Source organism: Cynocephalus volans, chromosome 7 (assembly GCF_027409185.1).
Source record: "Cynocephalus volans isolate mCynVol1 chromosome 7, mCynVol1.pri, whole genome shotgun sequence".
NCBI classification, from domain to species: domain Eukaryota; kingdom Metazoa; phylum Chordata; class Mammalia; order Dermoptera; family Cynocephalidae; genus Cynocephalus; species Cynocephalus volans.
The window spans coordinates 138,512,275-138,584,363 of record NC_084466.1 but is presented as its reverse complement, the minus strand read 5'-3'; positions in this window follow the sequence as shown (position 1 = coordinate 138,584,363).

Below are 72,089 nucleotides of genomic sequence, written 5' to 3'. Positions count from 1 at the left end.
CTGAGTGTTCAAATGTCTGCCCTAGAAGCTTTTCCTCAACGCAACCTTAGTATGATAACAAAACCTATTCTGCTACTTACATGCATTTTAACCTCTTTGGCCTTCCTCCCAAAAAACTTATCTTTATCTCCCATTTTCCACATTTTAATGTGCTTTTACCCTAATGATGCTTCTGGAATAGTCTTGTTTCTGCACCCAAAACTAGGATTGTTTATTTGTACATGAACCATTGGAATTTCCTTTTCCTTTTCCCTTCACTCATACATTTGAATGAAACAGCTTCAGAATGATACATGATTTTTGCCTATCTATGAAATAGAGAATATCTTCATTCTTGTAATGCACTTGTCAACTTGGATTTAAATATTACAGTTATCTGCCCACTACATAAGATAAAAGCTCTCTGAGAGCCTCTTAAATTTCCCAAGACATATATTGTGGTTTTCATTCCCCAAGACATATGTTGTGGTTTTTATTCTTAAGTAGTATTGTAAGCATTATTTAATAGTGCACTGACTGCTTTAAAAAAAAAAAAGTTAAGGTCCTTTCACAATAGATTTACGACTTAAACTACTATATATATGTATATGTATTATATATTATTTATATATTATAATTATATACCTCAATATATTTCAATATATTGTAATATAAATATTTTGTATATATGTATATATGTGTGTGTGTGTATTTTATATATATATATAAATAGGGAAAGTACAGAGCTTAAATAGAAAGAATGTTGAGGAGAAGTGAAATCGTTATGTAGGGATGTGATGGAGTTTAGATGTGTTGTCCCCTCCAAAACTCATGTGGAAATTTGATCAACAATGTGGCAGTGTTGGAAACTGATTGAGTCATGGGGGTGGATCCCTCATGAATGGATTAATGTTCTCCCTGGGGGGAGGGGGGATTAATGAGTGAGTTCTTGCTCTGTTAGTTCCCATGAGAGCTTGTTGTTTAATAGACCCTGGTATCTCCTCTCTCTCTTGCTTCCTCTCACCATGTGATCTGCTTCTACCCACTGCCAGCTGCTTGCTGCTTCCCGCCATAAGTAGAAGCAGCCTAAGGCCCGTGCCAATGCAGCTCTCCCAGAATCATAAGCCAAATAGACCTTTGTTCTTTACAAATTACCCAGTCTCAGGTATTTCTGTTATATCAACACAAAATGGACTAATACAGGATGTTTTAACTGCATGGAAGGAGGTGTGTGTTTTTGTCCTTTGGAGCAATGCTTTGATGACTTAAACAGGCAGCAAACTAATTTACATTTGACAAAGTCTTTGTTTACTCATTTTAAAACAGGTAGTTGTTAATGGTTCTATTTAGTTTTTCCCAGATGTGTCACACCCTGCTATAAATAGGCATTTATTATTATTATTATTAGCTGTAACAAACACAGTTACAACAGCATTCAAGGTGTTCATAATGCAAGGAGCACTGAAAAGACACTAGGGGGATAATAATGAACAGAAGAGACGAGGTCTCTGTTTTCAATGAGCTTACAGTTAGTGGGGTACATATTAATTTATTTACTAGTGTGAGTTATGTATTTAATTATACGTATTTTAGAGGAAAAGTGATGGGTCATGTAAGAACTTATTAAAATAAATGACCCAGTGAGAGAGTGAAGTGGTCAAGGAAGATTTTCCTGGGAATATGCCAGTTAAGCAATATTCCCAATAGTAATAAAGAAGTAGGGCACAGGAAAAGCCTGTGAAATCCAAGAAAACTGTAGCATTCAGAAGCCACTGAGGCAAGAGGATGCATAGCACATTTCAAGAAGTCCACCCTGGTCAGTGTGTCCACAAAGCAGTAAAGTCTGGCCAGAGATAAGGCTGGAGAGACAAACCAGGGCCAGATCATGCCACGTCCTGTGCTTCATGCTGAAAACTTTGAGTTTTATCCCCAAAGCAATGTGACCCATTGTATTTGAATGTTGGGGGTGGGGGGTCTAGAAACTGCAGCATTATATGTATATAAAATATAGCAAGGATTAATTTTGAATTAGAGCATGCCTAATTTTGGCTGGCATGGATGGAATAACACTGTGAATCTCTCTCCATTTTGGATTGCTTTCCTGAAAGTACCTTAATAATTTTTTCTGACACTTTTATCTTTATAACTTTAATCAGGAAACTGTTCTTGACTACCCCAAAAGGGAATAGAAAAGAAGCTGATTCCATAGAGCTATTTTATTTTCTATATGTCTGCTCTTCTGTCATTATTTTTCAAAATCCACTGTTTTGAGAACACAATATTCAAACAAAATAGTCATGGAGATGTGGACAAGGGAGGTGGGAATGAGTAGGTATTTGTGGGGAAACAATAATTTTATTACTATCTGGGGGAGAGTTAAGTTGTTTTACCTACACCCACCCCAAATGCCCCTACAGCTGATGTTGAACTTGTAATGTGTATTTTTAAATGAATTAAATACTAATTTGAAGTTAACAACCTGAAAATTAAACAAACCCACAGATGTTACTAAAATCAGCATCTTGAGGTTCATTTCAGCTCAGAGTACCAGGATTTAGGGAGAAAGGTTTTCATTAATTCCATCGAGGGTGCTGTCTCTTTGGATTTATTTGGAGGAGATATTTTTCTCTCCTGCTAGTCTTTTCTTCTGGTGTCACCTGGATCTGCCCATCTCCTTTCTTTCCTTGCATGTGCTCTATCAGTATCAGTACTGCTTCTCCACACTCCAGGATCCCTAACCTGTCCACTTGCCTAGTGCTTTCTTTTCTGTTTTTCATTCCTATTGATTTCTTTACGGTGGTGAAATTGTGCAGAGGAAATTTTCTCAAGAATTGAGCCCTGGGATGGTGTATTAAGAGCTTCCTAAAAGTCAGTTATATGACAGAACAAGTTCTCAGGAGCAATAGTAAGAGGCCAATCACCTGAGTTATTTAAAACTCAGTTGAACAAAGTCATGGTGGATGTGCTGGCAGGAATTCCCCTGATTCAGTCATGCAAAAATTAAAAGACACAAAAAGATCATAGAAGGGTTTTTTTTTTCCTTTGGTTCAGTTTTTCTCTAAGCTGGGTTCTGTAATTTCTGCTGAAATCAGCTATTTTAACAACAAGATTCTCTGCCTTTCTGCTGTCATACTGATCAGAACTAGAACAAAAGAAGGGTAGGAATGGCAAGGCAAATCTGTGACTATAAAGAAATATGCTGGTCTCACGAGTAAAAATATGCACTTGGTGTTTAGGGACTTGGGTTCTAATTCTATTTCTTTTTCTGATTCTATGATCAAAGAAAAATTTTATGGGAAAATGTGGTAAGTACTTGTAACATCTTAAGATAGACTTGACTGATTGTATTACTTCATTTCTGTTGCTTCTAACAGAAATACATGAAAATGGGTAAGTGGTAAAGAAACAATATTTACGGCTCACAGTTAAGAGGCTGGGGAGTTTAAACTCCAGAGAAAACATTTAGTGAGAACCTTTTTCTCGGTGGGGACTCTGCCGCAATGCAGGGTGTCACCTGTTGAGAATGGCTTGGTGAGAGAGAGAGCTTCTCGCATGCTCTCCTTCTAAAGCCACCAGAACCATGCCCATGACCACCATTAAACCATCAAGGGACTAATTCATTCACTAGGGCATGGTCCTCACAGTCTAATCTCTTTCATTCTTAAGATCAGGATTTAAAGTTGTTGAGAGTTCCCTGGCATTAACAATGAGTGAGTCCCAGTCAAATGCAAAAGACTTCATGAGGAAGCACATTACCATTCCTACCTGTTGAAACTATACCACATGTTGGTTGTGTCTTCACTCACAGAACGTTTTCTCAATTCAAAGAGAAACATGCTATCATCTCTGGACTTATGAGTGGATGGAACTGGTTAAGAGGAAAGGGGTCAGAGGGTCCTGCAGAGTGAGCAGACAGAATGGATACAGATCTTGGGTGATGAGGTTTATAGTTCAGAGGAATTCACATGGTTCCTTTCCTGTGAATGAAAAATAAAATACTTGTAAGTACATAAGTCTCTCTTTTTTTCTGAGTTACTGATTAAAATACCATATATATTTATGTGTGTGATTTTGAAACTAGAATATGTAGAGGACTGAAGAGGAAGGAAAGGGTAACTAGCTGCCATGAGCCATCCTGCTGTAGGGAATGGCATGGGAGCCTGAGGAGTGATACCCCTTGTTCAGCAGGCTGCAAGAGGGTCTTGTATGTGTGGCAGGGCTCTGTGGAGATTACCTGTGTGTTTCACCTTTGTTTGACAAGGCTTTTCAGAATTAAAGTCCTAACTTTTTGGCTTAGTGTGGCTTTGAGGGATTCCAAGGGCCCCGGAGTTTCTCAAGGGACATGTTAAAAATACACCAAAATTAGTTGGTTTATTTAAAAGGCATTGTCAGTACTAAAGGTGTTTTTGATGCATGTTCTCGGCATGGGTTGGCTCAATTTAATTTTGTTATTAATCTTTCCTGTTAGTGGTGTGTGCATTGATCCATAATTTGAGAATAACTAGTTCTATAGTTGTGATCATACTTTTGTGCATGTGGAATGAAGTTATTATGTTGGATTTCTATCCACATCCCCCAGGGAGATGGTGGGTCCGAGTACAGTGGTGTTTACAACTATTTGATCATAACCAGTTACAGATTTCTTTGTTTTTCCCCATTCCCACAGTTTCACTTGATTTACCAAGAACATGTTGTTTCCCTAGTAATAATAAGAATGATATAGTGTGTTTTTGTTAGTTTGAGTAATATCATTTAACTTTTTACTTTGTCCCCTATATTGTTCTTGGAGCCTATTGGCAGGAAAATAAAAGGTTTCCTTATAAAATAAATAAGTTAAATAGTAGAGAATTACAAACAAATTTTGATATTAATAGATTTTGTTTAAATCAGTTTGTAACACAAAATTTGTAACAATAACATATAAATTTAATAAGATTTATAGTTAAAGTTTTTTATAATATTCATGTTATAAACATTGTAATTTTGATTATAAATTAAAATGATCAATATAGAGTATAAGCAATATTAAATTGTTAACCATAGCTAATCAATGTTATTAAAATTAAGTGTAGTAAGTATAAGTAAGATTAAAAAAGGGTTAAATTGCAAGCTAAGAAGGTTAAGGTTTATGATTCAGACCAAAAGTCTGACGTTTTAAAGCCAAGCATGTTGCTATTGTATAGTTTCCTGGCCACAAGCCGCAGGCTTTGGGGTGAACTATTGATGCACGAGTGGGTGATTTTGTCACAGCATGAGTGCTTTGGAACATTTTGATTTTTCTTTTTCTATAGAGATGAAATAAGAAATGTTTTGATTAAAAGATAAGTCATTATGTAAAAGATTAAGTAAAAAGAAATATAAATAAAACAAGATTCATGTGGTTGTTGTCCACACTTGCAGTAGACATCTGTGGTCCACGTCTTTCTTTTTTCACCGAATCCACACCACGTATTCATGTCCAACGAATCCTGCGGAGCTGGTCTCCGGCAACGAGCATATAAAATTTTTCATCTGAACATTTTTAGAGAATGAGGTCTCAAGAATGCTTGAGAAAGGCAGGTGTGTAGAATGGGAAGAGGACATGCTTGGACTCCTCAGTTGTGTCAATAAATGTACAATCCCTGTGTCAGTCAGAATTCAGTTACTTAGACCCTAGTTGTTTTCTGTGGGCTCCTAAAACTTTGCTCTTCAAGTCATGTAGGCCGTGCATCTAAGTAAAAGCTGAATAATGTCCCAGATGGATGGGAAAAGAAAGTTGTGTAGGAATAAGGAGAAAGATGATTACTAGGCAGACTATATATATATATATATTTCAATATAACCCAGAATCTAACAGAGACAACACTCACTAATTTTTTTTGATTAATAGGATTTATAGCATGTACCATGTAACTAATACCATGATGGATTTGTGGCATTATTTGTAAAATAGTGTTTGTTTTGTATGCATGTCTTTTTTTTTTTAATTGAACCTTGATTATACATATTTGTGGGGTACAGAGTTGACTATCAATACTTGTGTACAATATGCGATTATCAAATCAGGATAATTATCTTATTCATAAATATAATACCTAATCATCTTTTGTGTCCATTAACCAATTTCTCACTAACCCACCTCCTCGCCTTTTCTCACCTCTCGTACCCGCAGTTCTATGCTCTCCTTCTGCTAGTTCAACATATTATTGTAGTTGTCTTCTTTCTTTCTCTTACTTACTTTCTTCCCTTCTTTTTGAGCATAATTAATTATACATATTTGTGGGGTACAAAGTTGACTATCAATAGTTATGTACAATACGTGATAATCAAATCAGGAGAGTTAGCTTATTCATTACAATATGTGATCATTCTTCGTGCCCATTAACTGATTTCTCATTAACCTCCATCCCTCTCCTATTCCCTCTCCCCCTTTCCATTTCTATTAACCACAGTTCTCTTCTCTCCTTCTAAAAGTTCAACATATTATTGTGATTGTTGTTTATTTCTCTCTCTCGCTCTCTCTCTTTATTGTTTTGGTGACACTGCAGTGCTGCTCAGATATGAAGCGTCCTTCTTTGTCTAAGACTGATGCCAAGTCACTTAAGAGACAATTGACCTTGCTCTGCTATGATCCTATGTAGTTAGTTTCAGCCTGATACCATCCTCTGTAGCCATGTAAAAAGGGCTTTTCTCTCAGGACGCATTGGGACTTTAGCCTGTGGGCATGACATGTACCTGAGGCTTCATGGACACCTCCAGAGTCTCAACATAAATCCCCACATCTGCTCATCAGGGGTAGTATCACCCACTCCTTTCCTTTTCCAGACAGAAGATAACAGAGTTTCTCATTTCTTTCACCTGACTATTAATATTAGAAATTACTGTAGGAAGGGCAGGTTTTATTTGTTTGTTTGTTTTGTTTTGCAGTACTAGAGGCATACCTGAATATGTTAAAAGTTTTAGGCTAGAAAAGCAGCTCTCTGAATACTGAATGTGAGATGCTTGCCACAACAATAGGCAATCTAGTGTTGTCAGCCCCTAGCCTGGTACTCATGACATATTCCATTATTTACTGATGTGCTTCATGACTAAGTGAAAGGGGAAACCACTAAGTTGCCTATCGCTGTCCAAGGCTACTGATAGTGCCTTCTGCTTCCCCCCACAATCTCCAGACTCCAGGCTCTAGTACCTTGTGGCTGACTCTTATTATATCCCTGATATTCTTTCCCAGAGTAAAGTAGCGGAAGTCAGAAAAAAAGCTACCCAGAGCAGCTTGTCTTCCCTACATGGTCTCTAGATGCTGTAACTGGTGGGTTCATAGAGTAATTACAGTTACAAAGGCAAGGGAACTGGACTGTAACTCAGTCATCTTGAGGTCTAGTCTTCCTCGCTTTATGACTTTGAGCAAAGCACTTCACCTCCATAACATTTGTCTTCTCTTTAAAAGAAAGGGGTTGAATTAAAAGATTTCAAAAGAATTTTTGGGTAAAAAGTATTTGATTATATAATTGCATAGAGATCAATAAACAATTTTTCTCACAGAAGTTTTGCTCAAGGAAGTTTGACACCTTAAATATGCCTGCACCATTTGTAAGGATGTGCTCTTACGATTTTAGTGTCATTACTACTGTGACATGACAGCTACTTAACCTCCCTATTAATGCCTATTAAAGTGTTATTGATTTATTTGTGTGCATAAAGCCAGTAAATCTCAGACACCTGGGGTTAACATAAGAGCATAGCTTTGTGTGTCAGAAAATCAAGGAATCAAGACAAGGTAGTGTCACAAATCAGGTACTTATGTAACTTAACCTCTCTATGCCTCAATTTCCACATCCATGAAATTAGGATAGTTATAACTACTTCCAGAGTTGCTATGAAGATTACATGAAATAATATATGTGAAGAATGGAAAACAGTGCCTGGACTGAGTATCCATGACAGCTGAATTTTCTTTGCTTGCTTTCTTAGTATTAAAGCTGGCCGAGTCTACAAAACTGATAATTATCCAGTTCTTAAATAAAATTCTCATCATCAAAACAGGCTGAATGAATATCTCTTTCTTCTGACTTGTCTGCCTCGGGATTCAGAGATATGAAATCATTTGAAAACACTAATATTTTCCCTGAGCATGCATAGACAGTAAAATAAATGACTTTTAATGTTTGCTATGAAATACTATATAAGAAATTTTCTTTGAGAACTATATGTTTAGGTTGATGGAATCTAGAATTTTTGATGCAATATTATAAATACAATCACTTGACAGTTATTAGTTTGCTGAATTTTAAAATTATATTTATGGCAACGATCTATATTTCTTGCATATTGCCCAGTGATCCTCCATTATATCAGCATTCTAACACATGTTGCATTAGGACACATGTTGATATTGCTGTCTATTTTAATACATATATACATTTACAGAAAACTGAAAGGTATGTGTCAGTGCCTCAACTATTACATTTCACAGTTGTTACATGTAATTTATTCTTTCGAGTGGCAAAACTCTGGCTGTGTGACCACCACTCCTGAGATTATAGCCACCTGGGCCACCTCTAATAGGCCACTTCAACCCTGGTTCATTTCTCATAGGCTTTCCTGTTATACATCCTTATTCTTGAACCTGGTCTTTAACCAATAAACAGCTAGTCACTGACAAGCCAGGAGGTCAAGAGCAGCAAACCATTCTCTCAAGGGTCCTATCATCACTTTCATATTTAACTTAAATATCTTTGTGTCAAATGTTTAACTGCTGTAGACATTCTCTAGAGCTGAGGTTCTCAATCTGTATGATAGGCTGTAGGGAAGGAAAGTCATTTTCTATCTTCATCTCATCAAGTCGATAAAGGTAAACTATTGTTTTTGTAACTATAGGCAAGTATTTTTCTCTCTTTTGATTTCATTTTTCTCATCCATAATATAAAGAAATTGGACTAATGCACCTTTTCTATTGCATCATTCTCTAATATTGTATGACTCAAAGTAACTCTTAGGTACCAGGTTTGTTGAGTTTTTAAGGTAAATGCCTGTGGCTGGAGGTAAGTAAGGAAAATTCTCCTATTTAATAAATATGTAGGGTACTGAGGTGATGGCACAGTCAGCCAGGGGAGAACAGGAAGGTTAGAAGTCATTGTTCTGGCTATATATCTTATTAACAGTTCTTGTCCCGAAAGCAACAGGAGGAAGTACTCAGTTATGTGTGTCCTGCCTGGACAAATAAAAGTACTTCTATTTCCTTGGTAATGATAGATAAAGACAGTGAATAAATTGTGAACTTGAGCATAAACTACAAGGACCTAAGATCTCCTTCCCAAACCAAAATATCTTTGCCAGTCACTTCACATCTCTTTAATCTAACAAACATGTAATGAGCAGCGACTTTGGCCAGACACTGTCCATGGTGCAGGGCACTCCAGAGTGAATGAGACACAATGACGACTTTCCAGAAGTTCAAAATTTAAGGCAATTGGTTTCCAGGGAAAATTAACACATTTAGTTTTGTATATTGAAAAGGCTGGGGTACATACCACAACTTACCATCTTTCCATCTGTAAGACCTGAGAAAAATTACTGAACTCTCTGAGCCTCAGTTTCCTTAACCATACACATGGTTGCTAATAATGCACTTTTTCTTTAGACTTTAGTAGAGAGCAGTAATAAGAGGACAAAGCACTAGAGAATTATAATATGAAAAGAGCATCTAGGAAGCCAAGCACAGGTGTGGTTTAGATGTAAGATATTTGACATTCAAGGCTGAGCAGGGATTTATTTAGCGCATGAAAAAACATGTGAGGTCATCAGCGGTGTGAGTAAAGAGCATGAGGCAATACTATAGAGCTCTTAGTAGGCTTTTTAGAACTGATCTCAACTTCAGAAGTTCTGAGATACCAAGTGGGTTAACCATAGATCTTAAGTACCCAGTCATGTCTTTAAGACAGTATAGTCAGGGTCCTGGGTGTTATTTTAGTCTCAAATTATTTATTTTTGATGTTTCATGCTACTTTGATATGTTTTTCTGCCTGGAAATAAGGCCAAGGCAACAGGCCCGGGGTTAATATCTTCATTTACAATTTTATGAACCATAGGATGTATTTTCCAGGAGGATGGGGTCCAGCTAGAGAAGGGAGCAGGTTCATTGCTTGTACAATCTATTGTATTAAGAGAGAACATGGAACTCTGTGAACTCATTCTCGGGCTGATATTCACAACCTGGGAAATTGAAGGGAAAGGGAAAGAACCTACTTCTCATCTGATGACAAGTCAATATTGTAAAATTATTGAGAGAATATGAGACGTGACTGCCAATTAACCTATGGGTTTGGACTCCCCACCCTCAAGCCAGTTCACTATTGCACCTTCTGGCTTTGAGAGCTTATGCCCACACAGAGGACAAAATGGAGAAATAGGAATGATCAAGGGGTCAAAATGTGTTCCACTTAAAAAAGTAAGTATCTGTTTTTACCATTTTAATCCTTCTTTTAAGGAAGTAGCTAAAATTTCCTTTGGTGGATCACACCTTCTCCAGTTTTAGCTCATATGTTTTAGTTAGAACTGACTTACAGCTGCAAGGATAGGTACTCAAAGTATGAACTGTGAACCATATCATGAGCATTACCTGGCAACGTATTAGAAATGCAGTGTCCTGGGCGCTGCCCAGACCTGAGTTAGAATCACCATTTAGACAGATTCCCGAGGTAAGTTGTACAAACACAAATTGTTATAGCCCAGATCTAAAGCAGTGGTTCTTAATTCTGGATGGACACTGAAATCACCTGGGAGCTTAAATACAACAATGCAGATTCCCATTCCCAGATCTACTAGCTTAATCAGTCTGAAGATGGCCCCAGCATTAGTATTTGTAAAATCTCTACAGGTGATTTTAATGTGCAAACAATGATGTTTAACCACTGGTTAGCCTATATCCACACATAAAGTGATTGCTTCAAGTCTGAGAATTCACTCTAATCCAGCCAATGAGAGGCTGGCCCTAGACATTTGTCTGTTTCTGAGGGAAAGATAAACTCTTTCAAACTGAAGGTGAAGCTAAAGGGTGGAAAGAAGTGAGTCCTGGTGATATTTTCCCAGCCCCACTTAAAGTCATTCCTGAAGCCATTTAAGCTTCACCTTTGTAGTTATGTGAGCTGGTAAATTTTCTACAATCATTTTGTTGGTCTTTCTGTTTCATGCAACAGAAGGTGCTTTATTTGAAAAACAGACCATTGATAAACTCAGACTTCTTGCTAAATTCAATTTCCACAGCCAAATACATCAATCCATATAAAGTTTAAAGGATTTTAAGGTTTGAAAGGAACAAATTGAGTTTTGAGTCTAACACAGTTACTTTACAATTGAGAAGACTGAGGGCTATAATGGATTGTGAGAGTTCATTACAAGTGAGGAACAAGGCTGGTTGGTAGGAACTGGTTGCAGAACAGCACAGGTGGAACCCAATGCCTTTATAGGAAACTTACATTTTTTATTTGCAAGGTCTTCATCTCCTTGCCATTTTCTCTTTCCACTAATTATATGGATCTTCTAAATATTTGAATTTTGAAACTCTTATCTTTTTCTAAATTGTGCTCTAATAATTACCAGGATCCTGATAGATTAATACACAATACAAAAAGTCTTTTGATCAAGTAAACTTGAAAAGCACTTTTTAATAAACTCTGCCCTCTCCGGGATCATCTTGATTCACTTAAGCTTTGGATAAATTCTTCAGTAAAAAATCCTGTTTAAATCCCCTCCTCCACAAATAGACTTATTCACCTAACAGCTCTTTGAATTGGAGTTTTAGAACTCAGTAGCTGTCTACTAACTTGGCTTTAGAAGAGCTTGAATTCATAAAAGAGGAAATGCCTCGGTTGCTTCTCCCAATGCACATCCTGAGAAAAAGATCTGAATAAAACAATTGTTTTGGATGTAATCTTAGGGAGCAGAGCACAAATAAGGAAGTAGATAAAGGAGGAGTGGGAGAAAAAGCCAAGAGAGTATGTGGATTGATGAATGATTTACCACTGTTGTCAATTGATTCCATCCTGCTAGGATGGTTAGGACTGTGATTGAGGGTTGTTCATGAGTATGTTAAATGTCCTCTGATTCTGGTCTGGTCTGAACATTGCTGAGTAGGCTCCCATGTTACTGGACAAAACCCTCAGCCAAAGAAACAGAGAGACACAGAGCTTGGATGCTGTCAGTATTCCAGAAAGTGTACCCTGCTGGTGGTGGAGACCTTACTAGTGAAGGGAAGGGTAAGGGAGCTAAGCATCAACAGTGTATATACTACAGGAAGTGCCATGAGAGATCATGTATGTCTTCATATGTGTTTAATTGTTTAGGTACACTCCCCCAGCTAGGGCCTTAGGTAAACTTAATAAATAATCTGGGGGTGATGAAAAGATGTATAGAAGGTATATATGAAGAAGAATTGGGCTGAGCCCGTGGCGCACTCGGTAGCGTGCTGCGCTAGCAGCGCGGCGACGCTCCCGCCGCCGCGGGTTCGGATCCTATATACGGATGACGGGTGCACTCCCTGGCTGAGCGCCGGTCACGAAAAAAAAAAAAAAAAAAAAAACAGAAATACATTTTGGAATCTCATCATACATGAGGGTTTTGAAAATTAAGTCCAACATATTTTTACAACCCACTTCATGGTTAGGAGCACCAGGAAGCAAATAACCATGCAAATAATTAAACATGCTGTCAGTGAGTGTTTCTTTATTTGCCCTATATGTTACATTGTGAAGACCACCACTGACAAAAATGTGTCAATAAGAGAGCACATGTCTCTCAGCCCTACAAGAGTTTGTGTTTGTAATAAATTCTGCCAGAGGACTTGAGGATTAATGGTCTGCCTATTCTCCCCCAAGGTAAATTCAGAATGATTGGTAACTTTCAGACACATAGGTCAGCAAATAGTCATTACTGTTAACTAACTTCATTTTCTTTTTCCACCTTGGGGAATACCATTCAAAGAAGAATCGTTCTCCTGTATGCTGTAGGCTTGGCTTGGTACATTTTCAAATAATTAGTAGATTCCAATAATTTTGGTGAGACTGATTTGAGAATGTTCTGAATGCTGGCAAATTCTTTTCACGACATGGATTGTCACCTGTAATGGCTAAGAGACATATTCTTGGGAGAGTCCTTCAAAGTTGAGCATATGTACATGATAATAATAAATGTACGGGCAAATTTACCTTGTAAAGTTGACATTCTTGCCTTCCTATCCCAAGGGTTGAAGATAGCATTCTGATTTAAAGACCTTTGTAATCTTTCAGAGACATAACACAAGTGTCTTTCCAAGGGCTGCTAGCAATACAGACTTTCTATTGAACCTCTAGCAGTGAAGCAGTTCTTTTGTAAATTTGGGAGAACATTGTGGGAGAAAAGCTGTAAATTATATACAGGATATTTCGAGACAGAAGATGCTCTTCTTGCAAATAACCTTGGAATTTGTTATTATGTATTAACCCTTAGCTACCCAGGCATTTTTCTTTTTCTTTTCTTTTCTTTTTTTTTCTTTTCAATTTTGTCCTTGGTTTTTGTCCCAAGGATTTTTTTTTTATGTCATTGTTGTTGTTTTATTTTTTAAATTTTATTTTATTTTCTCAATATACAATGTGGTTGATTATTGTATCACATTACAGAGACCTCCCTCCCTCTTCCCTCCCCTTCCCTCCCAACAATCTCCTTTCTGTTTGCTTGTCATATCAACTTCAAGGAATTGTAATTGTTGTGTCTTCTTCCCTCCCTTCTCCCAGGTTGTTTGTGTATTTATTTATTTTTAGCTCCCACCAATAAGTGACAACATGTGATAATTCTCTTTCTGTGCCTGACTCGTTTCACTTAATATAATTCTCTCTAGGTCCATCCATGTTGTTGCAAATGGCAGTATTTCATTTTTTTTATACCAGAGTAGTATTCCATTATGTAGCCATAACACATTTCCCGTATCCACTCATTTGATGATGGACATTTGGGCTGGTTCCAACTCTTGGCTATTGTAAAGAGTGCTGCAATGACCATTGGAGAACAAGTATACCTTCGACTTGATGATTTCCATTCCTCTGGGTATATTCCCAGCAGTGGGATAGCTGGGTCATATGGTAGATCAATCTGCAATTGTTTGAGGAACCTCCATACCATTTTCCATAGAGGCTACACCATTTTGCAGTCCCACCAACAATGTATGAGAGTTCCTTTTTCTCTTCAACCTTGCCAACATTAATCATTCACAGTCTTTTGGATATTAGCCATCCTAACTGGGGTGAGATGGTATCTCAGTGTGGTTTTGATTTGCATTTCCCAGATGCTGAGTGATGTTGAGCATTTTTTCATGTGTCCATTGGCCATTTATATATCTTTCTTTGAGAAATGCCTATTTAGCTCTTTTGCCCATTTTTTAATAGGGTTACTTGTTTTTTTGTTGTAAAGTTGTTTCAGTTCATTGTATATTCTGGATATTAATCCTTTGTCAGATGTATATTTTGCAAATATTTTCTCCACTCTGTTGGTGGTCTCTTAAAACTGTTAATTGTTTCTTTTACTGTGCAGACGCTTTTTAGTTTGATATAATCCCATTGATTTATTTTTCCTTTGGTTGCCCATGGTTTTGGGGTCATATTCATGAAGTCTGTGTCCAGTCCTACGTCCTGAAGTGTTTCTCCTATGTTTTCTTTGAGAAGTTTTATTATGTCAAGGTGTATATTTAATTCTTTAATCCATTTTGAGTGGATTTTAGTACATGGCAAGAGGTATGCATCTAGTTCCGTTCTCCTGCATATTGATATCCAGTTATCCCATCACCATTTGTTGAACAGGCAGTCTTTTCCCCAGTGTATAGGCTTGGTGCCTTTGTCAAAGATCAGATGGCTGTAGGTGTGTGGGCTGATTTCTGGATTCTCTATTCTATTCCATTGATCAGTGTGTCTGTTTTTATGCCAGTACCATGCTGTTTTGGTTATTATAGCTTTGTAGCATAGTTTAAAGTCAGGTAGTGTTATGTCTCCAGCTTTATTCCTTTTGCTCAAAATTGCTTTGGCTATGTGTGGTTGTTTCTTATTCCATAGAAATGTCTAGATAGTTTTTTTCCATTTTTGAGAAAAATGTCATTGGAATTTTGATATCACTTTGGGTATGGACATTTTCACAATGATGATTCTTCCATTCCAAGAGCATGGGATATCCTACCATTTTCTTGTGTCCCCTTTGTCCCCTTTAATTTCTCTCAGCAGTGGTTTGTAGTTCTCATTATAGAGATTTTTCACATCCTTGGTTAACTAAATTCCTAAGTATTTTTTTTTTTTTGGTGGCTATTGTAAATGGGCAGGCTTTCTTGATTTCTCTTTCTGCATGTTCACTATTGGAGAATAGAAACATGTGTTGATTTTGTGTCCTGCTACTTTGCTGAAATCATTTATCAACTCCAATTTTTTTTTGTAGAGGCTTTAGGCTGTTCAATATATAGGATCATGTCATCTGCAAACAGGGACAGTTTGACTTCTTCCTTTCCAATCTGGATGCCCTTTATTTCCTTCTGTTCTCTGATTGCTCTGGCTAGTACTTCCAACACTATGTTTAGTAGGAGTGGTGAGAGTGGGCATCCTTGTCTAGTTCCTGTTCTTAAAGGAAAAGCTTTCAGCTTTTCCCCATTCATGATAATATTGGCAGTGGGTAAATTATATATGGCTTTAATTATGTTGAGATTACTTTCCATCTATGCCTAACTTATCGAGAGTCTTTGTCATGAATGAGTGTTGAATTTTATCAAATGCTTTTTCAGCATCTATAGAGATGATCATATTGTCCTTGTGTTTGATTTTATTCATATGGTGTATCACATTTATTGATTTCTGTATGTTGAACTAACCTTGCATCACTTGGATGAATCCCACTTGATCATGGTGTATAATTTTACACATATGTTGCTGTGTTCTGTTAGCTAGTATTTATGGAGAATTTTTGCATCTATATTCATCAAGGGTATTGGCCTGTAGTTTTCTTCTTTAGTTTTATCTCTACCTGGTTTTGGTGTCAGGGTGATGTTTGCTTCATAGAATGAGTTTGGGAAAATGGGCCCTGTTTCAATCTTTTGGAATAATTTGTAGAGAATTGGTGTCAATTCCTCTTTGAATGTGTGCTAAAATTCTGCTGTGACTCCATCTGGTCCTGGACTTTTGTTTGTTGGGAGCCTTCTGATAACAGCTTCAATCTCTTTTATTGTTATTGGTCTGTTCAGATTTTTTACATCTTCTTGGCTCAGTTTTGGTAGCTTGTGTGTGTCCAGAAATTTATCCATTTCCTCCAGATTTTCAAATTTGTTGGCATATAGTTGTTTATAGTAGTCTTGAGTGATTCCTTGTATTTCAGATGTATCAGTTGTAATATCACCTTTTTCGTTTCTAATTTTTGTTATTTGGATCTTCTCTCTTCTTTTTTTAGTTAGCCATGCTAATGGTTTGTCAATTTTATTTATCTTTTCAAAAAACCAACTTTTCGATTCATTGATCTTTTGTATTGTTTTTGGGGTTTCAATTTCTTTAAGTTCCGCTTTGATCTTAAGGATTTCTTTCTGTCTGCTAACCATTGGTTTGTATTGTTCTTGTTTTTCTAGTTCTTTAAGGTGAAGTGTTAGGTTGTTCACTTGCCATCTTTCCATTCTTCTGAAGAGCATTTAATGTGATAAATTTCCCCTTTAGTACTGCTTTTGCAGTATCCCACAGGTTTTGGTATGATGTATCATTATTTTCATTTGTTTCAGTAAATTTCTTGATTTCCTGTTTGATTTCTTCTTGGACCCATATGTCATTAAGTAGAATGCCGTTTAATTTCCATGTGTTTGTATAGTTTCCAGAATTTTGTTTGTTATTGATTTCTAATTTTAATCCATTGTGTCTGAAAAAGTACGTGGGATATTTCCAATTTTTTTGAATTTGTTGAGACTTGATTTGTGACCTAATGTGTGATCTATCCTGGAGAATGATCCATGTGCTGATGAGAAGAATGAATAATCTGAGGTTGTTGGATGGAATGTTCTATAGATATCTGCCAAGTCCAATTGGTCTACAGTGTTTTTTAGATCTTGTGTTTCTCTGTTGATTCTTTGCCTAGATGATCTTTCCAATACTGTCAGTGGGGTGTTCAGGTCCCCTGTTATTATGATATTAGTGTCTATTTCCCTCTTTAGGTCTAATAGACTTTGCTTTATAAATCTGGCTGCTCTGACATTGCGTGCATATATATTTATGATTGTTATGTCTTCTTGATGGATCAATCCTTTTAGCATTATGTAGTGTCCCTCATTATCTCTTTTTATGGTTTTTAGTTTTTTTTTTTTTTTTTTTTTTTTTTTTACTATAATTTTATTTTATTTTATTTTATTTTATTTTATTTTATTTTTTTTATTTATTTTTTTTTTATATTATATTTTTTTTTTTTTAAATTTTATTTTGTCGATATACATTGTAGCTGATTAATGCTCCCCATCACCAAAACCTCCCTCCCTCCCCCCTCCCCCCCCTCCCCCCCAACAATGTCCTTTCTGTTTGTTTGTTGTATCAACTTCAAATAATTGTGGTTGTTATATCTTCTTCCTCCCCGCCCCCCGGTTTGTGTGTGTATGTGTGTATGTGTGTGTGTGAATTTATATATTAATTTTTAGCTCCCTCCAATAAGTGAGAACATGTGGTATTTCTCTTTCTGTGCCTGACTTGTTTCACTTAATATAATTCTCTCAAGGTCCATCCATGTTGTTGCAAATGGCAGTATTTCATTCGTTTTTATAGCTGAGTAGTATTCCATTGTGTAGATGTACCACATTTTCCGTATCCACTCATCTGATGATGGGCATTTGGGCTGGTTCCAACTCTTGGCTATTGTAAAGAGTGCTGCGATGAACATTGGGGAACAGGTATACCTTCGACTTGATGATTTCCATTCCTCTGGGTATATTCCCAACAGTGGGATGGCTGGGTCGTATGGTAGATCTATTTGCAATTGTTTAAGGAACCTCCATACCATTTTCCATAGAGGCTGCACCATTTTGCAGTCCCACCAACAATGTATGAGAGTTCCTTTTTCTCCGCAGCCTCGCCAGCATTTATCGTTCATAGTCTTTTGGATTTTAGCCATCCTAACTGGGGTTAGATGGTATCTCAATGTGGTTTTGATTTGCATTTCCCGGATGCTGAGTGATGTTGAGCATTTTTTCATATGTCTGTTGGCCATTTGTATATCTTCCTTAGAGAAATGCCTACTTAGCTCTTTTGCCCATTTTTTAATTGGGTTGCTTGTTTTCTTCTTGTAAAGTTGTTTGAGTTCCTTATATATTCTGGATATTAATCCTTTGTCAGATGTATATTTTGCAAATATTTTCTCCCACTCTGTTGGTTGTCTTTTAACTCTTTTAATTGTTTCTTTTGCTGTGCAGAAGCTTTTTAGTTTTGATATAATCCCATTTGTTTATTTTTCCTTTGGTTGCCCGTGCTTTTGGGGTCGTATTCATGAAGTCTGTGCCCAGTCCTATTTCCTGAAGTGTTTCCCCTATGTTTTCTTTAAGAAGTTTTATTGTCTCAGGGTGTATATTTAAATCCTTAATCCATTTTGAGTTGATTTTAGTATACGGTGAGAGGTATGGATCTAGTTTCATTCTCCTGCATATCAATATCCAGTTATCCCAGCACCACTTGCTGAAGAGGCAGTCCCTTCCCCAGTGAATAGGTTTGGTGCCTTTGTCAAAGATCAGATGGCAGTAAGTGTGTGGGTTGATGGTTTTTAGTTTAAAGTCTATTTTATCAGATATAAGAATAGCTATTCCAGCTCGTTTTTCATTTCTGTTTTCATGGTAAATCTTTTTCCATCCTTTCCCTCTTAGTTTATGTGAGTCTTTATAGGTGAGGTGGGTCTCCTGAAGGCAGCATATAATTGGGTCCTCCTTTTTAATCCAGTCAGCCAGTCTGTGTTTATTGATTGGGGAATTTAATCCTTTTACATTAAGAACTGTTATTGAAAAGTGTTGATTTACTTCTAACATTTTATTGATTTTTGTTTGGAAGTCTTAAGTGTCTTTTGTTTCTTTCTTTCTAATTTACTGTTTGTCTTCTGTATTTGTTGGTTCATTGATTTGTAGATAAAAAATTTTTTTTTCTCTTCATTGTTGGCCTTTTTATTTTACTAGTGGGTTTTGAGTTTTCTTGAGTTTTTATGGCAATGGTAGTTATTTTTCAGGTACCAAACCCAGTACTTCCTTGAGAATTTCTTGCAAGGGTGGTCACATGGTAGTGAACTCCCACAGTTTTTGTTTGTCTGAGAAATATACTATTGGCCCTTCATTTCAGAAGGATAGCCTTGCAGGGTCTAGTATTCTTGGCTCATAATCTCTGTCTTTTAGTATTTTGAATATATCATCCCATACCTTTCTGGCCTTTAGGGCTTGTGATGAAAAGTCTGATGTTAGTCTGATTGGGGCTCCTTATAGGTGGTTTGATGCTTCTCTCTTGCAGCTTTTAAGATTCTCTCTTTGTCTTTGATTTTTGCTAATTTGAGTATAAAATGTCTTGGAGAAGACCTTTTTGGGTAGAATACATTTGGGAATCTTTGAGCTTCCTGAATCTGAATATCTGTGTCTTTTCCTATACCTGGGAAGTTTTCTGCCACTATTTTATTGAATATGTTTTCAATGCAATCTCCTTTTTCCTCCCTTTCTGGAATACCCATGACTCGGATATTTGAGTGCTTAAGGTTGTCTGATATCTCTTTTAGATTTTCTTCAATGTTTTTAATTCTTTTCTCTCTTTTTTTTTTTTTGTCTGCCTGTGTTATTTCAAACAGTCCATCTTGAAGGTCAGAAGTTGTCTCTTCTGCTTCTGCAAGCCTGGTGGTTAAACTTTCTGTTGTGTTTTTTATTTCATTGAATGAATTCTTCAGCTCAGCCAGCTCTGCTACATTCTTTTTCAGGGCATTTATTTTCTTGTACATTTCTTCTTTCAGGTCCTGTATACTTTTCCTTGTTTCATCATGTTGTCTAGCTGAGTTTTCTTGTATCTCATTTAGTTTCCTTAGAAACACTTGAAATTCCTTGTCAGACATTTCAAGGGCTTCTTGTTTTATAGGATCTAGAGCTTGAGAGTTATTACCCTTTGGTTGTGTAGTTTCTTGATTTTTCATATTTCTGGTATCATTCCTGTGATGTTTAGCCATTGTGGCAGGAGATTTCCCAGTCCACTCATTTGACACTATTGTCTGGCTAGGATGCTGCTGGGGCTGCCAATTTGGTATGGCTGCCTCAGTATCTGCTTGGTTGCCCACTAGTGCCTCGGTTGCGTGGTTTCCTCATGTCTTGAGCCTCTCCAGGGAGGCACCTCTCTGGTCAGCATACACTCGGCCAGGCTGGGGATGGAGTTGGGCAACGGCGGTCAGGTCTATCTGCTTGGTTGCATGCTGGCACCGCAGGGCATGTGGTCTCCGTGGATCTTCTGCTTCTCTGGGTGGGTGCCGCTCTGATCAGTGCACACTTGGCCAGGCTAGGGATGGAGTCGGGTGGCAGCAGCAAGGCCTACCTGCTGGGTCATGCTCTGGCACTGCAGGGTGCATGGTCTCCATGGATCTTCCACTTCTCTGGCGGGGCGCCTCTCTCTGTCCCAAGGTTTTAAGCTATGAACAAAATTCTCTCAGCATGAAGTTGCTAAGAAGTCCAAGTGGGCTCTGGCAGTGTTTCATCAGTCAGAAAAGTCTGTAGTGCAGAATGAATAGTTCTGGAGGCTGGGAAGTCCAAGATCGAGACACCATGGTTCTGAGGAGGGCTGCTCTCTGCTTCCAAGATGGTGCCTTGTTACTGTATCCTCTCAGCACCTGAGCATCATGCAGGCTAGAGCCTCAGGTGCGGTGCCAGCATAGTCTGAGGATCCTGGTGTTGTGGCAAAAGCTTCCTACTTGCGACCAATCCTGGTGTTGAACCCAGTGCTTGGTCTGCTGCTGTGCTCCTCTCCCTCCTCACGCTCCCAGGCATTTTCCTTAAACACAAAACACACTAGTCTGCATCTGACAAGACAGGTCTAATTATTATAAGACTGACACGCAAAACAACAGCATCAGTAACAACAATAAACACAAGAAAATAAATATTCCATGTATGGGAATTTTGATAATTTATGATCAAGAAGCAAGTGGGCTAGCTTATATAAATACTAACTGAATTATTATAATATTTATGGCATTTTTCAGAGAAGGGAGACTAATTTTACTCAATATTTTATAATTAACTTTATTTAGTATATTGAGAAGTAAGGTGGGGTGGCTTGGAAGCAATGAATCATATTAATCTGTAAAGGATACTTAATTCAAGGATTTACCAAATTTTACCCTATGTTTACTGTTTTCTAAATTTGCTAATCAAATGGGAATTCCAGTTTAGAATATAATACAGAGAAGAAAAAGAAATTGTGTTAAAATTAGGAAAAAGTGAGAGACTAATCTTCAAAATTATTATTTTTTTTTTTAAAATTAGATTTTGGATGTAAAAGAAAAACTAGACATTAAGTATCTCTTTGCTTTCCCAACTAGATGCAGTACCCATGTAGGTATGAGGTGGTACACCAATGATTACTAGAAATCAGAGGCTAAAACTGTCTCAGCTTTCAGGAAGATTTATCTTCCCTTAGAAGAGTCTGTACATAAAGACATGTTTCATATTGGTAAAAACATAGATTGATTTTAAAGTTAAGAGAGTACTATGTTTGAATTTTAAAAAGTAAAATTTGAGATCTTGTAGAAATGCATTGATCATTGTACAATTCTTAGTCTGCGCCTGGGTTTAGACCTTCACTCACATTGGCCATTAGGCCTATCTGAGGGGAACTGCTTTAGAAGTACTGAGTGTTCTGCTAGTCTCCTCACCATGTTTTATATCAGGAAATGGGAGACCTAGAAACCAAAATGGCTTGTCCAGGCTACATAGCTGACAATAGCAGGGCCTGACTTGGATTTCATTTCTTTTTATTTCTTGGGTTCTTTCTCTGCTGGGGCTTTGAGAGGATACTGAGTAGAACTGGAATGGAGGTACAAACTTGCCCACATCCACCCCACTCCTGTACCTCAGTGTAGAAACACATCCCCTGGAATGCTCTTTCTGTGGAGGGAATGACTCAGAATTGAAGCTGTGGAAATGAGTTATATGTACAAACGTTTGGTTACGAGTGGTGTCGTAATCTTTAGGCAAACTTTGGGAGAAAAAATGCTGGTGCTATGATAAGACTCAGATGACTTTGTGTTTCTTCTTTTCCCTATTCTTGGTACAGTATTCTCTCTTCTCCCTCCCACCTGTGTCTAAGTGAGCACAGGATAGATATTAAGCTGCCGTAACCCTGGGTAACCATCTTGACCAGTAGTAATGGAGGGTGACCCAGTGCTGTCCTGACCATAGTGGCCTTTCTTGCCAGTCCCCTTCCATGAGCCACACCCAATTCTTTGGTCTTTCTGGTGCCTCATGTACTCTTAGATGATATTGAAGGAGCATGAGTCATGTAGAAATCAGTGTTCTTCAACAGAGATCCTCTGGAAGAGGAAGTGGCCCTAGATTTCAGAAGCAGAGTTCTGAAAGTAGGCTCATGGCAGAATGAGTGTTTGTAAATATTCTTGAAATTTTGGTTTTGTTTCAAATCACATCTCCATGTTGCCGTATCTTACGTCCCTCTATACTCTGTATCTTACTTGGAAGCAAGACAAACAAGCAAACACAAATAGCATGGCTGTACCTTTCCCTTTCTGAATCAGCATTTGGTGTTGTTTGTTTTCCTTTCCATTGAGTAGCTTATGGTTAGGCATTAGAGTTTTCACAACACCTAGATTCCTATTGTGTTTATGAGCAAGTATATGATTTCTCACGGAGATTCTCTTTATCTCTTTGGAAGGTGATGATAACTTCTGACATATGCATTCTTTGTTAAGGTTTAAATATATTTTAATATTCATAGTTTCACTGATCCATCATTCTGCAAGATGGAGAGTGCAGTCAATATTATCTCATTTTATTAAGGGACATTATTCAATTGTTATTTACTAAATGACTACTATTAAATATTGGGTGATGTGGAACTAAAGTTGAACAAGGCACACTTTCTGTTTTTAAGATACTTTTTTCTGATAAGGCCAGGAAGCATGGTGAGTTAGGGCTGGGGTTAGGGTTAGATAAAAATTTACAACAGAGTGTGTTTTAAAAACCCTATCACCACCATAACATTTTATATGTGCAATATAAATATTAGAATTTGTCCTTATTATTACTGAAGACATTTTATAGTCAGCTCTATCTAAACATAGAGCAGATCTACTGAGTTACTGTTTGAACAGCTTGAAGGAAGAGAAGGAATATACTAAATGAAGCTTAGGGAAGAGAGAGGAATGATATTCCTGCAAAGGAAGCAGCTTATACAAAAAGCATGGTGACATTAAATAGTTTGAAACGTGCCATTTTTTAGAACATTATAGTGGAGGTAGTATGACTTGCTTAGGGTCATGTACCTATTCAATGAGGGAACTTGGGGTCAAGTTCAGTGCTCTTTTATAGCTTCTTCTTCCCCAGTTCTAAGTGTCCATGATTTGCCTAATCCACTGAACTTCATGAATGAAATGCTTCCTACAACTAGATACTCAGAGCAAATAATTTCTGATACTTTTGATTTCAGGCCATACTACCTTGGGTGAACCTCCTTTTATAATGGCAAAGTAAAACAGTTTTGGTCATAGTTATAATATTGTAAGAATAACAAATGCAATTGAGATAAAATGCGTCATTTTAGCCTGGGATTCTGCTCTTATAATGTGCATTTAAGTTTAATATTTTTTTATAAATAACCTGGAATCTGTGAAGGACTTCTCTCTGAATATGATCTAGTTTAACAATTAATCATCTTACTCCCACCCCCAAATTCAAAAGAAAGGGAAACCATCCTTCTATCTGAAATCAGATTATATGCAAACTAAGCTAGGGTTAAAGTGTTGAAAGACAGGCAATTTATAAATAAGTACACTTATAATATTATCACTGACAGGCCAGCACTGAACTCTTGTAAAATAACATGTAAATAGCATTTGTTTAACAAGAAGTCCAATAATTTAGTCTTTTCATCACTTTACTAAAACAGAAAAAATAAAACGGTCTCTTGCCTATCGTTCAAAGCTTTGATAATTCATATACTTTTATTAGGGACAGCATCTGCTAGAGTTGTAAATGGGGCTACAACAGTTGTTTCGAAACTGCATTTGTGGAAGAATTAAGATCATGAAAATGTTCATACTACCCAAAGCAATATACAGGTTCAGTGCTATCCCCATCAAAATATCAATGACGTTCTTTGCAGAAATAGAAAAAAAAAAATCCTGACTTTCATATGGAACAACAAAAGACCCCAAACAGCCAAAGCAATCCTGAACAAAAAAATAAAGCTGGAGGCATAACACTCCCTGACTTTATACTACAAAGCTGTAGTAACCAAAACAGCATGGTACTACCATAAAAACAGATGTTCAGACCAATGGAAAAGAATAAAGAACTCTGAATGTAAACCACATACTTACAGCCAACTGATCTTTGGCAAAGGCCACAAGAACATACACTGGTGAAAAGATTGCCTCTTCCATAAATGGTGCTGGGAAAACTGGACATCCATATGTAGAAGAATGAAGCTAGATCCGTACCCCTTGCTGTATATCAAAATCAACTTAAAATGGATTAAAGAATTAAATATAAGTCCTGAAATCATAAAACACCAAAAGAAAACACAGGGAAAACACTTCAGGATGTAGAACTGGGCAAGGAATTCATGAATAAGACCTCCAAAGCATAGGCAACAAAAGAAAAAGTAGACAAATGGGATTATAACAAACTAAAAAGCTTCTGCGCAACAAAAGAAACAATAAACAGAGTGAAAAGAAAATCTACCGAGTGGGAGAAAATATTTGCAAACTATGTATCCAACAAGGGATTAATATTCAGAATATACAAAGAACTCAAACAACTTAATAGTAAGAAAACAAGTAACCCAGTTAAAAAATGCGCAAAGGAGCTGAATAGACATTTCTCAAAAGAAGATGTACAAATGGCCAACAGACACAAGAAAAAATGCTCAACATAAATCAACATTCAGAAAATGCAAATCAAAACCACATTTAGGTATTATATAAACCCAGTTAGGCCGGCTATTTTCAAAAAGACAGAGAATAACAAATATTGGAAAGGATGTAGTGAAAGGGAAAAACTCCTACACTGTTGGTGGTACTGTAAAGTAGTGCAGCCATTATGAAAACTGGTATGGGGTTTCCTCAAACATCTACAGATAGAACTACCATACGATCCAGTCATCCCACTGCTGGGTATACACCCAAAGGAATGGTCATTGTCATGTTAAAGGAATACCTGCACTCCCATGTTTATTGCAGCTCTATTTACAGTAGCCAAGAGTTGAAATGAGCCTAAATATCCATAGACAGATGCCTGGATAAGGAAAATGTGGTATATATACACAACAGAGTACTACTCTGCCATAGAAGGAATGAAATGCAACATGGATGAACTTAGAATTATGTTAAGTGAAATAAGTCAGGCATAGAAAGTGAAATACTGCATGTCCTCAGTGATACGTGGGAGCTAAGAAAAAAGGATGGATGAAAGGAAGGGAAAAGAAGAAAGAGACAAAGAAAGAAAGAAGAAAGAAAGAAAGAATCACAATAATATGAAATTTCAAAGAAAAAAAGAAAATAGAGAACAGAACTGCGGTTATTAGAGTTTGAAAAGGGGGAGGGAGAGGGTGGTTAGAGAGAAACTGAGAAATTAGTTAAGGGTCACAAGCACAAGGACTGATTACGATTTGTAAACATGAGTATACTAATTATCCTGATTTGATCACCACGTACTGTACCCAGGTATAGATATTCAAATTTGTACCCCAGAAATATGTATAATCAATTATGTTTCAATAATGAAAAAAAAAAGCTGTCAAAAACAAAAAAGAAAGATACAACTAAAGATATATTTTTAAAGCTTCCCAGAAGGTTCTGATGTAGTCAACTTGTTCTACCATGGGCTTTTGAGAACCATGCTCTGAACAACTGAACTAACCAGTTACTGCCTAGCCATATTGCAATGAGCAAGGTTTGTTCTATGTCACAAGAATATTGTCACATCCCATTATGTGTTTATTTTTCATTATATTTTAAGTCTATCTCCCATAATTTAAATATTCAGTTTTATATGCTTTAAAGTTTAAATATTTTGCATCATTGTATTTGTGAAACTACAAAATATTTTGAAACCATTGAATTTTAGAAACCATAAAATTCTTGTGTTAGTGCAAGAGTATCTTTTTTAACAGTTTTATCATTTGATTAGTGTGACATCCTGTGTTCTCTTGGTTCTTGCCATGTTTGGCTCCTTGTGATCACAACTGACATGTGGTCTCTGGTATAAATCTAAGCATTTTGAAATTTTTCAATATAGAAGGTAGATGCTTGAAGTAAGGCTTAAACCATATTGAAGCACTTCTTGTTATAAACTATAGGAACTCTAACAAAATATCCATAACAGAAATAACATCTATAATAAAGACAATTTGCTATTGGGACTGGAAAGAAGCCATTTCGACAACACAATCTCACTTATGTGTAGAAAAACGTGGAAACTCAGAGAAGCACAGAGTAGAATGGTGAGGGAGGGAGAGGTTTGTCCAAGGGTACAAAGTTTCAGTTAGGAGGAATAAGTTCTGAAGATCTAATGTATAGCATGATGACTATAATTAAAACATACCATGTACTTGAAAATTACAAAGAGTAGATTTTAAATGTTCTCCCCACAAAAACTGGCAAGTATGTGAGGTGATGAATATCTTAGTTAGCCTGATGTAGTAATTCCACAATGTATGTATATACCAAAACATCACATTATACACTATAAATACATTCAAGTTCATTTGTAAATTTAAAAATAAATAAATAGAAATAAATTTTAAAAAAAAAAACAAGAAAAGCAACTGCATTTGAATATCCAGAATTTCTGTTGTTTTGTTTTTGTTTTCAAAGGTTGAGTATTTACTTAAAAAGCTTTGTTGGGTAGCTGGTTTGGGACCGGGTTTCCTTCTTTCACACAGTAAAAGCGGTGAGCCTTCTCAGTGGTTGATTGCTCACTGTGATTGGACAGCTGTGTATACAACCTGTGCAGAGCCCAACAACAGACAACACTTACGCTCCCTGACAATTCACAGTTTGGGACTCAGTGCCTCCCTCCTGACTTCACACTCTTTATGTGTCTATGGTGAGTAAACAGATGTTTGTCTGCAGGCTGGACACCTGATGTAGTGACTGATGTTCTAATAAACTATTTTCCTCAATGAAGGGACCCGAGACTACTATATCGACAAGTCTGAAAACTAAAGTTGTCTATTGAATTTATGGCTCTGTTTTGTGTACATGTGCTGAGATGGCCTTAACTACAATAATTTAAGACTTATAAGCTTCCTGGCCAGGACATGTTCAAGTGACAAGAAAGTCATTTCTAAAGATGCTCCTAGATACTCCAGTAAATAACAAAGTAAACCCACTGAAGTTCAAGTCAAATGTGGCCTAAGTGCTCTTATCCTTCTCAATTTTGGACAAGTGACTGTTACTAACGAAGATAAAATAGGCATTGAGGATTAAATTTTAAGAATTTAATTTTTCCAGCAGCTTCTTGAAAAGCAAATATCGGCTTTGAGATATTTTAACCTATTAAAACAAACCCCAAAGCTATATAAAAAAGTGATGGAAGCCAATAATAATAATTATTACTAACATATTTAAATTATGCCTACAATTATGTAAAGAACCTTACAGATAGCATTTAGTTTAATTCTCACAAGCTTTTCGTTTTTTAAGTAGACTTTATTTTTTTAGAGCAATTTTAGGTTCACTGCAAAATTGAAAAGAAGGTATAGATATTTCCCATATGCCCTCTGTCCTTATACATGCATAAAGTCTCTCTGTATCAGTAACCCCATCCAGAGTGGTACATTTATTACAGCTGGTGAACGTGTATTGACACATCATTATCACCATAAGACCATAGCGTACATTAGGATTTCACTTTTGGTGGTGCATGGTTTACGGGTTTGGGCAGATGTATAATGACATGCATCCACCATTATAATACACAGATTAGAATTTCACTGTCCAAAACATTCCCTGCCTATTCATCTCTCCCCACCCCAACCATTGGTAATCACAGATCTTTTGCTGTCTCCATAGATTTGACATTTCTAGAAAGTCATTTAATTGTAATCAGATAGTATATAGTTTTCTGAAATTTGTTCCTTTTGGTAAGAAATATTAAGATTCCTTCATGTCTTTTTATGGAATTATTACTCATTTCTTTTTATCAACAAATAATATTCCATTTTCTGTATGTACCACTGTTTATTTATCCATTCATCTGTTGAAGGATACCTTGGTTCCTTGGCTGCTTCCAAGTTTTGAACATCATGAATATGCCATTTTAAACATATGTGTGCAGGTTGTAGTTTAAGCATGTTTTCAACTCCTTTTGGAAAATATCAAGGGGCAAGATTGTTAGATAATATGATAAGAGTATTTTCGTTTTGTAGGAAACTGCTAGACTGCCTTCCAAAGTAGCTGGACCATTTTGCTTTCCCATCAGCACTGAATGAAAGATCCTGTTGTTCTACCTCTTCACCAGCTTTTGTTATTTCAGTGTTCTGGACTTTGGCCATCCTAGTAGGTGTTGTTGTTTTAATTTGCACTTCTCTGATGAAATGATGTGGAACATCTTTTCATATGCTTATTTGTTATCTGTATGTCTTTGGTCCTGTGTTTGTTGCTACAGTCTTTGACCCATTTTTTTATATTGGTTTGTTCATTTTCTTATTGTTGAGTTTTAAGAGGTTTTTTTGTGTATTTTAGATAACAGTACCCTATCAGATAGGTCCAATGCTTTTCTCTCAGTCTGTGGTTTGCCTTTTCATTCTTTCAGTGTCTGTTGTAGAAAAGAGATTAAGTCCAGCTTATCAATTATTTCTTTCATGAATCATGCATTTAGTGTCATATCTAAAAATTCATCACCAGACCCCAACAACAACGTTTTGAGATAGGCTCTGCTATCCACATTTTACAGATGAGAAAATTGAAACTTAGAGATCAATAGTAATCTGCCTAAGAATGCTTGCCCCCCAAAACTGGTAAAGTTGGTGTTTGAGCCCTGATCCATCTGACCACAAAGCCCTTATCTTTAAACACAAGGTGAACCTGCCTCCACAGAGTATAGGTTCCCTTTAGTTTAACTTCATAATTTGAAATTATCTTGGTTCAAGTAAATCCATCATTATTTATAAGTTCTCATTGTATTCAAGGCATACTGCTAAGCATTTGGGACACAGAAACATGAATAAGAGATAGCAATGTTCAAAGAGAGCCTTGTTTTTTATTAACAAGTGCTCTACTTAAAAAAAAAAAATGTTCAGTAAATGCCAAATCTAGCTACTTAATCAGAGTGGGCTACTCTTACTCAGTGGTTCAGAGAGTTTGCTACACACCTGAATCGCCCAGAAGTCTTGTTAAATACAGATGGCAGGGCTGTGTGTCCCATACTCTCAGTGTCTGATTCAGTAAGTCTGAGGTGTTCCCTGATAATGATTTGCATCTCTAACAAGTTGCCCAGTTTTGCTAATGCTGCTGGTCCAGAACACACTTTGAGAACTGCTGCTTTAATTGTTAGCTGATTAAACTAATTCCCATTTATGGTCTTTGTTGAATTACTGGCAGCTTTTACACTTGCTGAGGGTAGTAAGGGGATAGAAATTTTGCTGGTATGAATGTGGATTAATGTGGATAGGAGTGGTTATGGCTAAAGAATGTTTCAAGGCATGGTAAGAACTAAATGCAGACTGGGGGTTCTAAGTGATGGAAAGCAGTGTTAGAAAGCTGGGAGGAAATGCACATGGACATCAAAAGTACTATATGATCTAGAAATGGGCATAGTCAGCCCTCAATGTCAAACTCACCCACTGGGTGATTTAACCTAGAGCCATGCAGGATTTGGGTTGAGGAGGAGAATGCAGATCAGTGCCCAACGTTTTTCCATTTTTCTTGCTTTATTTGGTGATTCTCATTGACCGGATGGATGTATGAGGTCCTGAATCTCCAAAGCCTGCACTTGATTTAGTTTAGGCTTCTGCATTGGTAAGGTGGCTAACCCAGTGCCACCTCCAGCGATGTCTTCAGTGGCACAGGCTTTGGGGTGATTACCTGGCTGAGTGAGTCATTGTATTGACAGATTCATAGAAAATTTCTTCAGGAAGAGTTCTCCTCACATCTCAACTGTTTGCTATAATCCTGAGACACAGTTCTCAGGCCTCTCCCTTCCTGATTCAGCAACAATGAGGTCATCTCTAGGCCTGACATTGTTCTGAGCTTCCTAATTTGAGATTTCAAGGAAGGGAGAAAGAAAGTGCTGTTTAATTTTGTTTTGATTTTTGTTTTGATGTTGTTGGCCTTGATTTGTATTGATGGCTTGGACTCTAGTATTCTGAGTTTCATCAGATGATAGCAATCTGTAATTAAGGGCTCTGAAGCCAGCAGGATGATTTTAAATTCAAATAAGACTCTGAGATGAAAATGGGACATGTTGGTATAGCCATCAGGAGAAATGAAGACTGACAGTTTAATTTCTCTAAATACTGTAAGCAAAAGGATAGCAGCTCTGTTGACTGGTGGGGTTGCCTGGGTTGAATGTAATAGACCATGGTGGAGAAATTTAATATTAAAACATATTTTTATAAGATGTTAACATTTAGAAACTAGGAGAGACTATTCTGGGCAAGCATTTTAGGCTGTATTTTGCTTCTTATGCTAGTATTAGCCTGCACAACAGGTTGAATGAAGTGGGTTCATTTATTTGCTACTGCCTAAATCCCTAAAATGACCCTTCCTTTTTATCAAAGTGGCCCTTCCATCTTCTGTACATACCACTCATATAGTCTTTAAGACTGGTACCTCAAAAAGTGACAGGTACACGTAAATGGCTCACATCTTCTGCATTTAGAGGAGTATCAATTTACAGTCTATCAAACACTTCCGTTGGTGTAGGAGACCTGATGAAAAGAGATAAAGTCCATATGACTTGTCTGAGTTTGATTTCTGAGGCAAGAACTACAATCTTGGATTTAATTTTATAGGCCACATTTATTCAACACAAAAAGCAGGATCTATTCTGCAGACTGAACACTGGAATCCACATGGTGGGGGAAGGCAATCAGGTTAGGGAAGTCAGGTATTTTAAGCCTGAATTTAAGTACATTTGAGCTTTTCGGAAAGAGAATTCCAGAATAAAGTAGTTCGAAGCATGTGAGGCAGAATCAACTATAAAAATATTAAAATGTCATCTTTGTTTTATTTTAGGACATCTACCTTAAAATATTTATAACTGTCCTACAACTCAGGTATGCTGCACACTGTGATGATAATAATAGTTATATCTACAATTTATTGACAGGTTTTCTTTTTTCAGGGATTAAGCTAGGTACTTTATCCTTATTAACTCTAATATTTGTATTGCAGATAAGCTATTGTAACATATAAGTCGGGACAATGAGGGGAGATTAGATAATTCCTCATACAAGGGAAAACACTTGTTTACACCATTAACTATGGAATTGATATTTACAAAAACAAAAGCCTTATTATTTTACAGTCATATTACTCATTACCTGGTTTAAGAGTAAGAATATAATACTATGCCAACTCTGTGATGGTTAATTTTATGTATCAACTCAACTGGGTTAAGGGATCCTCACATAGCTGGTAAGACACTATTTCTGGTTGCATCTGTGAGATGTTTCTGGAAGACATCAGTATTTGAATCAGACTGAGTAACAAAGATCTGCTCTCACCAATGTGAGCAGGCATCATTCAATCTGTTGAGGGCCTGAAAGAGTGAAAAGGAATGAAAAATAAAATGAAAAATGAAAGGTGATTTCATTCCTTCTACTTAAGTTGGGATGTCCATTTTCCCCTTTCCTTAGACATTGGTGTACCTGGTTCTTGGGCCTCTAAACTTGGACAAAAACTAGATATCACTGGCTTTTCTGAGCCTCCAGCTTGAAGATGGCAGATCATGAGACTTCTAAGCCCCTATAATCATGTGAGCCAATCCCTCATAATAGATCTCTTTCTAGATTTCTCTCTATATAGTCTACTCGTTCTGTCTTTTCAGAGAATCCTGACAAATACATGTGTTATGGTTTGAATGTTTTTGTCTCATCCAAAATTTATGTTGAAACTTCATCCCCAATGCCACAGTATGAAGAGGTAGGGACTTTAGATGATCATTAGGCTATGATAGCTCTGCCCTCATTAATAGGATAAGTAAACTTATGAAAGGGCTAAAGGGAACTTACAAGGCCCCTTTTGCCCTCCCACCACGTGAGGACACAGCAACAAGGTGCCATCACGGGAGCAGAGAGCAGTCCTCACCAGACACCAAACCTGCAGTCACCTTGACCTTGGACTTCCTGGCTTATAGAACAGTGAGAAACAAATTTCTATTGTTTATAAATTACCCAGTCTAAGGCATTTTGTTATAATAGCACAGACTGATTAAGACAGAAATAGAGCTATATTTAAGTATCAGGTGAAAACAAGCATTTAACGTGTTTTTATTTGGTATATGACAAGGGTACAACTGAAACATTGCAAGTCTTTACTAGAATTGTCCCTGGGGTAGAGGTGAAGGAAGGGTTGGTCTTGAAGACATTCTTTAGATTCCATTTTGAGATCCATTTCAATTCTCTATTCCCATGCCATCTGGGAAGACTTCTCACAAGCTCCAGGCAGAATTCCTCTCTTGTTTGGCATCCTTCACTTGTGTTAGAATGCTTTTCACAGCCTGCTGGCTATTAGGATTAATTAGGCCCATGCACATTTCCTTTGTTAGATGGTGAAAGCTTAGATGACAGACTGTGTGTCAGATTTATCCCTGAATCACTCAAAATGTTTACCATAGAACCTCTCAAATATATGTTAGCTGTTCAATGATACAAATGACCCTCTTCCTTGAGCCCTTCTTTCTCTTTCTCTTGCTCTCTTTCCCTCTCCTTTTCTCTCTTCCTCTCCCCTCTTTCTTTGTGTTCCTCCTTATCAATTTCTCAGTTTGGGCCATCGGTCGCTTCACAGAAGATGAATTGTTTCCAATTACTTTTGCTGCCCCAGAACTCTAGTTTTGTTACCCAAACAAAGAAGCTGAAAGAGTTAGAGAAGAATAAACTTCCAGAGTGATGAATTGTATTTCAGGTTATACAAATTAAATTGGATTTTAAAACTTCCAGTATAAGGGAAATACTTGCAGCTTTGCCATCTGGAATGGATGAAGGGTGAAATAAAGAAAATAGACTGTATGTATGTGTAGGTGTTGAGGTAAAGATGGTAGCTGGGAGGGACTGTTCTCTGCAAGAGTTACAGTTTCTTCAACCTTTGGTTTTTCTGTCTCTCCTAAGCTTGGTGTGGCTGAAACAAGAACTCCACAGGTGGTTTCCGCAGCTCTATATTTGAAACTGTCTGGTTGGGTTGGGGACGTTCAGAAGGACAAAGGATGCTTCTGAAAGTCTAGGCATCTCAGAAATGCGGGACACTCTTTGCCCCCAAATATCTTTCTCATAAAGTGGAACTTTTGTCTTTGTTTTTGGCTTGGACATGAGGAGAGAGAAAAATGGGTGGGGGGAAAAAAAAGAGTTGCAACATGAAGAAATCATTTTCATTCCTGCCATAACCTTGAAATTTGAGCATAAATTCTAGTTAATCTCTTGTAATCTCAATCTAAGGTCTTATGACTAACAAAGAGGTGACAATATTCTGAGAAGTTTAGAGAATAATTTCTCCTTTTTTCATAGGTGAATTACTTTCTAAGAAAATTTTTTTCTCATTTTCATGGGGATGATGGTGGTCATGTTTGACTCTTGCTCCCCATTTCCTATTCTGCTACTTAGCACATAATAGTTTCCAACCAAATGTTTATTAAATTAGCAAAATAATGTATTGACTGTTTATTTAACCATAGTTTGTTAGTTTTCTATTGCTGTGCAACAAATTACCACAAACTTAAAGGTTTAATCAGCACCCTTTTATTACCTAATAATTTCCATGCATCAGGAATCCAAGTACAGGTTAGATGGGTACTCTGCTCAGGTTATCATCAGGCTGGAATCAAGGTGTTGGCGAGGGATTCAATTCTCACTTGAAGCTCAAGTTCCTTTTCCAAGCTCAAAAAGTGTTGGCAAAATTCATTGCCTTGCAGATATATTACTAAATCCCCATTTTCTTCCCAGCTGCAGCCAGGACAGCTCTCAGCTCCCAGAGACTGACCTCAATTTGTTGTCTCATGGCTCTGATAGGCAGTTACACAAGGCTACTTGCTTTCTCTCAGTCAGCAGAAATCATCTCTCTGACTTCTTAATTCCTCCTCAGTCTGCTACAAGGAGGTCTTATATAATGTAACGTAATCATGAGAGTGACTATCCCATCACCATCCCTCAGATATAACGTAACCCGATCAAGGAGTACCTGTCTTATCATATCCACAGTTCCCGCCTACAGAATGGAAGAGGACTGTTCAATGGAGTGGGAAATGCAGAGCCATCTATAAAGTCTGCCTGCGACAAATGAGAGATATACATTACATACGAAGATGAGAAACATATACATTTAATTTATATATGCATTTTGTGTGGCTTATTTAAGACATGAAAAGGTTTGAATTAGCCATCATAGAATTAGTCTATTTTCTGTATTTTTAAAAAGCTGTCTTAGTCATTAATATGACAGGTAAAAGTGATCATTTCACCCTAAGTCACAGAAGATGCAGGCCAAATGCACCCAAATTTATGCAGGTGGCTTGGTATCTCAAACAGTCCTAGATCTTGGTCAAAAGGAAGGCCCTTTCACTATAATTGGTCTTTTTATTTTATTTTATTTTTTCATTCTTGCCTATAGAATCTTGATAATTCTTTGATAGAAAAAGGAACTATTCACATCACAAAAATTTTCGGCTTTCTGTCCATAGTCTTTCTAGTTGACCCCAAACACTTATCAGTATTCACTGGACAGTGACTGACCCCCTGAACCAAGCCGTGTCTACAAGGCTCACTTGGAAATGGAATGTAAAAAGTATACTTTGTGGACAGCTTACTATATGCTCAGGAACATATCAGTCACCATGAGAAACACACACGTACATACAGTAGCCCTTTCTATACAAATGGGTATCAAATTCTTAACTTACGAGGGAAAGCCACCCAAAGGCCTTCATTTGTAGTAAGATTCTATTGTCAGAGTCTTTTTCCAGCATATATTTTGGTCACAACTATGGAATTTTTACTCTGTTACAGAAAGTAAGGGACACTGGAAAAATAGAAAATTGGCCACAGAATTGTACTACATGGCTCAGTCCCCCGAAGCTTTGATTTTCTAGAGGTGCAGTGGCTAGGCCATGCTCTTCCTCCAGTTTTTTTGTCTTGAGCTGGGGATCTTTCAGAAGCTTTTATGTTTTTCCATAGTGTACCTGTATAACTTTAAGTGACTGTTTCCTCATGCAGGGAGATATCAGATTATCCCAGGTCCTATCCATTGTGCCCCTGTTTGTCTGCTCAATTTGGGTTGTCCAGTGCATCTCTCTTGCTCCTTGGATGTAGTTTGGCAAAGGTTGAAGGAAAGGTTGAGGTAGTGTTAAAACATCTGTTCTCATACCTTCCTATCTATTAAGACACTAGTGTTCTTCATTTTACTCCAGTCAGTTGATAAAATAACCAACCATAGGATGCTGAATACCTGCATAATGAAAGGCACAAAAGAGGCGAAATATACTATATTTTCAATAGAGAGCTTTATGATTTTGTTTTAAGGATGTTTATTTTATACTTAAAGTAGAGAATTACCCAAGGCAGTGTTTATCAAATGGTGAAGTAGAGTAATCTATTTCCACTCCCACCAAAACTGTGATTGGATCATGGTCTGAATGGACACCTGAACAAAGCTGGAACAATAAGTATCTCTTTCCCACAAAATTTGAATTATGAGTCTCTTCTGTGCACTTGAACTGGAAGGATGTGTAAGGTTTAGGGAGTCCAGGCCACATTATATTTATGATGTGGCACGGAAGAATCATGTGTTAAAAAGAAGACAAGAGATGGAGAAAGGGAGGAAGAGTGAGAGAGAAAGAAAGAAGCATCTTTGAGGCTTTGGTTCTTGAAGGTTTTGTCATCTTGTTTTGAATCCCCGATGAGGTCCAGATATATGATGTGCCTTTGAGTTACAGAAAATACCCTTTTGTTTTATAGTTCTTTTCTCTTATTTGTTTAAGCTAGCTTAACTAGTGCCTGTGACTTTTAGAAAAAGTATATCTCACAAGGAGAGGCACTAATCTTTATGTTTCCAACTATGCTTGCAATAGAGTGGTTTAGGTAGACTGGAGCAGTCAAGGTGGCATTTAGTTGGTCCAGAAAGAGTGAGAGACTTTAGAGAAGCACAACACCAATGAAGGAATCACAGGTGGTATGGACAATGTAACCAAAGGCAGAGACAGTAATAGAAATGTTGTTTTTGGAGACCATAGGATGAACCTGTTTTCCACAGATAGTTCATTTCATGGGTTTATGACACATTTTGACTAGAATATCAGAAATATTCATTTTGTGGAAGGTCAAAATTTATGCCTCTTTTATTACTTACCTCTAAACATAAGAACTGCAATGATAATAGTTCTAATTTTTCATTAATTAATTTTTCATTAATGCATTTAATCTAACCCTTTCTGCAAAATATTGTAACAATAAATGAGAAAATCTGGTGTGGACAAGAATCACATACACTTTGGGGAGCAATTAGACTAAGGCTCGACCCCTAGCTTCATCACTTACCAGTTGCATGATAATAAGCAAATTATTTAGTCTATCTGAGTTTCAATTTTCTCATCTATAAGCTTGGGACAATAATACCTAATTCACAAAGCTGATATTTGAATTAAATGAAACTATCCATATATAATGATGTTAGAGTCACTTACAGTTCACAATGTACATATGTCACTTCCTTTCCCTCTCTGTTCATTGTGCATCTGCATTGCTGCCAATTCAGCAATAATCTAAGATAATTATAATAGTATTTTCATGACTGGTTGAGACAAAATATGACCTAAGCACTTTGCTAAATGCCTTATGTGCCTTATCTCATTTAATTCTCACAACAGCCTCAAGAAAGAAAGAGGAATTCAGTACAAAGTTATCTTCATAAAGAATTCCCGTTGTGCTTACCTCTGGAATTCCTTTCAGCCTGTTATTGATTCTGGATAAGTGAGTATGTCTCTAAACTCAAATGGAGTTCATTTCTGTCATAAAGATAAATGTTGTCCCCCAAACCTAGGCCATTAGAGAGAGATTAATGCAAGCCAAGCATCATTTTCAGGACAACATGTGATTATTCGCAGAAAAATTGTATTGTGTGTATGCATTAGTGTGTGCGTGTATGTGTGTGTGTGTGTGTGTGTGTGTGTGTGTGCGCGCGCGCATGCGTGTGTGGGGGCAGGTACATTCAGAAGGCTTGACTGAGGATGCTTGTACTTGGAATTTGAAAAGAAAGAAAGGGCTGCGCCTCAGATATAGCTTTGCCACAATTAGATTATTTTTATAACTGTTTGGCAAGTCACTTGACCTTTCTGGATTAGACTTTCTTCAGTTATAATAAATAATGAGTTTCATAATATGTAATATAATGAAGTTCAGTGGTTTTAAGCCATGACTTCATGTTCGAATCACCTGGGGAGTGTCCAAGACCTACCTCAGACCAATTAAATGAGAAGTTTTGGAGGGTAGAGCCCAAACACAGATATTTTTAAAGAGTATGAAAGTGATTTAAATGTGCAACGAGGTTTGAAATCACTGACAAAGATGATTTTTAAGATCTAATCCATGTCTAAGATTTTATGTACTAGATACCAGTTACAAGAAAGAATAAATAAGAACACCACTGAGGGAACTGAAAGGGGTCAATGAAAATGGTGTGTCCCAAATAGAAGTAATAGTAACCTACTTTGAGAACCATTTGTGAGGCTGAGCTCAAGTGTAAACAATTTTGATATAGAAGCTGGAATTGGCAATGAACCTAGAGATGGTTCTACTGACAGATTCATTTAATTTGTGTATTAAATAAATGCTTTTTGATCACCTACTATGTGTAAGCCCCCACTGGGAATCAAGTAGAAACAGATCAATTAGACACGAATACTATTTACCAAGTTGGTGGTTCATTATGAGCTTAAGAGAGGTGTTCAAATTTCTTTCTATGGGCATCTGAAAATACTTCATGATGGGAGGAGGTGATATTTGAGTTGAGCCTGTAAGAATAGGTGAAACACATGTGCATGTGGAACTCAGGGTCAAGGAAATGGGTAGAAGAACATCCAAAGCAGGAGAAATGTGTGATCAATGTTTTTCACTTTTTATTCAGTAGTACTGAATTTTGCATGTTACCTCATGATGTTTTAAAATTCTCTACCATTAATCAAGCTATTCACCTTGTCCTTAATACCCTTCACCTCTTTTTCATCTTTAATCGTCTGCTGAGGGTAACCTTCTTCAAGAAACCATCCCTATTACACCTGCTCTGGTCCGTCTACCCAGACGTTCCTATGCTCATCTTGACCATGACATTTACAACATAATATCTCAACTAGGTTGTGAGTTCTTCAAAGCAGTGACCTTTTTCCAAACTTTTATTTACAGGACTGTGCGCATTACATGACCTGGTTCAAAATAAGCCATAAAAAAATGTTGGACTGGACTGCAAAAATTAAGTAATTTTTAAATATGATAATTACAATGAGTCCAACCCTCACTAATTCCATAATGTGATTTTTCTTTTTTGGCTATACTTATAATTAAACCCACCACTCAATTTTAAGTTATTTGCAGGTAGAATTCACATTTTTGCCTTAGCTTAAAAGACACATGTGATTTGTCTCCTGAATATTTTTCTACTGTTGTCTTGTACCATTCTCCCCATTTTTAATTCTGTACCATCCACACAGTTTTCCTTCTTGAAGATGTGAGACTAGTTTCCTTCTCAGGATCTTTGTACTTGTTGCTCCCACTTCCTGAAACACTCTTTCCTGTCACATGGCCTGCCTTTCCCATGGTTCCTGTCTCAGCTTAAATGACATCTCCTCATAGAAGCCTAATCTGACCACCACTGCCCCATTCTACTACAACTCTTTCTTTCATTACATGTATTATCTTGTTGAATTACCCATTTATGTGTTTAAAACTTGACATTTCCTGACTAGAACACAAAGTACATGGCAACAGGAATATTATCACTTTATTTACTCTTTTGTCCCTAGACCTAGAATGGGGAATGACATAGAGTTGGTCCTTGGCATTTATTCTATTTTACTAATTGAAAATAACTGCATGGGAAAGAACAATTTGCCCAGTTTGTCAACCCATCTGGTTTGGATGGAAGAATAACAGAAGTCAGGGGTGGAAAGTTTTCTTCATGACAAATTATGTTCGATCTTAAATGCCAAATCCCTGCACTGGTTACAGGTTCACGTACGTTTGTTGGCAAAAATAATAGCCTAACATGAAAAATGGAATAGACTCATAGAAAGACAGGTGCAAATTGACTTACTTTCCAAAATGTCATGTTTCGCAAAGAAGTCTCTCGTCTCCTGATGTTGCCCTTCCCCAGAGAAAAGCAGTAATTGGTTGCCGTGCATTTATTTGGCCAAACCCCAAATGCATAAACAAGCTAGGTGGCATTTAAACAATGGTGACATTTACATTGCACTCAGAATCTTCCTTCTAAAATAGAAAATGGTTTGCAAACTGGACAGAGTAGTGAGTATAATCTCGTGGCATTAAATCAATACAAAAATTAAGAACAGGGTTTCAAAGAAAAATAGCTCTCAGAAGATATCTCCTAATGTTTGTTTTTTATTATTGTTAGTGCATTATTTTTGGCATTGCAATATGCTTTTACTTCAGCAACCATGAAGTTTAAGTTTCCTGCAATTAAAGGGATAACACAATGTAGAAAAGATACTGCTCTTGCATTGTTTTTATGAAGCTGATAGAAATCTCTTGTTTCATAACCGTCAACCCTTGTTATACCCTCAGCACAGACTGTGATTCATTAAATATGACACATACAGGAATACAAATAAAAATGTTCCAAATTATATTAACCAGTCGGGTGGAGAAATGCTGACAACACCCTTTTCTAGAAAATACAATTCAGGAGAGATCAGAAAAACAAGTCAGATTTTGGACATAAATCTGAACTCAGCCATTTTTTAAAAAAAGATTTATGAATAGCATGCTCTATTTCAGCAATATCATGGCATTAATGTGTAAAACTCAAACCTCACCTCATTTACCACTGGGTATTACATGCGTTACAGAGATTCTTTAGGTTATAGAGGAAGGGTTTTCATTGTGTAGTTTTTGAACTACATCAATTCATAGCAATGTCAAGACTGTAATTTTATATAACAATCTTTGAACAAAACAAAATTGAAGTTCAAAAATGCTTCACACAAATGTTTCAAACAATGAAAATCAAGTGTTTCTTCCTTCTCCCATTATCTTTCTGTTCAACATGTTAATAAGAAAACATTTAATTCACATTTATGACAAAATCTAAGAATCTTCACTAGGGATCTATGTGTTTTTTTAAAAAAATAAGTATTTATTTTAATTGACCCATGATAATTGTACATATTTGTGGGTACAGTGTGAGGTTTTAATGCAAATATATAATGTATAATAATAAAATTAAGCTAATTAGCATATCCATTACCTCAGATATGTATCATTTATTTGTGGGGAGAATATTCAAAATTCTCTTTTCTAGCTATTTTGAAATACACAATATATTATTGTTAATTATAGTCACCCTACTGTGCGTGAAACACTAGATCTTATTCCTCCTATCTAACTAACTTTGTACCCACTAACCAATTTTTCCCTATCTCCTTTTCCCCTTACCTTTCCCAGCCTCTGGTAACTATTATTATACTCTCTATTTCTATGAGGTCAACTTTTTTAGATTCCACATAGGAGATCTTGTGGTATTTTTCTTTCTGTTCCTGGCTTATTTTGTTTAACATTGTGTCCTCTAGGCTCATTCATGTTGCTGTAAATAACAGGATTTTATTTGTTTTTATGGCCGAATAATATTCCACTGTGTAAATAACCACATTCTCTTTATCCATGCATCTTTAACAACATATTTCATTTATCCATTTATCTGTTGATAGACACTTAGATTGATTCCAAGCCTTGACTATTGTGAATAGTGCTATAATAAACATGGGTGTGCACATATTTCCAACATACTGATTTCATTTCCTCTGGATATATAGTAGTGGGATTGCTAGATCATATGGTAGTTCTATGTTTAGTTTTTTGAGGAATTTCCATACTGTTTTTCACAAAGGCTATACTAATTTGCATTCCCACCAACAGTGTGTAAGAGTTCCCTTTTCTCCACATCCTTGCCAGCATTTCTAATTTTTTGTCTTTTTGATAATAGTCATTCTAACTGGGATGAGATGAACTCACTCATTTTAATGCATAAAAAAGAAGTATATGTTTTACTGTTGTCTGTATCCCAGTAAAGGATAAAAGACAAAATTTTTGATTGTGCCTATGTTGGCTAGTTTTGGTATACTAACAAGGCTTCAGACCCAAGAACCCATCTGAATCTCACTCCTGATTCTGCCCCTAAATAATCATGTGATCTGGGTCAAGTCATTCAACCTTTCTACAGTATAGTGCTCTCATCTGCAAAATGATAACACTGGATTTTCAAATCCTTTCCAGCTTGAAAATTTCATTAGCATAATGCATGGCTATAGCAAAAAACCTCAATATCTGTAAAATACTTTATAAGGTACCACTTGTCTTGACTCCCACAAGTTTGAGACAAATGAATGAGCCCACACCCCGCAATGTTATTATCTTCATTTGCAGTTGAATAAATAGAGATTTACTAAGCTGACGGACACATGCTAGTTAAGCAAGTGATGGCCCTGTTTCTGGGATCCAGCTTGCTTTCCTTAACAATTATGAAAGCGATAGAAAAAGAAAATGGTATTGGAAAATGCTTAGGAAGCACTCCTGGTAGAAAATCCTTGAGGAAGACCCATAGATATGATCTCATCCAAGCTATCAATCTATGCTGTGTCTCTTCCATTTAGTTATTGACAAATGGCTATTCTAACTATTCCCTCACACTCTTTAGGACAAGGTGCTGCTTGCTTATTGACATAACCTTGTGTCATTTGTGGACATCTCTGTTTTTCAGGTACTGTACAGCATGAAGAACAATATACAGAATTTGGAGAAACAAAACATGCCGTGTTTATGTCAGACTGGGTAGTATACTAAATCTTTCTTTAGTGATGATGTACAATGTCTAATGTCTTCTTAGATAAAATTATAGAAAGATAAAATATTATAAAAAGTAGAATGCATTTGGAAAACGTTTATTCATTATTTATTTATTATTATTTTTTTTTATCGTGGTAGACCAAAAGTTAGAAATCCTTCTCATAGGGAAGATAGTAGAGATTTTAGATGCCACTTTGAGCAGTTTTACTTTGCAGTGGTTTTCATTAGTGCTGATGATTCTCCTATTATCCATCAGGTTTGCTAATGATTCTTCATTGCTAGAGCAAGAGGACAAGTGTATTGTTACAGCTGGAACAAAGCAATGCCAATTTGGAACATCTACATATTGTTACTTTGTGCCTTTTAAGGAAAGGATGAGGCTGTTAAATGCATTTCTATTATTTTGGAAAAAGGAGAAAGCTAACGATTTGGGAATCTCATTACCTCTGATATTTCATATGGTTTTAATTCTTTAATAGTAAATCACCATGGTGCCAGGAGATCTTGTCTGACATCCTGATTACACAAGTATTCTTGACACTAAACAGCTGTAGACATAGGTGATCAAAATATTAATTGAATTCTAATTAATTTACTTATTTCTCTTCTTTGAGACTGTAATGTAATGGATTAATATTTTCTAATACCAAAAAATTATAAAACAGCTGAAGAATGAATGAAAGAATTAATGTTGTTATATACATTAAAATGTCTAAAATATGTTTGTTGATCTGGATGCATTTTTATTTTGATGCTTTAAAACACTCAGCTCATTATTAACCCATATATGTTTCAAGGTATAGGATATTTACGATGCTATGCCTATTATAGATAGGGTATATGTTATTCACTCTGCAGTTCAGTAACTATGAAGAGTCAACTGATGCTTTTAAATGACTATATTATTGGAGAAAGTAAGGTTTCCTATCTAGATGTTTTTATTTGACTTTTGAAAAATGTTGTTTTCTACACATCTTTTAGAAGACAGAAATAAATCTAGGGTATGACATATCCTGACAGCCATTAAAGCACATTCTGCATTTCGGCTGCATCATTTCTGTATAAATAACACTGCTACTGCTGCTCCTTAGAGAAAATGGCTCACCTTTAAAAAGATACTTCTGAGTACATATTTACTAAATGAATAAATTATTTTTTTCTGTTAAATTTCACAGAGTTTGAAACAACTCCCGTTTATTGACTTGGTTCCTCAGAGGAAGGGCTGGCTCCATCAATGACTTAGAAAGGAACATGCTATGAGCTTTTTCTTTTATTGATTCCTGAAACTATTTTCTACTTTTATCTTCTATTCATTCATCTTTTCAAACTTCGAGTTTCTGTTGCTTCTTTTTATGTTGTTGTTCTGCCACCATTATTCTTAACTTTGTTTTTTCTTCTCACATTGATCAATATTTACTGCATTTGGTTGTAGATGATACTAGGAACCAGAGATAGAATATTGAAAAATAAACATGTTTCTGCCACTGTGGATTTTGTAGTCTATGGGGAAAGAAAGATCTTAACCAAATTATCAAACAAATCCAATGGAATGTTGTTAAAGATCATAGTACAAAGGAAGGAAAGTAGCAGGACTGCATGCATGGTCAGAAGAAATAAATATTAATCAGAGGGTAATAAGAATTTCTTACTTATTGAGCTGTTATTGTGTACCAGTCTCTGCTAAACTGATATACCTATTCTTTTTTTTTTTTTTTTTTTTTGTGACTCGTAAGGGGATCGCAACCCTTGGCTTGGTGTCGTCTGCACCGTGCTCAGCCAGTGAGCGCACCAGCCATCCCTATATAGGATCCGAACCCTCGGCAGGAGCGCCCCTGCGCTCCCAGCGCCGCACTCTCCCGAGTGAGCCACGGGATCGGCCCTCATATACCTATTCTTAAGGTAATAGTCAATTTTAAATCAACTAAGTAGATCCTCTTCAGCCCAACATCCGGCACTTATCAATGGTTTTTCAGAGATGTTAATTTGCAGAACAAACAATAAAAACAAATAACAAAAAAGAATTGCAAGTAAATGGCCAAGCATTTGAAATGTGATAAAAATTTCAGTGACTGTTTAACTCATTTAGTAAGAGTTTAAAGATCTGGAGTCCATATGACAGACAGTTCCATCACCACAGAAGCTGTTTACTTTCAAATATACACCAGCTCCATACTATATGCAATTTATGATAATTATTATTCTAACACATATTATCGTCACCAAGATATCAACTAATATTGTGCCTATCCTATGCCTGCAAAAAACCAACAAATTTGATTTATTGACCATGGTCAATAGCATTGGTTTGCAAAGAAAGAATGTGCCATTTGCTTATCATCTCGAGTGTTTTAATGACACTCATATTTTACTAGAGCATTGGATGCTTATTTCAGGCTGTGGAGCTATATGATGTGATTGACATTAAACATAAGAAACTTACATGTATAAAGAAATATCTTTGAATGGATTACAATAACAGTATGTGAACTACCATTTTGTTATGACTATTTTGTAAACCAAAAGCATTCTAATTGTGACTTTGAGAATATTTCTCTTAACTTCTCTCTTCTACATTAAAGGGCATAGACTATATTTTAAGAAAGTGGTTTAACTGACATATCTACCATTCCAATTAATCCAAGCAAAACTGTACCTTCCTTTTTCTCTTTTGCACAATTGATGTGAACCCAATCTTCAAGTTTTATCTCTCTCAAAATATATCTATCAATCATTGAGCATTTTGTGTTTACTAACACTCAAGTGGCTAAAATTGTTGCTTTGTTTTGATTTTTTTCTCCTTTGAACCTCCTAAAACTTCTGTATCTCATTTGTGGAACACATCATATTTTATCTTCTGTAATTATCACCCACTTTTACTAAGTTGAAAGATTATAAAGACAGAACTCAAACTTGCACATTAAATTACTTAACCCAGCTTGTTGGAGAGAGTCACAATTTACTGAGGTTACTTTAATAGAACGCAAGAAAACTAAGGAACAATTTAAATGTGAATACCAGCTCTACTACAGCTAAATTGACAACGTGTGAAAATATGTTTCTCATGTCGTAGCTGCCATTTCCATCAGTCGAGTTGGATCTCTTCGCAGCTAAAATAACAATAAATATGAATCTAAACTTAACAACTGACAATTTTTTTGGTTTTTTTTAGCTGAGATTATTTTAATCTGAATTATGAAAATTATTAACAATTATAAAAGATGAGTAGTGTTAGTCCATTTTTGTTACTTATAACAAAATACCTGAAACTGGATAATTTATAAAGAAATGAAATTTATTTCTTACAGTTTTAGAGGCTGGGAAGTCCACAGTCCAAGGAACATATCTGGCCCAGGCTTTCTTCTTGGTGGTAGTTTTACAGCAATGCGGGGTATCACATGGCAAGAATGGCCTGAGCAGCTCTCCTTATAAAGCCATCAGAACCACGCCCATGACAACCATCAACCCATTACTCCATGAATGGATCAATCCACTCACAAGGGCATAGTCCTCCAGGATCAATCACCTTTTAAAAGCTCCACCTTTCAAATATCATAATTGGACTTCTCACCCTCTTAACATGGTTATAATGAGAATCAAGTTTCCAATACATAAACTTTTGGGGGACACATTTGGGCCATAGCAAAGTACTAGTCAATGTAGAGACAGGGACTTTTTGTTTACACATTATATGCATATAGATATATATCTATATGTATATAAATCCTTTCTACCTTGAAATAAATAAAACATAGAGCAAACATGTTCACAGAGATCAATTTGCTTTCTTAACGTTGCACAGTATAAAAGTATGGAAGCTGAAATTCTGGGATAGTCTGATTTTAGAGTGCAAACTCTTAACCTCCAAACTGTTCTGGAGAGCATTTCTGAATACTGTTGTTACTACATCTGTTCTCTAACATTGGAGGAGGTTCTAACTCTCACTAGAAAAAAACACCCAACTTAACTTGAGGTATAACTCCTTTTCCAATCATTATTTGGTTGAGAAAATAAAAAATTCAGAATAGTTTCCAGGAATATGAATGAAGAAGTAAGTTTTGTGTGAAAAGTGATTTTTCTAAACTTTTTAGCTAATTGTCTCTTGCTGGATTGCTCTCTAACAATTAAAGTTCATTTTTAAGGTTTAAAAAATTTCAATGAAAACAAGTTTGAAGGAAATTTATAAGTATTATGGGCTGTATTGCCCCTCTCCCCTCATTCATATGCTGAAATCTTAACTCCTAGTACCTCAGAATATGACTGTATTTGGAGGCAGGGCCTTTAAAAGAGGTAATTAAGGTAAATTAAGGTCATTAGGATGAAATCTAACCCAATATGACAGGTGTTCTTAAATAAGAAGAGGAAATGAGGACACAAATATGTATTGAGGGAAGGCCACGTGAAGATACAGGGAGAATACGGCCATCCGCATGCCAAGAAAAGAAGCCTCAGAAGAAAATAACCCTGCCCACTCCATAAACTATGATTTCTAGTCTCCAGAACTGTGAGAAAATTAATTTCTATTATTAAAGATGCGCAGTCTGTTGCGCTCTTTATGGCAGCTCTATCATCCTAATACAGTAAGTTTTTAGACAATTGGGAATTTCAATTTCATATCTTCTCCTTTAAAAGGAAAAGTTCATGAGGCAGGCAATCCCCAACATGGTCATTACTCTTTTTGCTTTATCTTGTGCCAATTCAGACTGTAACCAGAAAGTTGACCACCAGAAGGAAATAGCAAAGAGCAGACCCAGTGGTGCTCTCAGCATGGACGGACAGCTTGAGGGGAAGTGCCGGAGAGATGCTGTAGCTCTGCTGACTTCGTCCCCTTGAACGTGTCCATTCAAGCCCTTCACTGAGGAACAGGCAACCAAGCACAGCAATGTCAGGGACCGAGGAGCTGAAAAGTAGAAAACCGGAAGTAATTTAATACTTCCCACAACACAATGTTGAAAGTACTGAACAAATCATAAGTCCTGTAATAGTAAACCCTACAGATATGCCAACACACACCACAAAAATAACTGAAAAAAAAAAATGACTCATGACCTCTTTTAATCATCACCTACTGAAAGTCTTTAATAAGCTAGGCAAAATAATAATAACCAACACCTTCTGAGAGAAATGACCTAAGACATAAGATAAAATGTGCTTCTCTATTCTTACATAGATGCTACACAGGGTCAAATGCAATAAAAGAGATATTACAGTTTACTGACTCAAAAACTTTAAAGAAATATACACAAGGTTTGAAGGAGACTCAGGTGTGTCAAAATTCTGGAGACATAATGTGCAGATTTCCAAAATGACTTAAATTTGTAATATATAGAAACACTCAGAGTTATATAAAAACATAACGTGCTAGTTAATTCATTGTGGGTATTCTTAACTTACAAAATGGTCAATTTCCAAGAGGAAATTACATATGAAAAATGAAGTTTTACTGCCAATGTCTAATATTGTCAGTGACAGATTTTTTAAAAATATCATTTATTATTTAGTTTGCACTATGAGTACTTAACAACTTTGTGTTATTATTTGGGTAAATTTGAACAGACAGCCAAATGATAAGTAGGTGCTACCTACAAACAAGAATTAAGTCCTTTGACATAGACGTGTAACTTGTTTAGTATGGGGGTTTCTCACCACAGTAATTATCTAGTGCAATATTTTTCCTTTGGCAGCAGAACTGATAATAAAAAAACAAACAAACAAATACACACACACTATTCTTTGCTTTTTGAACAACTCTTTTAAAAATAAAATAGATTTTTTTATTTTAATGTTTACTTTTATGTATTTGTGGAGTACAATGGATTGTTTCAGTGCATGCATATACTGCACAATGATTCACTTAGAGGACATAGCATAGTTTATCTGAAATTGGTAACTCTGGATTCTGATGAATATCTGCCTGTGATCGTGGTATTTCTTTAAAAAATGGCATCCGGTTAAAGGTAAGAATGGGGTGAGGAGGAGAGAGCCTGATAACCTATAGAATTCTCTCCTCACCATTGATAATACTCAGGAAAATTTTCAGTCAATGTTCATATTACATAGTATTGGAATATTTTTAAAAATTATTGCTATACCTCACATTTCCAGAGAGTTTTGAATTTTTCAAAGGAATCCATAATGATTTTTTCTACCCCCGCCCCCCACTGTAGGAATGTAGGACAGTCCTTTTTAAGTACAAGACAAAGTGATTTAGAGATATTAGATAACTTGCCAAAGATCATACTACATGTAAGTGGACAGAAAGAAACAGGAGTTCTCATTGTACTTAGTCATTAATATCCTTTGATAATTCTATAAAACTCCATCTCATCAATATTAAAAATCACCCAGACCAGCCATTCGTTACACAAGCCTCTGGAATGTGCAATATGTTCTATATGACACCACTAATGTGTGGCAGAGCTAGGACTCTTAAAAAGAAAACTGAAATGAAAGACTGAAAACCTTCATTCATTATACTAAATTGCCATTGCAAAATTACTCCATATCATTACAAATGGTTTTAAAAATTAAACTTGGAGCTGATGTTGCCTGGAAAATCTGGCATTCATCCATGCATAGACTTGCTGTTAGCTTAGCTATATGGCTCATTGGACATCCTGAATTTGAAGGAAATTGCTAAGATGCAACATGTGTGAAACCAATAATATTGATTAAGTTTGATTCATGACATAATCAAAACACAACTTTATTTTTATCTCTCACTAGTCGTTAAACTTTTGTTTAACAAATCTTTTTTGTGACACTGAATTAAAATTTTAAAGACCCATGACTTTTATGTTCACTTTTTGGTAACAGAAAATCCTACTTTGAGTCACAAAGCAATCTCAAATCACAAACGGGAATCTCCAAATCCAAGCCGTTAATCAAAAGATGAAACTTAATTTAGCATTGAAATCTCCCCTCTGCCCCCATTGGAGCCTACTTCAGACTCAAGACTACAATGAGGAAGGGAGTCATGGCTGACTTCTCTCTTTACTGCCTCTGCTATGGCCACTACTCAACCTATGCACATATATTCTATTGGAAAATTATGCACGCAAATTTATTGATATTGGTTTCAATTAACTTCATTTGTTTTTGAACAAACTCTTTGACCTTATGTTTTCTTACTACAGTCTTGTTATCAGAATTATTTGATGGAAAGAACTGATGGCTTCTTAAACCTCTCACCATTTCTTAGGGAAACTTTTGGAAAAATAACCACTTCTCTTTCTGCCCTTACTCTAGCTGGTGATCCCCCCAAAATTATAATGAACAATTTGGGCTCTCTGATTCATTATTTTCATTTGTGTCTTTCAGAGATGGGCTTGTGAATTCAATATATCACATTCTTTTTAACCTGGGCTAGTATATTAGAGAACTGAAGGGGTTGGTTGAGGATGGTTGAAGACTAATGTGTGAAATGAAAGTAAATTAGGTCATTTCAAGACTATTTTGATGTAATGCTACTGTATTTTAAGACTTTGCCATAAAACAAACTATTTTGGAAATCAAATAAATTTATTTTTAAATAGTTTTGTTGAGTCATAATATGCATTTCATTTTCATTATAATCAATATTACTACCTCTGTAAAAATGTATACACATATGTAAAGTATTATATATACATACATACCTATATATGCATATATACATATTCATACATTGACAATTACATTCTTTCACAACTTTTTTTTGCACCTTGCTTATATAAGTTGCATTTTACAAACCTTAAAGAATTGAGAAAGTAGTATATAAAGCTAAGAAGCAATGTGTGCATTTAGTGCATATATATACAAAGTGGAGAGAGAACAGGACCAATTTAAGGAAAAAAAGGGATACAAGATTTCTGCCCATTATTTTATCTCTAAGTCTAAATTTATTTTTATTCTGTAAGATACAGTTATTTATTCCCTGCCACCTATTTATCATTTAAATCTGTTATACAACTTAGAAAATTACAGAAAATTTGCAGAAACTGTTTATAGATCTGATGGGTTATATGTTTAATAGTTACAGGGAAGTATAAATAAGCCCCATTTATTTTGGATTTATAATTAATAGTATAATTGATAGATCGTAGTACTTTGATACATTTTTACAAAGTGATGGTAACAATTCATTTTTCCACCTATAATATAAGAAATTTCCTTTTGGAGTACTTCCTCACTGATGCTTGATATTGTCTATCTTTCATTTTTCTAATTTTTGCCATTTTTTTCTAATGTTTGATATTCAAGTGGGTTAAAGCATTATCTCATTATAGTTTCCATTTGCATTTCCTAATGACTAATGGTGTTGAGCCTCTTTCCTATAATTTCTTGTCCCTTGATACATGTACTGTTAGAGTGTTTCCCTAATTTTTCAAGTTGTATTACTTATATTTGTGTCATTGGTTTGTAGATATTTCTCATGTATGCCCTCCTTTGTTGTTTCTATATAATGTAAATATTTTTTCCCAGACTCTGTCAGGCTGTCATGCCTTTTCATTTTTTTAAATAGTGTTTTTGGAAGAGCAGAAATTTTTTAAGAGCTTTATTAAGCTGTAATGTACATACCATAGAATACATCCACTAAATGTGGACAATTTAATTATTTTACTAAATTTGTAGAATTGTGCAACCATAGCCATATTCCAGTTTTTGAACACTGCCATTACTCCAAAAAGTTCACATGTGCCCCTTTGCAGTTAATTTCCACTCCTACTGCAGCTTTAAGCAATGACTGATCAACTTTCTGTCATAATTTGCCTTTTCTTGACATTTCCTATGAATGAAACCACACAGTATTATAATCCTTTTCATCTGAATTCTTTCATTGAGTATATTATTGTTTATGTTTACCCATGTTGCATGTAGGCTTTCACTGTTAAGTACCATATTATATGTTGATTTTTCATAAATGCTCTTTATTAGGTGGAAAAACTTCTATTCCTACTTTATTGAGAGTTTTATCATTATTTCACAGAGTTTATTGCTAAATATTTTTCTATTGTATGGATTTACCATATTTTATTTATCTATTCACCAGTTAAACATCTGATGATCTCTAATATGTAGGCTATTAGGAATAATGCGGCTATGGATATTTGCATACAAGTCCTTACACAGGCATATTATTCCTCATGAGTAGATCTCTAGAAGACAATTTGGTGTGTTGTATGGTAAGTTTATATTTAACTTTTAAAGAAACTGCCAAAGTGTTTTGTGTAGTGGCTGCACAATTTTATATGCCCAGCATCGGTATATATGGGTTGTTCCAGTTTCTTGACATTCTCAAAAACACTTGGTATTGCCTGTCTTTTCTGTTTGTTTTAATTATAGCCATTTTAGTGACAGTGTTATAGTTCCTCATTGTGTCTTAGACTTTTATTTTCTTAATAATTGACATTGAATGGTATTGACCATGCTTCCATTAGCTTATTTATTTGCATATCTGACTAAATATGTAAGTATGTGTATATATATTTATATATGACTTAGTATGTGTGTTTATACATATATTATGTATATACGAACACATTCAAATCTCATGTCTATTTTTAATTTGGTTGTCTTATTAGTATTGAGTTATGATCTTTTTGTGTGTATCCTGAGCATAATTCTGTTATCAGATATATGATTTGGAAACATTTTCTCCTTACTTGTGTCTTGCCTTTTCATGTTTTTAGTGTGTCTTTTGAAGTGTAATTTTAAAAATTGATGAACTTCAATATATATATTTTAAAGAGTATGCTTTTGGTATATTTTCTTTAGAAAATATTTCTATTAAAGATTTTCCTTGCTCTCATAGAAATGTAATTGATTTTTTTTTAATTTTATTGTGTTGATATACATTGTGGCTGATTATTGTTGCCCCTTACCAAAACCTCCCTCCCTCCTCCCTCTCCTCCCTACCCCCCAACAATGTCCTTTCTGTTTGCTTGTCGTATCAACTTCAAGTAATTGTGGTTGTTATATCTTCTCCCCCCACCCCCGGCGGTTGTTTATTTGTGTGTGTGTGTGTGTGTGTGTGTGTGTGTGTGTGTGTGTGTGTGTGTGAACTTATATATTAATTTTTAGCTCCCACCAGTAAGTGAGAACATGTGGTATTTCTCTTTCTGTGCCTGACTTGTTTCACTTAATATAATTCTCTCAAGGTCCATCCATGTTGTTGCAAATGGCAGTATTTCATTCGTTTTTATAGCTGAGTAGTATGAAATGTAATTGATTTTTGTACATTGACTTTACCTTCTTGTTGCATTGGTTAGAACTTCCAGTATAATATTTAATAGAATTGATGACAGTGGATATTCTTGTCTTATTTCTGATCTTAAGGAAAAATGATTCAGTCTTTCACCATGAAGTATAATGTCAATTGCTCATATTTCATGAATGTCATTTATCAGGTGGAGGAATTTTCTTTTACTTTCTAGTTATTGAAAGGTTTTACAATAAATGAATTTAAAGTTTGCTAAATGCTTTTGCTGTAGCTATTGATATGATGATGCCTTTTTTGGCCTTTACTCATACAGTGTATTGCATTAATTTATTTTTTGGATGGCACACAAATCTTACTTTCTTGGTAAAAGTCCTTTATTTTTATGGTGAAAAATCAATTTTTTTATAGTCCATTTAGTGTAAAATTTAGTATTGTCACTCCAGTTTTGTTGTGGTTGCTGTTTCCATGATATCTCTATATTCATCTTTTTACTTTTAATTTATTTCATATTTAAATATAAATTCATCTCTTATAGCAAGCATATTGGTTGGAGAATGTTTTTTTTTTAATCCATTTTTTTTAAAAAAATTTCAATTGTTTAATCCATTCACATTTAATGTTATTTTTGATATTGTTGGATTTATATGTGCCGTTCTTGTCTTCTTTTTCTTTGTGTCTCATGGATTTTTTTGTTTGGTGCTTAATTAATATTAAGTTAATATTTTCTAACATAGTATTTAAATTTCTTTAATGGCTTTTTCAGAATTTTTTCATGTTATTTTCTTAGTGGTTGCCCAAATGCTTACCATATCCATTTTAAATTTAACAGGACAGTTTCAGATTTATATAGACTTAATTCTGGTAAGATATAGAAATGCTGCTCCTGTAGAGTTCGTCCCTTCTTTTTTGTGTTATTACTATTGAATACACCACATGTATAAATATTACAAACACAAAATCATATTTTTAAAGTATTGCTTTATTTAATTTTATATATTTTATAAATGCTAAGAGAAGAAAGCAAGTAAATTATAAATTCATAGCTTTTGTTATATTAGCCTTTACATTTACATTTCTGGCTTTCCCTATTTTTTTTTTTTTTTTTTACGAATTTCAGTTACCATACGGAATAATTTCCTTAGCCCAATAAATCTCTATTCTCACCCACCTTCTTTCTGCTGTTATTGGCAAACATATATTATATTTTATAATCCTAATAATAAATTACATACATATTGTTTTAAACAATTGCCTTTTGAAAAAGAAAATAAAGGGATGGGATATGCATTTGTACAGTCCTTTTTAATTACATAGTAATCTTACAGGTCTTCTTTCTTTTATTTTTTTTTAATGTGGTTTTAAGTTACTATCTGTGGTCACTTGCATTCAGCCTGAAGAATTTCCTTTAGTATTTCTTGTATGCTGTCTGTGAGCAACAGATTCTTTAAGTTTTTGTTTGTCTGGGAATGCTACTGTTTTGCCCTCATTTTGAAAGATAGACTTGTTAGACATAGCATTTTTGGTTGATAATTTTTTTTGACCATTTTGGATATGTCATTTTACTGACTTCTCTCCTTCATTAAGTAAGCTGTTAATCTTAGCAAGGATTTCTTCTAAATGTTGCATCTTTTTCTTGCTCCTTTCAAGATTTTTATTTTATTTTTTTGCCTTTGTGATGTAGAATCTTCACTATGATGTGTTTATTTGTGAATTTCTTTGTATTTATCACACTTGATGTTTGTTGAACTTCCTGGTTATGTAGGTTAAAGTTTTTCAATAAACTTCGGAATTTTGTTCCACCATTTCTTTGAATATTTTATCTGCTTCTTTCTCTTCTGTCCTTCTTATATTCTCATTACACATAAGTTAGTGTGTTTTAGAGTGTCCCACATTCTTCTGAGGCTTTGTTCATTTTTCTTCATTTTGTTTTTCTTTTTCTGTTCTTTGGATTGCACAATCTAGATAGATCTATCTAAGTTTCTCTAAAGCTTTATACTGTCAGTTAAAGGCTCTCATTGAGCCTCTCTAGTAAATTTTTATTCTAATTCTATGTACTCTTTAACTCCATAATTTCCATTTGGTTCTTTTTTATAATTTCTGTCTCTCTTTTGATATTGTCTATTTGGTGCCACATTGCCATCATACCTTTCTTATTTTAATCAGACTTTTCTTTAATTCTTTAAGCATTTTTATAATAACTATCTTTAAGTTTCTGTCTGTTAAATTTGACACTTTTTCACTGTCATAGTCAGTTTGTGTTGTTTGCCACCCCCTTCAATGTATGGGTCACACTTGTCTCTTTTGTTGTTGTTCATGTGCATCAAAGCTTTTTTCCCCCAGTAATTGGACACTTTAGATAATATACTGTAGCAACTCTAGGCACTGCCCCTGCCCCCATCCATTTTCCATTTGTTTTCTTGCTTGTTTAGTGGTGGTCTGCATTATTTTAGCGAAGTCTACCCCTCCTCATCCTGCCCTTGAAGTATGACGCTTCTGATGTTATTCCTCATGAGGTACAGGTTTGGTATGCCCATAGTCACCCCGGGATGATGGCAGTCATGGTGAGATTCTCCAGCTGTTTCTTTCCCTGATCACATACAGCTGTTAAGCTCTTCTAATTGATCACCAATTCTGGCCAATTGCTCTGTTATTTTCGATAAGACTTTGGGGTATACGTTTGTCACAGACCAATCCAATCAAATTTGGACTCCCTTGAAGATATAGTTCCTTAGATCAGGGTTCAATATTTGCTTGACCCAGGAGAGATCTTTCTAGCTGGCACTGCTCTCATTTCTCTCCACTGAACTAGCTAACCTACTCTTTGGCAAGAAGTCAGTCTCCTCCCAGTTCCCTTTCACCATAATTTTGTTTTTCAGAGCACTCTTAGGCTTGAACTTCTCTATACTTCCTTGCAAACATAATCAGTTCCTTTGGGGGATAGGGATGTGTTTCAAGCTCTCTGTTTTATGTTCTGCTTCTCAGGCTGGATGAAATATCCGAGCCACTCCTCTGGTGCTGGGAGCAGGAAAAATGGCAGGCATCTTTATGAGTGACACTCCACCATGAATTGCTGAATGTTCAATTGATGCAAGGTGGGAAACAGCCCAGATCTCCTCAAAATGCCCCTCACCTCAAGAGCCTGGGCCCTCTCTGTAGTATCATCACAATTTTTCTGTAAATCTACATTTACTCTAAAAAAAAAAAAAGGTTATTTTTAAAACAATGAGTTTCCTAGACTACCTTTAAGTGGCTTATCTAGAGAAGAGTATTTGTGAGAATGGAAAGTAAAATTTATGTGGATAAAAATAAAACCCAAAACAAACCAAAGCAAAACACCTGCACTTTTTACCAATTTTCTATGGAAATTTTTCAGTCTGGATATCCACGCTGCTTTCAAGCTAGCATGATGATAAACAGTCCAGAGCTAGAATATTAAGAAGATTACTTCAAAATCAACATTAATTCTTGCCTTTGGGACTTATTGATTCCCTCTTCTTCTTCTTTTTTTTTTACTTTACTTTATCTAATTCTATATTTCTATAGGCACTTTGTATATTTATATTTTAATCTGGATTCCTACTTATGGAATAATTCTTACACACTTATCCAGGCTAGTAAGAAGTTAGTAAAGCTTGCAGAAAAGATATTAAAGAAATGATTCAGCAAATCTCTGAAATCTTTGTGAGAGAAGAAAGAAACAGTTTTTCTGGGTTTTAATGAGTAGTATTTGTGATTGGGGGAGTGCAGAGGACCTCAGATTCCTTTCTCCCACCTGTAGATCGCAAATGGCCAGCAGGTTGCTTTATTAGTAGGATACAGGTATATTGCTCAAGGATAAGCCCTTACTCATGGGCAGTAAAGTTATTTTGGAAAGAATATTCCAGGCTCCTTTAATGACTGAACTAGCCAGTCTACCACTTAGGACACTCTCTTGGTCATGAAAGCAATGAAATTTTAAGGCTCAAGTAGCCACTTTGCTTGCATTTGCTCTTGTCTTAGACTGGTCTATAAAACAACCCAGAAGTCTCTTCCAAAAACACATCTCATGAAAGAGCCTGGGTAAGAGAATGTTAAAAAAGTTAGAAAACGTTTGATTATTAATGAGTAATAGTTACTCTGTTATCTTTAAAGTGGTCCCACCACAGCTTCAGAGATTATATTTGTTCAGTGAAGAGATTATGTTTTTTTCATGAAGGAAATAAAATATATGTATTTAGAATATACAAATTTTACTATTTTATTATTCTAGCTGTAACCCTTTGGGCACTCATTTATTTACTATTGACTCCATGAACATACAAGAAGGTTAACACTTTTATAAAGACTAAAAAAGATTCTGAAGACATTTCATCCTTCCAAAAACAAACTGCTTGAAAAGGTTCAGATTTTAAACAATAATTTGCAATTTTTAAGTCCCTTTTTCTCCCTAAAAATCTCCATTTGAACTTTATAACAGCAGCAACAGGAGAACTGGCTTGGTAGACATGATCATATAATTGAAGAATTTTAGGCACGGAGAGGATTTTAAAGGTAATTTAATCGAATCCTTTTATGTTATTTTTTTATAATACCAAAATTATTTTTCATTTTTATGTTAAAACAATATCACCACAAAAACTGGTTATATTGTATAATGTTGAATACACTAATTATCCTGATTTGAACATCACATATTGCACACAGGTATCGATATTCAATGCCATACTCCACAGATCAGTCAACTATGTTTCAATAAACATAAATAAATAAATGAGTACAAAAACGTTTCAAAAATAAATTTCTTGTATACCCTTTATTCAGCTTCCATAAAAAAAAAAAAAATTGCGCCACCAGAGTACAATTTCAAAACGAGAAAATTGAAAGTGATATTCTACAGATTTCATTCAAGTTTTGCCAGTTGATCCACTAATGTCCTTATCTTGGTCTAGGATTCAATCCAGGATCACAGGATTTGTTTTTTGTCTCCTCAATCTCTTTGAATCTAGGGCATTTACTTAGTCTCTTTGCTCTTCATGATACTGAAACCTTTTAAGTGTAGGGTCCCTTATTTTGTAGAATATTCCTCAGTTGCAACCCTTTCATTTTCAAGCTTTGGTAACCAAACGAGTGTGGTGATTCCCAGAGATGCCACAACAAATTAATGATGAGTACCTTGTACACACACGGGAGAGTGCTGTGTGGAAAGTTCATCCCAAGATTTCAGAAAGCATGTCAGCTGCTTCAACGGGGTGTCGACAGAATTGATACAGGTAAATCAACAGATTGTCAAATGCAATAAATATGTCTCCAATATAGATTTTCTACAGGAGTCGGGTTTTGGGCTAAGCCCTAGGACTACAATGATGCGTAAAAACCCAAATGGCCCCAAGCCACAGTTTTGAGTTCCTTTTGATTGTCCACCACTAGGACTTCGTGTTTTGGAGGAAGCAGTCGTGTACGCCCACAAAACATTTAGAACATCGCTAGTAGCAAAGTGCTCTTTCAAATGGGAATGTGGAAAGCTGGTTTTAGACAGAATGGGTGCTGTAGAAGGTTGGGAAATGGAAGCAAACTTTGGCGACTGATGAAAATAAAACCACACACACACATACACACAGACACACACAGACACTCGCGCGCGCGCGCGCACACACACACACAGACACTCACACACAGAGACACAGAGACATACACACACACACACACACACAGACCCACACACGCGCTCACACACTCACATACACACACACACACACACACAGACCCACACACGCGCTCACACACTCACATACACACAGACACACACACACTCACACACACAGACCCACACACGCGCGCACACACTCACAGACACACACACACAGACACAGAGACACATACACAGACACACACTCACATACACGCACACAGACCCACACACGCGCGCACACACTCACACACACACAGACACACAGACACACACACACTCACACTCACACACACACACACACACAGACACGCGCGCGACCACGATCATTGGATTTATTTATTTTCACACACAGCCGCACCCCATCCCTGCTGCTGGCCTTCGGTGTCTCAGCCAGGACCCACCGCCTGTGCTGTGGGTTAGGTCAACATGACAATTTACAGAGACTAAGAGGTGAAAACCCTCGATCCCGTTTCTCCCCCGGACACCGCAGCGAGAGTCCGCGGCGAGATGCGGAGAGCGGGAAGGGAGGGTCCGTGAGCGACGGTCGACCTCAGCCCGCAGCGGCGCGGAGCCCGGGGACAGCTGGACCCCGCACCGCCGGCCCCGCGCCTGGGCTCCGCGGGCGGCCGCGCCCCGGCCCTGAGACCCCTGCTCCAGCCCGTGCCCGGCGCCGCCTGTGCCCGCCCCCACCGCGGCCAGGCTCGGATGGAGTTGGGGTCCCGAGCGCCTGCCCCGCGCGCCACCTCGGCTCCGGGACCCCCTCTCCGCTCCTCGCGCTCCCGGGGTGAGCAAAGCGGGCGGCGGCGGCGGCTCCCCGGGCGGGCTGAGCGCGCTCCTCGCCGGCGCGGGGCTCTCGGTCCTAGAAGAGCCTGGAGATTTAGGGCAAAGGGACCCTGGGACTCTAGAGCAAGATTAAGAGAAATAACGCCGGCCTCCGGATGGAGGGACTGAGGCTGACATACAGATGAGCGGTGACAAAGAACTCCGGACACAGAGACTGCTCCGTCGGTCTGACCCCAGCAGGACTGTGAGTAGAACAGCGGTGACTGGGCGGGGTCACAGGGGGGTGAGTGCCCAAGTGGGCTGGAAGGTCAGGTGGAGAAGGGGATCTGAGACTTCTGACTAGGGAAGTGTGCAGAAGAAAGGCTTTGCCCACCATCTCCCCCAAATTATACCACCTCCAAGATGTGCCTCCGTCATTCTGGGACCTGTGTCTTCTTCTCCAAGCTCCAATCCTGGAGGAAACTTCCAAGTAAGCACACAAATCCTGCCTCCTGTCTGTTTGGCTGGAGGAGCTGAAAACCCAGCACAGTATTAAGTATCTGGACTGCGGTGGTGAAAGGGTTAACTTTTCTGGCAGCAACTTCCCTTTACGTGCTGCAAATCAGCTGATGGCTGAAGTTTCTTACAGGTTAATTTAGAGGGGATGAGATTTGCAGTAGACCATCTATCTGCCTTTTGATGTAGTCCCTCTCTCTGGCACTCAGCGGATACAAGTGACAGGAAGAGCCTGCACCATCTTTCTCAGGGTCCCCGTGTGTATGTGTGTGTGATTTCAGAGCTGGGGTTTCCAGCTTGTGAATTATTGATTGTTCTCCAATGTGATCCAATCTTAGAAGCATCCATATCCAAATGACAGCATCACCCTGTTCTCTCCCTCTTGCTTGACATCCGCTAGTCAACAGCACAAATGAATACTTGACCCTTCCTCATGGAGGGGAACAGGATTGCTAGATTACAGGAGGCTGACGCTGGGGAGAGTGGGTGTGTTTCTGCCACGCAGAAAAGCGAGCAAGGATGAAAGTTGAAGATTTGGGGCCATGCCAGGGAAGAGTTTAGATTTGGGGGGATCAATCTGCAACTCCTCAATCTGTCAGAGCTGTCAATTTAAGGTGAACCTGGACACTCTTACTGGCGGGAAGAGTAAAACAACGGTTTTGGTGGTGATGATTAAAGACTATTTAAAAGATGTGTGAACATTCTCGAGGCTACCATAGAACAGGCAGTGAAAGAACACTGTAACCAAGAATGAGTGGAAATTAAACACATGAATGAATAAGTGGAAATTAAATCAGAAAGTTGAGAATTTACTCTTTGTAATATACACAGATTATCGAGTCCGGCACCTGTCCCCGTATCTACTTGTAATGTAATTGCTAGAAACTTTCCTAGAGACTTGGAACTTTCGTTATGCTCATTGTTAGTTTTTTAAAATAAAAGTTTTGAACGTTTTAAGACAAACATGTACTTATTGAAAGTTATGTTGGTGCATATGTATGCATACGTGGGTATATAGGCATAGATTGTACAAAGGCATAGATTGCATGGTTACAGCAGTCAGTACTGATAGTCTTGTCCTAAGGACATCCACCCTAATATCTAGCCCTCAGGACACAGGTTCTGCTCTGTATGTCATTCTATGCAACTTTATTGAAATAAATGCAGCAGAGAATGCATCCAGCTCCTGAGGACCTTTGCCCGCATTCCCTACTTTGACAATCACATCTTTAACATCTAAAGAATATTTAATATTATTCAAATATCACCACTAAAATTACTCATCCCATTTATATTTGAATTTATATGAAACTGTTTTTACTTCTTTAGGTAGTTAACTCGGAGTTTCTGGCTTCAAACACTTCAGTATGTAGATACCACAAAGCAAATGACTTTTGGACTAAAATTGTATACTTTTATCCCAAGCTGCACAATATCACTTACGTAGTCTTGAAAGATTTTGGACTGAACGACAGGAGGAAAAATGCATCTTTAGCAAACCGAATACTCATTCATTTAAAAACTGACTCACATGTATTTCCGGATTGTGTGTGTGTGTGTGTGTGTATGCACACGTGTGTACACACTTATGCTTACAAGCCTGGTAGGAGAGTGTGAGTCAGGTTTTGGATGGGCGGCATGCAGTGAGTCTACTAAAGCTACTTAACGTTTTAAATAATATGGGTGGTGACTGTTAGTGTTTGAGCACTCAAGTTTACCATCTCTTTCTGAAGTTTTCTATTTCTTAATGCCAACCCCTGTCACACACACTGTTTTTTCTGTATATATGTACATTGTTTTCAAAAACAAAGATAACCACACACACACACACACTCACAAAAAACCCCCCCAGGAAATGTTTAGGTGATCAATATGCTAACTGTTCTGATCAAATCATTCTACAGTATATGCATGCATTGAAACAACAAACGGTGCCCCATAGACACGTACAATGAAAAATAAAATAAAATAAAATAACAGAGTTAATCAGTTATATGTAGCCATATCTATCTGTCTAAGCATCATGGAGGAGGTAAAGTTTAAAGTTATTTTTGTAAATTAGAGTGTGAGAAATCAGAGGAGATTTATTATGTGGAGGCAACCTGAAATGAAAAGCAGAGTGAAAACTAAGTCTGTTCCTATTTATTTGTCTTATGCCCTTGACAAGTTGTTATAATAATCTGAGTTTGAATTCCCTGATCTGTAAAGTGGGATCAGTGTCCCTCAGGATTAATCCATAGAATCATATATCTTTCTACACATAAAAATGCATTGCTGTTAAGTCCTATACACACGTATTTTCAACACTCTTCTTTCTCTTGGGTCATTAAAGTGGACAGTTCATTAACCGGGAATCTGAAGACAAAATCAGAGACTCTTATGATTTCCCGCTTAGATTTTTCTCCTCCAGAAAGAAGCCAGGGACTCATTGGCAGAAAACGTCCTATGGACCTGTCTGATCTTTGACTAAAAGCCATGGCTAAGAAAGACTAATGATTATAGTAACACCTGCATTAGAGGTATGAATTAATAGCATTCATAACTTTTCAAGAATTCTGGATGGTTTTCTTGCCTTTTCTTCCTTTCCTTCCTATCTCTTTTGCAGTTGTTCTTGTAGCAGAAATTTGAAGATGTCATTTTTGCCTTGTACATAATTAGTCCTTTTCTGTGTGGGTGTGGGTGTGTGTGCGGGGTGGGGGTTGAGGGGCATTGGGGATGGAGGCATATATGTTCAGAGGAATTCCCAGACTTTGAGAGCTATTATTTAAAACCAGGTAATACTTGCAGCCTTGTCATACAGGATACCCTTTCTTAATGGGAACCTGTACTAGATCTGGACCAAATGGGGGAATTTTATGGTATGAAGAATGCTGAGCATAAATAATTTCTCACGAGAACATGTTGCATCTGTGCCAATCATTTTATACATGTTGTGTGCTGTGATCTAATTTTATAGGATAGTATTTAGTGCTTTGTGGGGTGTGTGTGTGTGTGTGTGTGTGTGTGTGTGTGTGTGTGTGTTTGTGTTTGTGTGTTATCCATTCTCCCATTGAGTTCCACAGTACTAACCAGTATCAGCTAATTAATCCTTACAAATTCATATTAGGTACGTGGTAAACATTAATATCTCTTCTTCTCATTTTTATACTGAATATGATTTAAATGTTTCAGTTTCTCACCCCCAGTCTCTTTAGCACTGGCAATGTTTTTCAAAGAGATATGAAACACAGACAGGTATTTGCAATATATTGCTCGTTAGGTCATTATGATGGTATTAATGCTGCATTCATCAGAGTGTGTAATTTTCTGATTGTTTGACATGCATGTGCTTGCCTTCAGCTATTTTTAGACCTAATATGTATTAACACAACCTTGGTAATTAAACTGGGCCAGTTTTTTTTGTAAAATGCCTTATAATCATCTTTTTTCATTTTCATAAAGATCTTATGAGTGTGGGATTATCACTCCCATTCCACAAAACAGGAAACTTAGGATCAGAAAGGCTGATTGAGTTGGTCAAGATTAGGAAAAGAGTATGATATGGGACCTGTACTGATCTGCGTTAATCTGACTCCAAACCCTATGCTTGTCTTATACACTTTAATGTAGAACTAGAAATCATAGCCTTTTAAGATATATCTGTAAAATTATTCATCTTGCATGGATTTCAGAAGAGGTTCAGAGCAGGCAAATCCTGGTTATAGAAGCTCTATGTCCCTGTGAAAACAGGAATGTTTTTAACATGTGCTTGTTCCTCCAGGAGTGATTGCATTGTTTCTATGCTCTCCTCTTCATCTTTAAAAGGCTTGAAATCAACGGTTGGGTGATTCATTGATCATACCATCATCTGCACATTGTGAGATCTGAACTTGATCAATACATTTCTGAGTTAACAACAAAATCCGATTTTATTTCAAAATTGGCTGTGAAAATTGGTTTTAGTGATCATTTGTGTAAGATTTTTTTTATCTGACTTTTAAATTTTTAATAGAATTGGCTTTCTTTGGCAAACTTAATATTTTTCCTTTTATGATCAGGGCTCTGTTCCTAATCAAAACTGCAAATGCAATATGACATGGAGGCAAGGTGCTGCGGAAGAAAAAATATATAAGATGTGGAGAAAGACAGACCTTAGGTTCGAATCTTGGATCTCCTTAATAGCTACCTTAAAAGTAGGGAGACTATCTGCTTTCTGCTTTTTGATGTCACATAGTTGGTAGCTTCTCTGAAGCCCCACCCAGATCTTACTCAAGTAGTCCTATTAGTGTCTTCAACCTGAAAGTGTTGAGCACCTTCCACTTGTAAAATAAGGTTCTTGGGAAACAAAGATACCACGTTGATCTATGCCTTTGACTTGTGAGTGAGTAAACCTTTTATTTCACAAAATTAGATCTTTTTTCTATTGTGTGTGTATATGTGTGTGTGTGTGTGTGTGTGTGTGTGTGTGTATTTACAGGAATTCCTGAAATTTGAAAGTCATTAATTTAAATCAGTTATTGATATTTGCAATAAAGGCTTGTTAATTTGCTTTATATCTTCTCATGCTGGCCAACATGCAATCTTTGGCTACAAAATGCATAATCTGAGAATAGAAACTAAATCTCTTTTTGAAATTTACTGGTACCTTCTAGGAAAGATAATTAAATATTGACTCTGGGAAGGATTCACATATTTCTTAAAAAGGACTCTCAAATTCATAGAATTGAATCCAAAAATAAAAGGAGTGTTTTATTTAGTATTAATAATTGCAAATATTGAAGGAATGTTAACTCTGTGCCAGGGACAATGCTAACAACCTTATACAAATTATCTTATTAACTATTAATTCGACAGATATTTTCTGAGCACCTAATATGTTTCAGGCTCTGATCTACAAGTGTGTGTGAAGTAGCACAAAAATTATGAATATTCATATTAGGCAATAGAAGATTCATGTCATCTGGATGACAAAAGTGCTAGAGAAGCAAAAATGAAATGGGAACCTTCTGAATGGGATGGTTATGAAGGATTGTGCCTACGGTGGTACTTAAATGGGACGGTGACCAGAAGGGAGAACTTTACAAGGTTTGAGATGTCCATACGTACATGATAGGCAAAGGAACTGCAAGAACAAATGTGGAGAGATTAAGATTTCCAAATCTATAACATCAGTTTTGAATGAATATAGGCATATTTCATGCCCAATAAGAAACTGAAAATCTATGCCAGGAAAAAAGAACCTATGTTATCTCTTGAATACTTCATTGTCCTCATTTGCACATTTAAATCTGATCTTGGATGTTGTTGCTCCTTTTTATCCTGACTTATTTTGCACATGCATTTTTCAAAAAAAAAAAAAAAAAACACTTTCTTTTATTTAATAAACTATCTCCATCAAAGACATCATCAGCCAGGCTGCTTAACTGCCATTTTGTGTTATGTCTCTAAATTTATATGCAAATTTTGTGATCCATCTGGAAGGTGTATCTTAATTATTATCCTATACTTTTAGGAAGTGTAGAGAATGCACCTGTGTCTCTGGCAGGAAACAGGCCAAAGAGTGTCTCTGTAGTGACCAACAGTGATGGTGGGGAAGAGGTGTGGTCGGTGAGGGGAGGAACTAGCCTCTGGAATGCAATGGTTACTCCCGAGAGTATGGTGTCCGCTCAGATCAAATGGATCATTAGTCAAAAGGCTGGTAGGAAACAAAGGTGAAATCTTACTGTGCAAGGTTGATAATGAAAGAGCAGATCCTAATTTAAAATGTAGGCAGGGAAGAAAGAGCCTGAATGCTCTGTAGGAAATCCTACATGTACATAAAAGATTACTACAGATCTTCTGAATGTTTTTATACCACCTTAGATCAGTAAGGTGCTTTTTCACTTTTTAAAATCCTTCACTTTTGAAGAATTTTTGTCACATTGCTTCTATTTTATTTTCATCATAGCCCTAAGAGATAAGAGAGACAGATATCATTATTACCTACATCGCACAGGAGATGAAACAGAGAAACTGCTTATATTCCCATATCAGTTGTTGGAAGAACAGAGACTGAAAGTTAGGAAATAGCATTCTACTGATTTCTTGACTTGCTCAAGGTTTTATGATGCTGTTTTTTGTCTGTTTCCTTTGCCATGGTCTAGGGATAGAGAATCAGCTGTATTCACAGTTTGTTTTGACTGAAGCCTTCCCTCCTGCCCATAAGGGACCACCACTGGGGAGAAGTGTGGAGATGGGGTACAGAGCTCCTGAGTTCCAGAAGAACCTATATAGGTTATATGTGCTGGGAATTAGAGGAAGTTGCTTAGTCTAAGATGACTTCCTGGTCATTTATTAGCCTTTAAAAGTACAGGGTACTGATAATACTGAAAGTGAGGTGTCTGCCCACCCATTTATCCAACGTATATTTTGAGTCTCTGATGCATCTCATTGATGAGATAACTTGTGGCTGGTGTTATTGCAGCAGGAGATCAGGAGAAAGAAGGTAGTAATCCTCTTGTTCCCTCTTAGTAACATAAGGCAGGTGAAACCTAATAAAGTCAGGAGAACATGGAGTATAACCATTGGAAGCGCTGATCATAAGGAGGGTTGTCATAGGACACAGGAGCCAATCTGGAGAACTTGAAGTAATAACATTACCCATGGTATCCCTCTAGGTTCAGAAGTCAGCAGGGAGAAATCAAATGCCAGCTTCCACATGTTCTCCCCAGATATAAAGCTGGGGATGACATGCATTAGTAATGCTGGGCAAACCACTCAGGGTCTATTAATGCAAATGTTATTTTAAATGCTGACACAATTGTAATTAAGTTATCAACTGTTTCTTTTGCTTTTTTTGTACCTGAAGGGGGTTGGGGTTTAGTGATGGGGCAGGGGAGAGTTTGCTGAACACTAGAGCAACTCTGCTCAAGCCATATAAGCCAGCCACATTCTAATAGAAACTGCCTTTTAACAACACTAATAGAAATCATCACATCTTTTGAGCAATTTTCCGTAAACACATTGAAGAATATCACTATATTATTTAATTTAATTCTGACAGCAGCCCTGTGAAGTAGGTATTATCTCCATTCTAACACTGTGGAAACTGAGGCTCAGAAGAGTTAAGAAACTGCCCACAATTACCTATATAAAGTGTTGCAGAGCAAAGATTTGAGTTGTATGTGGATTTACTTTGAAGTTTCTTAGAAAGAGACTTTCTAAGTCCATTGAAAATGATGGCAGGGAGAACTCTCTTTGTGAGTAGAAATATCCAAGTGTGGCCCTTTCCATGTCACCTGTCACTGATCTGATTTATTCCATTCATGACCTCCATCCATCCTTATGAATAACACACTTAGCATTACTGATATGTAGCATTTCCAGCTTGTTATCCAGAATGAGTATGTGGGCCCAAGCATTCGATTTCTCCTTGCTGGCTATTGAGCCTAGAGAGACAACAGGGACAGGTGCACACTCATTTTAAGAGAATACTGCTGAGACATGGCATCAGGTCATTGGCTAATCAGACTGTGCCCATGAGCCAAAGATTTGACGGTTCTGGTCATATTCCCTAACCAGAACAACAAAACCCAAACTCGTGGAACATCTGAACCAGGGCTTGCCTATTTGGAAAGTGAACAGTCTTCTGTTAACTCTTCACTTCCCATCACATTCTTAACTAGAATCTTTAAAGGGGCATTTGTCACTCTGGTTTGGAAATCCTAGCTCTAATCCCCACCTGACTTTCCCTGCATTTTGATGCATGGATGGAGGGATTTTGAATTGAGCAGTCATGGGTTTTCTCGCAGTCTACTAAAAGCATTTAAGTATGGACTTAAGTTACCTGAGCTTTAATTACCTAAATTTAGGTAAAGCTAGACTCCAGAATTAGTATTTTGTTGGAGGAGGCAGGGGTGTGAGCTGATATACACATATTCTAATAACTCCCCAAATGATTCTTGTGGATACTAAAGATTAAGAAACACAAAACTAAAGAAATCTTTTAAGGGTTTCAGGGTCTATGAACCTCCTGAGATTGCCTGAACAATGTGTGTACATCAGAATCTTTTTTTTTTTTCTGAAAAGTGTTGAAGTCCACGGCTTTCAATAACTTCTCAAAGGAATCTATGAATACAACATGATAAGATCTTCTGAAGCAGGCAATGGAGAGATGAAAATGTACAGGTGGGATGTTATGGAAGCTCTTCAGAAAGAGGAGAGATCCACTGATCTTTCCACTGTTGAACTAAATAATTTGTTTTATAGTACCTGTGATGGAATGAGTTCCAGGGAACCATCGTTCCTGGTTTCCCACATACACAAGATATGTGTTGTGAGGACAAAAGAGTTACAGTCTTGTAACTGTAGCACAGTGGTTAGTAGCAAAGACTCTGGAAACAAATGCCTTGAGCTTGAAATATTGCTTCAACATTTACTAGCTCTGTGACTTCGTGAAAATAGCTTGCTCACTCTATGTCTATATTTCACCATATGTAAAAAAAATACCCTCATTAAAAATTTGTTATGAGACTTTTAGCACGTGAAACAGTGACTGGCACATAATAAGCATTTGATAAATGTCAGATGTTGTAATGTTAATACTTTGTTATTATTGCAGTCACTGTATTAACAACAATCATAATAATAAGCATAATGCCTAATACCACTTAGCAAATGTGCATGATATGTTGCTTGTCATAGTACTATCTTTTTTATAATTATGCTTATTCCATTTTCCATTTTTATCTCTTTCAGGGATGGGGCTTTTCTTATCTTTTTAAATTTTTGTTTTGTTTTGTATTTTTACACATCCCTTACAACATTTATGATTATTTGCTCTAAGTAAATACTTACTAAATTTGTGCTGGTTTTTGGTTGTTGTTATGGTGGTTTTAATTTTCTTGGTGCACAAAAGCAAATAAAACCCAGGACCTTGTTTTTATAGAATATTATACAGCCATCAAATATATTATTGATATGTATATAATGATTTAGAAAATGTACACACCAAAACAAAAAGTAAAAACATAAATTTCAAAAATAGTAAGACTATAAGTTCCATGAGAGAAGAAGGTTTTTTTTCCTATTGGATTTCCTGGCATATTTCAAATGTCTAATTGGGCATCTGCTACATAGTAGGAACTTAGTAAACTCTGTTGAATACATTTCTATTTTTGCCAAAAAAAAAAAAAAAAAAAAATGAAGATGTGAAAAAAATTTGGAAAGATAGGTCTAAAATGTTACCATTGACTTGACTTGTTTCACTTAATATAATTTTCTCTAAGTCCATCCATGTTGTTTTGAATGGTAGTATTTCATTCTTTTTTATAACAGAGTAATATTCCTTTGTGTAGATATACCACAGTTTCCTTATCCACTCATCTGATTATGGACACTTGGACTGGTTCCAACTCTTGGCTATTGTAAATAGTGCTGCAATAAACATGTGAGTACAGGTATCCCTTAGACATGATGATTTCCATGCCTCTGGGTATATTCCCAGCAGTGGAATAGCTGGGTCATATGGTAGATGTGTATCTGTAATTGTTTGAGGAAACTCCATACCATTTTTCATAAAGGTTCACTTATTTGTGGAAGCTACAACTAACTAACTAAATAAATAAATATACAAAAAAATAAATGGTGTTGGGGGGGAAGAAGATGCAACAATCACAACAATACAACAATTCCTTGAACTTGTTAAGACAAGTGAACAGATATGATGTAGTTGCGGGGGGAGAGGCGGGGGGGAAGAGAAATGAGCAAAGGGACATGAAAATCAACTACAATGTATATTGAGAAGTTAAAATTTTTTTAAAAATCAGTACAATAAAATGTTACCATTGGTTATGACCTAGGGTTTTGATTATCATTTAAATTGTCTGTATTTCCTGATTTTGTTTTCTATGAACATGAACTGCTTGAATTGTTTTAAAAATTTTTTTGAAAACCGAAGAAATAGGATGGTAAATTTAGCTTCATTTTACTTAATTCTAAGCAAATGAAATTGAAAAAAAATTTCTCTAATTGCTAGTGTTGGTATATAGTTTTGATGACAAAGGCAGCAAGAAGATCACTCTGTGTTGTGTCTTCTGAATGTGTCATAACATGCTTTCAGGCCTTTCTTCATCAGAATTTTTTTTTATTTTTAGAGAAAAGACTAATTTGAAAGTAATTGCACCAGCAAAACTAAATACTGTTCTTAGAGAAATTTTGATGACCTGTGCTTACCACAAAGAGAATATATATGTCTCAATTTTAATCTCAGACATTATCTTAATCTTGATATTCATCTACCCGTTCTCTATTTGTCTATACAGACATTCATAGACACACACACACACACACACACACACACACACACACACACACACACACACACACTTAACCATATGTGCAAGGGTACTTCAAAAAGTTCATGGAAAAATAAAATTGAAAGATAATATGAATCTTTTCATGAACTTTTTGAAGTACCCTCATATACAGAGTAAGTCACACACTCATATTCTACCTCCTGCATAGAGGTGAGACATTAAATGGTCTTGTGCTTAAATGGAAGGAAGCTTAGGACAAAGGGAGACAAAAGGAGAAGGTGAGAGACATTGACTGAGATACAGAGGGATGGAGAAAGAGACAAAGAGTGAGTGAGAGAGAGACAGAGACTAAGTCAGAAACATGGAGACCCAGAGATGCAAAGAGAGAATTCTAAAAAGAGTGAAAGACAAAGGAAAGACAGTAGCGATGGAGAACAGGTAATTCATCAATGTCTTTTGAGAAGTACTAGAGTAGAACTTGATCTTACATTTACTACTTTTCCCCTAACATGCTGATAGACTTTTTATACATTTGGCATAAGTTCTGAAATTTTTATTCATGGATGACACATCACACTGCTAAAGAAGCCATGAAATGTGCACCAGATTGTGGGCACAGGGCTAACCAATAACCACCACAGTTTCCTTGCAAAGATGTGTGCATGTGGCTCTGGCTCCTGACTGTACAAAGAGGGAATTTCAAACTGTTGTTTCTTCTGCTTCTTTTTTTTTTTTTCTTTCTGGCTCAGAATGTATTTTGCCTTTGAAACGATATTCAGCCTAGTCATTAGATTTCTAGGTCAGCCCACAAAAGACTAGGGTTATCATATTAGAGCTTATGTTTTGATTTAGCTGTCCAATTGGTTAGATAACTTTATAGGCTTATTTGGGCATCTAACTAGAAATGACAATTTTATATCTGGTGAAAAATGTACTTTAGAGCTCATGTTGAGGGGTGGATGTGGTGCTGCCACAGACTTTGATACATTATTTTTTGTTGTTGTTTTGCTCTTAATGACTCTCTAGTCACTCAACAAAAATTATTTGGTGTCTTGTGGTAGGTACTCAAGCCACACTGTAATTCTCTTCTTCATGGTACAGGTCACCCATTGTGTACTTTTGCTGTCTGTAAGAGCAACAGTTTGGTCAGCTGGGGTTGCATACAGGGTTTACTGAACTAGCAATATGTTTTATAAGAAATTGTTAACAGCTGTTAATTTCAGATGTGAGGCTAGTGGTCTAGTACAGGAGTGGGAAAACTATGTCCCCTGGGACAAATTTGGTCTGCCACCTGTTTTTTCTAAATAAAGTTTTATTTGAACACAACGATATTCATGTTAACATATTGTGTATGGCTGTTTCTGTGCTGCAACAGCAGAGTCAAGTAGTTGTAATAGTGACTGTATATTCCACAAACCTAAAATATTTCCTATCTTGCTCTTTACAGGAAAAGTTTGCTAATCCCTGGTCTAGGTCATGGAGAGGAAATTTTTAACTATTACTTTGATATTTGACTATGCTGTTTTGAATTTTTTTCTTGTCGTGTGTGTAATAAAACTATTAAGAAATGATTGTTGTGCTACATACTGACATATGGCCTTTGTGTTCCTTTGCATCCTCAGAAACCAGCAAATGTCTTGTGATGCAAACTGTACAAACAGATCTATTAACTGGGGGCAAAGAGAGCAGGTAGAAGGCTACTACAGGCACCAAATTATGGTGGCCTGAATTAGCAGCTTAATTATAAAGACAGATGGATGTAGAATAAAGTGGACAGATTTGATACAGATTTTAGGATGTATTAACCAGTGATCTTGTGGAAACTTGGGGAAGGAAATTGTGATAAAGAAGAATCAAGGAGACAATGTCCATGCTTCTGGCTATGGCATTCGAGTGGATGGTGGAAATATGTATTGTGATGGGGGAAAGTTAGGGGTATAGCATATGGGGTTGTCAGTAGGGAGGAGGAAGTTCTGCTCTTGTGTGCTGTACTTTGCCTTTATTTGACTTTACAGGGCACATGGAGGAGCCCTAGTACCACTGAGGGCAACTTTGTCTGCGTGTGTGTGTATGTGTATACATGTATGCATATGACTTCAGCTTGGTTACAGTTGCTCATGAGGGTGCAGTCTCTTCTCATGTCTCAGTCAGGTCACGCTGCTATAACAAAGTGCCATTGATTGGGTGGCTTAGAAACAACAGAAATTTATTTTTCACAGTTCTTGGGGGCTGAGAAG